This window comes from Mobula hypostoma, chromosome 3, assembly GCF_963921235.1.
Source record: "Mobula hypostoma chromosome 3, sMobHyp1.1, whole genome shotgun sequence".
NCBI lineage: Eukaryota > Metazoa > Chordata > Chondrichthyes > Myliobatiformes > Myliobatidae > Mobula > Mobula hypostoma.
The window spans coordinates 76,148,118-76,220,206 of NC_086099.1; positions in this window are offsets into that span (position 1 = coordinate 76,148,118).

The following is a 72,089-nucleotide window of genomic DNA, read 5'->3' on the forward strand; positions in this document are numbered from 1 at the left end:
CAAATAATGTATGTACAGTGTAGTTTCACTTAACTCCAGTTTAAATTCCATGCGGAATGTTTTGGAGGATCAAGAGCCAAGTACAGAATCGGGAAGATTAAGCCAAAACCGATTTGTAGAAAAAAAATCGGCAGTTACACGCATGCGCACGTCATGTATGCTCACGTCACGCATGCGCACACAGGTGCCCACGCAAGGCTTCACAGTCATGGTAATCTTTCTCGGAGTAAACACAAGTGTCCCGTATTTGACTGCTACTTTTGTCCCCTATTTGGGAGTGAGAAAGTTGGCAACCTTATGAGAAACTGCCTTATCTACACCAGTCATGATTTATAGATGATCAACTTCCTGCACGCTAGCGAGAAGAAGTCCCATTCTGTACAGCCTCTCATTAAAATGTAAGCCTTCCAGACCTAGTAACATTATCATGAATGGTTTCTGCATTGTTTCCAACTTAATACCATCCTTGTTTGAATGAGACTGCCAATATCTCAGCCACCCGGAGTTTATAAATGAGACCTGTTAGACCATGCAGAGGATTTTGAAAGTAAAATTTATTTGGGGAAGTTATGGATTTTAAAATTTAAATCCCATTATTCTCATACTTTAACCAAATGAATAGTGGTAATGTAGAGAAGAGAATGAGAAAAGAGATTTGACCAGCAGATTTCTGTGGCAATTTTCAAACCAAGTTGGTCATGTATGGAGTTTCTTTGCATAAACAAGTGGTATCTATATATTCCCTAATTTGAAAAGGCTTTTATTCTAGAGCAGAGATTTTTTTTGTGTGTTCCTGATCCTCTGTTCTTTTCTCTATAAAACAAAGATCCCCGGATTAATTAAACAGCCCAATACATTAGCACAACGTGAAGACCATGACTTCCATGACTAAATTCATCATCCCATTAGCAAGTATTTTATACACAATTTGCTTGAAGAACTCAGTGGGTATATCAACATCTGTTGGGGAAAGGAAAATGTTGACTTTCATGTCAAAACACTGCATCATGACTGATGAATGGTTTCAAACAGAAATGTTGACAATTGACTTGCTGAGTTCCTCCTGCAGATCATTTGTCCAGGTTTCAGCATCTACATTCTCTTGTGTCTCTAGCAAGTATTTTATTATTACATTCCACAAAGCAAGTGGATCCCGGACCATCCATGTGCAACCATGCAGGTCAATGACTAACATCCTGGTGGTGATCAGTCTGTTGAAGCCTCCATATCTCCTCCTTAAACCTACCATGGAAGTTGAAAACTAGTTACTAGCTAACATGGGTCTTCTAGCCCTGGCAAAGCTAGAAATGGAAGTCTTTCGTGCAAGTAATCATTTATTTATTTAGAGTTTCAGTGCAGAGTAGACCCGTCTGGTCCTTCGAGTCTTACTGCCTAGCACCCCCGATGACCCTGATTTAACCCTGACCTAATCACGGGACAATTTACTATGGCCAATTAACCTCCCCAGTACGTCTTTGGCCTGTGAGGAAAAACCGTAAGACCTGGAGAAAAACCGCATATTTAATAGAGAGGACGTACAGAGTTTCCTTAAGAAGGCCGCCAGGATTGAACTCTGAATTCCGACGATCTAAGCTGTAATAGTGTCGTCTAATTTCTAAGCGACCATGGAACCCAACCCCTATTAACTGTTTGATAAAGCTGAAATTGGAAAATATACTTTCTTTATAATTTTATGCTGCGGTACATTCTGTTATTTCTTCCCAATCAATAATTCTGTATGGGCAATATCTAGACAGCATTGAAGTTCCTTTAATTGGAATGCCCAACGTCCCTGTTTGGCTGAACCCCAAATCAAAGTGACCCTAGGCATATGTTGTTTAGAAAGGTGGCTTGCTCACCACTGAGACATGTAGCTGTTAGAAGAGTTAACTAATGAGCCAAACTGGCATATGAGCTCTGGTGAGAGGCTTACATTTGTGGGGGCTTTGTGCTGGTTTCGGATGCTCTGTGACTACCGTTTAAGGATTGATTAAGCGGTTTGTTTGTTTAAACTTGTGTTTAAACTAGCGTCAGGGAAAGTGATTAAAGGTACTTTATTAGGATGCCACAGGGATTAAGGTTTGGTGCAATTCAAAGATGTTATCCACAAATAATGCTTGTGTTCTGAGTTGGGTGGATATTCAAAGCTCCGACAAAATGTTATTTAGAATGCAGAATTCTGTAAAAATATTGGGGCAAGTTACGCTGGTTGAACACCATTTTGACTAATCAGCTGGTAATGATATTGTGTTAGTCCAGACTAGCAGTGACGTAACGGAATTTGGACTGCCTGTTATGTTAGGAGAACCTGGAGAGACGGGGCCATGGGCAGTCCATATTTTTGGAGAAGTGCGGAATGTAGCTGAGAGCGAAGACTTTAAAGACAAGTTGTTCTTGCTGTGTGAAGTGAGGAAAAGGAGATGTCTGAGATGTTGAAAGGTCTAATGGGTCCTTCAGAGGTTGATGAAAACTCTGAGCTGGCTTTGATTATTACATCACTGGTCAATAAATACCAACATGTACCTGCAGAGAACCAAAGTTAATGAAGGCTGAGAATGTTTTCTGGAATCAAGCCCACACCCCCCCCAGTGGGGAAGAAGAATATAAGACTTGGGCGGAACAGATGTCTCAGTTACTGGATGAGAGGCAGTGCTCAGATAATATGAAAAGACAGCGAGTTGTAGAGAATCTAAAAGGTCTGGCTGCTGAGGTGAGAAACTGTCTGCCTACATTTCAGACTAGGCAGTCAGCTGCATTGCTTGTGCAGTGAAGGGACCATACAATTGGCTGAAATAAATCGATTAAAGATGGAGCAAGTTGTGAAGGATGCGCTGTCACATTACATGATTGCTTCAAGCATTCAAATGACTCATAAGGTACGTCCCCCTCCCTCGTTTGTTGAGATTGGAGAAGTAAGAGAGGAGGAAAATACAATGGAGGAGCGGAAGGCATCCGCCAGTAGGGCAAAGTCCTCAGTAGTAGCCACTGTTGCTGAAGCAACCCCTGATGCCACACAACCCCTGGTTTCTGCAGGATGCAGCAAAAAACCTGCAAGCTGAGGTATCTCGGTTGAAGCCAGCTGTGACCAAGGGTGACAAATCTGAAAGGAAATCGGACCCACTGGTAGAATGTACCAAGCAGAGGGAAAATGCTGACAGGGATCTCTTGATTAAGGAAGCATCGTGTATTTTCTGTTACAACTGTGGTGAGGATGGACATTACAAGCTGGAGTGTGAAGGACAGGAAAACCTTTGGAAAGTAACCAAACTGTTGGTTAAACAATAAAGGAAGTTGGGAAACTTTGGACGGACCAGTGAGGGAGTGGCCTGTCATCTCGGAGACGGCACATTCCAATCAATGTATTGAGGGAAACACTAAAGGGCGAAACCCTACTCCTGGAGGGTTATTGGGACCAAACTCGGGTGTATCCATATGGATTGAGTGCACTTATGCCAGAGCCATACTTGACTCATGATCTCAAGTTACTCTACTCTACAGATCTTTTTCCAGTCAGAATTTGACACATTTACCATTGACGCCACTTAGTGCCCTAGAAATTTGGGACCCTTGTACTAATGATTACCCATATGATGGTTACTTGTCGTTGAAGCTGGAGTTTTCGGAAGCAAATGTTGGAGTAGCTGCGACCATTGATACATTGGAGTTGTTCTGTCTAGATCCGGTTGAAAAAGATGAAGCTTCCAGTTATTGTGGGAACAAGTACTCCCATTGTTAAGGCATGTGGGAGCCTAAAAGGGGAGAAATGGAGAGAATTTTTTGAACACCTTGCCCATTCACCCAGTGTTCAGAACTGCTTTGGAGAAGGTGTAAGATCCTTAAATGCAGGATCATGAGCATAAATGATGAACTATATGGTACACCCAGACCAAACCCATCATGTTACGTCCTGGAAAAGTAGCTAGAGTGACAGGAAACCCCAAAGTCCTTGGAATTCCCCAATGCCAAGGCCCCCTTGGTAGATGCTCTGGAGGATCATCAAGAACACCTCAGAGAGAGAGAGAGATCACTTTCAGATGTGGGATGCCGATGGCACATCTTTTCCCGGTGACCATAATGTCTAGTCTTCAGAGAGAAAACAGAGTGAGAGACAGTTCCATGGATCAGGAAAGTTAACAGCGAAGTCATTCATCTTTGGTGACTCCTCAGTACCCAAGGAACAGAAAATGTGGCTAGCAGTAAAGATGCTAAAGCTCAAAGGTGTCTTTTCTACCGATTAGTTCAATGTGAGTTTCTCCAAGAGTACTCGCCACACTATTCAAGTGACAGATGACACCCCTTTCAGAGAGAGATCTTGACAGTTAGCACCAGCAGAGGTGAAAGATGTTCTGAAGCATCTGCTGAAACAGAAGGAAGCTGGAATTATCACTGAGTCAAGGGGTCCATATGCATCACCCATAGTGGTCATGAGAAAGAAGAATGGGAAGGTACAAATATGTGTTGATTATCGGACACTAAATTGATGTACAGTCCCTGACCAATCTACTGTTCCATAGATCAAAGGATGCTCTGGCCTGCCTGAGTGGAAAAAAATGGTTCAGTATGTTGGATCTAAGGTGTGGTTATGACCAGATACCCGTGAGTGAAACTGATAAAGAGAAGACAGCATTTATGAGTCCACTTGGATTCTTTATAGTTTGAAATAATGCCCAGGACATATCAGGTGCACCTGCTACTTTCCAGCATGTCATGGAGAAGAGTATTGGGGACATGAACTTGTTAGAGGTACTGGTGTACTTGGATGACCTCATGGTATTCAGGTCTACACTGGAGGAATAGAGACAAGACCACTGAAGGTATGAGATTGCCTAAAAACTGAAGGGTTAAAACTGTCACTGGACAAGTGCCAGTTCCATAAGACATCACTCAACTACATTGGACACATAGACTCATAGGATGGAGTAGCTTTGGATCAGTCCAAGATAGAGGTGATGATAACATGGCCACGACAAAAGAATGAGAGTGCCCTATGTTCATTCCAGAGATTTGTGAAGGACTACTCCAGAGTAAGCCACCTTTTGAATCATCTTCCTTGTGGTTACCCCACCCCTTGTCCCCTTGGGAAGAAAGGGAGGAGAATGAAAGAAGCAGAATGTAATGTTTGTCTTAGCCCTTTGGAGCCTTTTGGGAAAAGATGGGACGCAGAATGTGAAGAGACCTCTCAGCTGCTGAAAGAGTTGCTGACTAAAACACCTGTGCTGTCATTTACAAACACCCAGTTACAATATTTACTGCACACTGACACCAGTCATGAGGGTTTAGGTGGTGTTCTATATCAGGACCAAGGTATAATTTGTCCATCTGTGCTGATCACCCCATCCTTGACTAAGCTGTTGCACCGTGAACATGATCTGTTACGAGTCAACATGATGCTTTCAGATCAGGTCATGCATAGCACATACCTCCGCCGCACTGCTCAGGTGTGTTTCTGGACTACAGGAGCTGGTGACCCTTGTGCCTGTTCTATGTACTGGACATATGATTTTTGTTGTGTTCTATCGCTGAGCAGCAGTGAACCATCTGAGTGGCCTATCAGAGATCTGTTTGGGAAGTAGTTGACTTGGTCAGCATTTCTGATCTGGCTATTGTTCACGACTGCACTTAATAAAAGAAGGTTGAGATCTGATGCTTTCATCAGTTGGAATCTGTCATCCTCCAAACAAAACTACCCTACACAAAAATTAGAGTTTCTGGCGTCAAAATGGGCCGTGGTGGATAATTTAAGTGACTCTTTATATGGTGCCAAGTTCGAGGTGAGGACTGACAACAATCCACTGTCTCACATTCTAACCTCGGCGTTGAATTCCATGGGTCATCACTGGTTGGCTGCATTCTCTGCTTATGAACTCAGCCTGAAATACCAGCTGGGTAGTCAGAACTGATGTAGACATGTTGGTCTGACGTACGCCTGAGGTGCCAGAAATGGATGGAAGTGGGAGGGTGCTCCAGCTTCTGGGGTTAAAGCAATGTGCCAGTTTTCCAGAATGGGGGAATCAGAATCAAGGCTATGGCACGAGAGAGCTGTGGATCATTTGTGAGCTTCTGGTTGTGCCATTCCATGACCATATTGCAACTTGACTACTCTGGATACAAAGCAGTTGCCTGCCTTGAGACCTGTAGAATTGGCAGGAGCCCTGCAAATACAGATGCTATTTGGTCATCTGTTGTCAACGGGGATATGACCCAAATTGAGAAGATAAAACACCCTACCATACCCCTATTGATGGGGAATGGGACAAATTAGAATTGAGGAACAAAATTTTATACAGGGTCATGTCTCCTCCAGACTGACTTCGGTGTTCCCAGTGGATTTTGCCTAAGAAGTACTGAAGGATTGTTCTAAAGTCACTTCATGTTGATTCAGGTCATTTGGCATTTGACAAGACCTATGGATTGGTCTGGGTTTGATTCTATTACCCCTGAAAGAAGCCTAAGAGTACTCTAGGTCATGCATCTGATGTACTCAGGGGAAGATGCTGCCTATGAGTTATCTCACTTGATTTAGTGATTATACATTTCCTTTGCATAAAACCTAATTCCAGTAATGATGTAAATGTTTTGGTCATCTCTGATCAGTACACCAGATATGCTCAAGCCTACCCCACAAAGGATCAGAGAGCATTTACAGTTGTCAAAGTGTTATGGGAGAAGTTTTTTGTTCATTGTGGTCTCCCAAGAAGAATATACAGCGATCAGGGAAGGGATTTTGAGAGTCAGCTCATACATGAGTTGTTGGGCATGCTTGGAGTCATTAAGTCAAGGACCATGCCATATAAACCTCAGGATGATCCTCAAAATGAAAGGTTCAAACAGACATTGCTAGGCATGCTTGGAACTCTGGATGCATCAAAAAGAACGAGTGGAGTTAGAATATTGGGCATAAGGTGCACTGCTACAACTGTACACAGAACAAAGCTACTGGATATTTGCTGTACTATTTGATGTTGGAGCACGAAGCGAGATTACCCGTACATTTCTGATTTGAGGCCGGTGATGAAAGCTTGCCACAGAAGACGTAGGTCAAGTATGTGTCTGACATGAGGAAAGAACTGCAAAAGGCTTATGATATGAGCTAGTGGCGGTTTCTGCTACCATGCAATATCAAGGATACAAGAGGGGATATGATCAAAAGATTAGGTTCTCTCAACTGATGCCTGAAGACAGAGTTTTAATAAGTGAGTTGGAGCTACCAGGGAAGCAGAAGTTGGCTGACTGCTGGGTGTCTGTGACTTACACAGTGCAGAGCCGGATGCCATATGTGCCAGTTTTCCGAGTGAAGCCAGACGATGGGCATGGTCTTGTCAAAATTCTCGACTGAAATCATCTTCTACCCGTAGTGCAGGAAATACATGTTGACCCAGAGCCTGAAACGAACCCACACCTAGTGGAAGAAATCTGCACAGAAGGAGAACAGAAAGACAACCAGCTGACAATAGTATGATTTTAGTGGGAAGACCCAAAAAGGGGCCTGCCACTGAGTACTGTACAAACGCAGAGAATGAGGAGATGGGAGTATGGTATGCAAACTCCACAAGAATTGATGAAGTGATTTTTGAATCTCCCAGCCCTGACTCCGGTGTAACAGGGAGGACTACCAGTGGACAGGTAGGCATGATAATAAACCATAAATGGAAACTGGGCTCCAGTATAATTGGGGATGAACGTGATTTCAGTCAGATGTCTGGGGGACTTGAGTCACAGGTACGAGTGATAGACAGGAGGAGGCATCCCCAAGTAAACAGGAAAAGTCACACGAGGATCCTGAGGCTAAAAAAGATGACGATGAGATAAGAACTCAATGAGTCAACAAACCCCCAGATAGGCTGGCTTATGTTACTGCCATTTACAAATGGATTGGGGGATCCTGAAGTCACGAAATTTATTTGAATACTGGGTTATTAATAATGGTTTATAAGTTCCAAAGTCATGAGAACATGACTATTTTTGGTGGGGGGAGAATATAATGCCCTGGTTAAGATTTTTACTGCTCTGTGGGAAGGAATTTTATTTTAGCGGTTTTCTGTAAAAGCAGTGTGTCCTGCTGGTGAGAGTGATTTGGTTTCAGCTAAAGATAAGGAACCATGTTTTCCAACTTACAAATGTTGTGTTAGCCAATCAGGATGGTGGGATGGAGAGCAGGGAGGTGGAGATTTCTGATGGACAGTAGTCAAGTTTGTGATCTTTTGGCAGGAGATGTGGAGAGGAGAGGATAGGGGAAAATGCCTGGAGGATACTATCCAAAGGGAAGACCTTAATACATGGAGTGTTTTGCAAGACAAAGGAGTCCATGAAGGGAAGTTCTACCAGTGATTGGTGATGAGAATTCAGTGCAGTGAATAAAGCAGTGCACCAAATCACTACTGAAATGAGCTCCAAAGTTCCACATAACACCCCACCAGCCTCTGCCTCCAGCACATAATTCTCTACAACCTCTGCCATCTCCACTGGGATCCCATCACCAAGCACATTTTTCCTCCCCCCCCACCCCACTTTTTGCTTTCTGTAGGGATCACTCGCTATGCGACTCCCTTGTCTATTCGTCCCTCCCCACTGATCTCCTTCCTGGCACTTATCCCTGCAAGTGGAACAAGTGCTACACCTGCCCATACACCTCCTCCCTCACTACCAGTCAAGGCCCCAAATAGTCCATCCAGGTGAGGCGACACTTCACCTGTAAGCTTGCTGGGGTCATATACTGTGTCTGGTGCTCCCTGTATATCGATGAGACCTGACGTAGATTGGGAGATGGCTTCACAAGCACCTATGCTTCGTCCACCAGAAAAAGTGGGATGTCTCAGTAGCCACCCATTTTAATTCCACTTTCCATTCTCATTCCAATATGTCTATCCGTGGCCTCTTCTATTGTCGCGATGAATCCACGCTTAGTTTGGAGGAACAACACCATATATTCCATCTGGTTAGCCTCCATCCTGATGGCATGAACATTGATTTCTCAAACTTCTGGAAATGCGCCCCCCCCTTTCAACATTCCCCATCCCCTTTTCCCTCTCTCACATTATCTCCTTACCTGCACATCGCCTCCCTCTGGTTCTCCTCCCCGCTTCTCTTTCTTCCATGGCCTCTGTCCTCTTCCATTAGATTCTGCCTTCTCCACCCCTGTATCTCTTTCACCAATTAACGTCCCAGCTCTTTACTTCACCCCTCCCCCTATTTCACCTATCACCTTGTGTTTTCCCCTCCCCTACCCCCCACCTTTTAAATCTACTCCTCATCTTTATTTCTCTAGACCTGCTGAAGGGCGCTGGCCTGAAACATCAGCTGTATTCTTTTCCATAGATGCTGCCTGCTGTGCTGAGTTCCTCCAGCATTTTGTGTGTGTTGCTCAGATTTCTAACATCTGCAGATTTTCTCTTGTTTCTTGTTACTTGTTACATACACCTGTTAGGGTGCATTCTCCAGGTACCTTATAAGGTAACCGTAGCCTTCAGCCAGGAGCAGATGTCATTAGGTGGTTCCCAACCTTCACAGAGTGTTTCGACCCTTAACCACGACACTCTCTAGCAGTGGTGGCCAAATCACTGCCCATCTGCTCCTGGTTTCCAGCTTCCTTCTCTCGCCTACTCCAAATCCAACAAGGGGCTCGTTCTGCCTCTTTTCCCATCCTATGAGCTGCTTGTTTTTTGCTCCTTTCGTCCAGGCCCAGAGCTGACAACAATTGCCATGCTGATCTGGCTAGGAAACCTCTGCAGCCAATCTCCACAGGGAACAACCATGCCTGCCATCACTTGTCTTTGCACTCCTGCAGTAAGGGCCGGAACTTCAAGCCTTTCTCTCCTAGGTCTCTTCCCATCCCTCCTCCCATGGCACAGTCAGCTCAACCAGAATTATTTTCTTGTCTTCAGTTGACCACAGTACAATGTCCGGGCATAGGGTTGTGTGCACCACATCTGGGAACTGCAGCCTCCTTCCCACATCGACCCTCATCTCCCAGGACCTGGCCGTTAGCAGCAGATTGGGCTTTGGTTGTTTGGTTACGAAAGGCTTGGCTCCCTCTTTGATGAAGGTGATGGCTTTCCTCAAATCCGTGCCAGCCATCCTCTTCTTGCATCTCTCTCACTCTAGTATGTCAGCAAGAGCCAGAAGCACCTTATCATGGCGCCACCTATACCATCCTTGAGTTAAAGCTGTTTTACACCCGGACAGTATATGAGCCGGTGTCCCCTTTTGACCACAGAGCTTACAGTTCGGGTCCTCTCTCATCCCCCATGTGTACAGATGTAATGGTGAAGGAAGGGTGTCATACACGGATCGCAAGAGGAAGGAAATACGGAAGGGCTCCAGTTTCCATAACTCTGCTCATGAGATCTTGCGCTTGGGCAGATCCCATTTTATCCAGGCACCCTGGGACCCTTGTTCCACTGCCTTTGATATCTGCTCCTCTTCCACACAGATTCGTACTTCTGCCTGTACTAAGTCTTGCCTGTTTCTTATGCTTGCGTTTCCCCATTGCTGGAAGTGAACTGAGCCGAGGCCTTGCCGCCCGACACAGGGGTTGCCGATGATATCTCGCAGCTTCAGAGACCACACTGCCTGCTCCACAGCTGCGTTGGCTGCCCACTTGTGCCCAGATCTGGTTGTAAAGCCTCCTTACTTTACCAAGACGTCATTGGAATCTCTCAAGCTTAATAAGGCTCTGCATTTTGCTACCTTGAATTCCTCCACAACAGATGATAAGGGAAGCTACAGTTACCCAGATCGAATATAAAGGCCCACTGAAGAGAAGCTTGGGGGAACTCCCAACCATCTCTGCAGGTGCTTGTTGGTATTCCTCTTTGTGGTAACTTCAACTTTGAAAAAGGCACACTCGACAACTTCATACCCAAAGAAACAACTTTATCTCGAATGTCAAAACCGTTATATATATACAGAGGCTTTCACAACCCGTACAGTATGGCAGGAACACTATATACAAAGCACACCAGAAGTAAAAGAACGGAAGTACGTTTGTAGAAACCACCCCCCCCCCCCATTATCCTAATTAGTATTAACTTTCTTTTAATAATGCTCACATTACAATACTCTCGATGCCCTCTACGGCAGTCTTGGGGTACTCATTAAGTGTGAAGAGCCAGAGAAGCCTGGGCAGAATGCCGTTTTGGTACAACCAGGTCTTGAATTTATCGGGAAGTCCGGATTTGTCAATCTTCTTCAGCCATTCATCTGTCTGCTTCACAGTATTGGTGACATTGGCCCCATCTGTCAGTGACACACTAAACCACTTCCCCAAGCATTTTATTGGGTTATCTTCGATGGTAGGAATGATCTGTGACAAAAGAACCAGTTATCAGAAGATTGATGCCGATAAGTGGACAATGGGGGAACATTCAAAATACTAATAAGAGAGAGACGAGAGAGATTACCGAAAGGAGACACAGTTCCGAGTATTGTCAGAGACCGGTTGCTTTGAACTGTTTGAAGTTCGATGGACAGGCGATATCCCAGCAGGGGGATAAAAAGGGACAGGTTCGCTAAGGCAACAGACACATGACACCACGAGGTAACGAGACCCTGGAAGCGATGTGCCCCCAGAAGTTGGTGGGAGTTTTGGAGGTCTGGTTGCGGGACCAGCCATAGACGCACAGGGTAGAAAGATACGGTCGGGCGGGAACCCAGTGTGTGTGTCTGCCCTTGCCTGGGTGCCGGGTTCACCGCAGAAGAACGATCGTATCTGGAACAGAGGGATCACAGTCGGTGACCTCAGAAGACATTACAAAGGGTTCACCTGAAAGCTAACTGCGAGGAATTTCGAAGGTCTGTTTGGAATCCGATTTGCATATTCATTCGTTCTCTCTCTTCTCCCCGCCCCAATGGCACAACAGCAATTACTGCGAACTGAACTGAATTAAATTGAACTGAACTTTGCGTCACTTGAAACTGATCATTTACCCCTAGACTGCGATAGAGCTTGATTGATCCTATTATCATAGTTCCGTGTACATGTGTGTTTATTCATTGCTAACCTGTTGCATTTATATCCTTACTATTAGAGTATTGTGATGCTTATTTCTTTAATAAAACTTTTTTAGTTCCAGTAATCCAGACTCCAACTAAGTGGTCCATTTCTGCTGGTTTGGCAACCCAGTTACGGGGTACGTAACAGACCTCACCCTGAACTTGGAAGCTAAACTTGCTAGTAACTTTGCCCTTTCTGATCATCATACACCTGGACTTCTTGGCCTTGAAGGACATCCTCGCCAAAGTGGCTACAAGGTTTCCAATACCCATCTTGCTTGGACATGTGACAAAGTTGTTGTAGCGATGTCGCCCATGAAACCTCGTAGAGCCAGCTGAACAAAGCCTGACTCCAACGTCAGGTCGCAGGTTACATCTTCTGCTGCTGATAATAGGAGGTTCATTCCCATAATAAATAGGATGGGGGAGTTGGTGCACCCTGTTGGAATCCCCTTCTGGAGGTCCTGCCAACTAGTTGTGAAATGGGCTGATGTAAATCTGAGTTTGAATCCTCCTAGGTAGCTGGTGATCATGTCTCGAATAGCCACTGGGATGTAGTAGTGGTCAAGTCCTTCTAGGATAAGGTCATGTGGAATAGACCCGTAGGCGTTCGCGAGGTCTAACCAGACAACTGTTAGGTCGCCTTTTTTCTGCTTGGCCTCACGGATCAAATGGCTAATCATTGAGGTGTGTTCCAGACACCCGGAAAGGCCTGGAATACCGCCTTTCTGGATGGATGTGTTGATATAGCAGTTCTGCATCATGTAAGAAGTCAGCCATCTTACAAGCACAGAAAAGAAAATCTCATATGCCACATCCAGGAGAGAAATTATCCTAAACTGGGCAATTCTGGAAGAATCCTCTTCCTTTGGAATAAAGCATCTCTCTGCCAATTTCCAACTTGATGGAATAGTACCTTTGGCCCAGATTTTTCTCATGACCTTCCACAGCCTCCAAAGAAGTTTTGGGTATTTCTTATGCACCTTATAAGGTATGCCACTTGGGCCTGGGGCAGCTGATGCTTTAGCTTTCCAATGTTTATGTGCACATTTAGACTGGTTTGACTGTAATGGGTCTTTTATTTATTTTTTTTTTCTTTTCTTTTTCCTATTAACTGTTTGATAAAGCTGAAATTGGTAGATATACTTCCCTGATAATTTTATGCTGTTGTATGATCTGTTAAATCTTGGTGACCGATCATTGTGTATGGGCAGTATTTACATTACATTCACTCAAATTGAGGTTCTTTTAATCAGAGTGCCTAACATTCCTGTTTAGCTGAGCCCCAAATCATACTGACCCTTGACGTATATTGTTTAGAAAGGGGGCCTGCTCACCGCTGAGTCACATAGCTGTTAGTAGCATTAGCTAATGAACCAAACTGGCAAACAAGCTCTGGTGAGAGGGTTACATGCAAATCTACACTGACATTTAACAACATTAGATCTAGGTCCTTTTAGGCATTTCCATTTAAGCCCCATCTTAAATGTGCCTTAAATGTTGTGATTGTGCCTGATACCACTGCCCTCACTGGTAATATTCATAGAGTTGTACAGCATACAAACAGACCGCTTAGCCTAACTTGTCTACCTTAAACATTGCATCCACCTCTACCACAACTTCTGGTAGTTCATTCCATTTACTCATGGTCTACTGCGTAGAAAAACTTGCCATTCAGGTTCCCTTCTAGCTAAAATACTCTAGCAAGTATTTCATTGTTAGGTACATCATTACATCGCAGCTCCTGTACTTAATGCCCCAAACAAACATACCATACATTACTTTCATCAACTTGTCTAACCACTTGTCCATCACTCTTACTTACACCTTGAAGCGCTCTGTTCTACAGTATCTCCTGAGCCCTGCCGTTCACTGCTTATTCTTTGCTTTGGTTTAACTTCCCAAAATATATCATTTCACATTTGTCTGTGTTAAATTTTTGTCGGCCCTTGTTCCCATTAGATCTAGATCCTGTTGAGAGCTTAGACAACTTCCTTCACTGTCAACTATACCTCTAACTTAGGTGTCATCTGCAGATATGCTAATCATGTCACTGACATGAATATAACACAGTAGAGTACAGTATTGGCCCTTCTGTCCATGACCTTTTAACCTTCTCCAAGATTAATTTCACTCTTCAAGCCTACATAGCCCATAACCCTACATTCTTTTTTTCATCCATGTGCCTATCCATTAAATGCCCCTAATGGATTAGCCTCTACCACCAACCCCAACAGTGCATACCAGGCACTTAACAATTTCTGTGCAAAAAACATATTTCTGACATCTCCTTAAACGTTCTTCTATTCAGCCTAAAAGGATGTCCTCTGCCATCATTATGTGACGTGTCATCTGACGTGGGCAGTCACGGTCTTATGACCACGATTGTTCCTGGCAAATTTTTCTACAGAACCTTTGATACCCTTATTAATTAAGAACCTATCAACCTCTGCTTTAAGTATACTCAGCGACTTGGCCTTCACTATTACATGACAAGTAACAAGTACAAAGCAACAACAAGATATTGTTTATTGAATGGAATTAACATCAACTTATAACAGTCACTGGTACAACAATATACCAGATGTCATATTACATGGTACACACATTTCTTAAATGTAAAATTATTTTCATATACAGTGCACATTTTTACTTAAAATGATGCCTTCCCTGTGTGGATTATTTTGAACAGAGTCAACTTAGTCGTCATTGTTTACATTCACACTTAGTTGTTTTCCTTCATCTCCTCTCAGCTGATTTAATGAAGTCCAACTCTCAAGTAGCATCATCCATTGAACTTTTTAAATTGCTTTCATATCACAGCACAATCCCTCCCTCAGGGCTTTTAGCTCAATCTGATCTTCATTCAGCCTATTTAGTAGCTCTCTGAACATTGGAGCTCCCGTAGTTAACCTGCAGTTTATCAAGATTTGAATACTCATTTTATCAGTTGTTTCTTGCAACAGTCCAGTGAACCAGTTGTCTCATTGTGTGAATTACAAACCCACAAACTGCTCATCCATATTGAAAGAAATAAAAAAAAATCTGCAGACACTGGAAACCTCAAATGAAAAATTGGCAAACAAGATTAGCAAGAGAAAGTTTGCATGAGTTGGCCCAACTTCTGACTTACTGTCTCTTTTCTTTTTTTATGGAAAGCTTCATACTCCTCTTCAAATGGGCCACCAGTAATCACAATCTGTAATGTTGCCTCTGCATATGCTATAATCATAATTGGTAACTGATCATAGCTATCTCCATTAGCAACCCAAAAGTTCAAAAGTCCATGCAGAGTCTCTCTTGCATAGGCCTCAACATTGTTTTAGTCTGCTTCAATGGAAAACGCATAATGCTCTGACCAATATCTTATCCTACATCAAACTGACTGCTATTGTATCTGCATACCTGAAGACATCTGAACATGGCATTTTCAATTGATAAAGTAAATATTAATGTACTACTGTTAATCCCTTCTTCAGGTGGAGGGTTAGTTCCTCCCAATATACATGTTTCCACCTTCCTCACTACTGTTCTCCAGCACAGGTATGGTGTTTCAGCAGAACTGTTCTACACCTATGTTTCGATACTTGCAGTACGTTTATGTCATCTACAGAAATTCTCTGATGGCTCAGCGATAGTTGAGTGTATAAAGGGAGGATGGGAGGATGAATACAGGTCCCTGGTGGGGGACTTTGTCAAATGATGCAAGCTGAATCATCTGCAGCTCAACATCAGTAAGACAAAGGAGATGCTGATGGACGTCAGGCAGACTAAGCCTGCACTACTCCCTGTTGCTATTGATGGTGAGGACCTACAAGTAGCCGGAGGTGCACCTGGATGACAGATTTGAGTGGAGCACTAAGACTGAAGCTGTGTACAAGAGTCACCTCTACTTTGTGAGGAGACTGAGGTCCTTTGGAGTATGCAGGCCTCTCCTTCACATGTTCTACCAGTTTTTGTTGCCAGTACAATCTTCTATGTGGTGCTGTGAAGAGGCAATGACATCAACATGAGTGATGCCAACAGGCTCAATAAACTGATTAGAAAGGCTGGCTCTGTTATAGTAGTCAAACTGGACACACTGGAGGCTGTGATAGAACAAAGGACCCTCTGGAAAATCCTAGTAATTCTGGACAATAATTTCTCAACCACCGAGTGCCACCTTGGCTGAATGGAGGAGCACGTTTGGTGATAGACTGAGGCAACTGTGCTGCTCCAAAAAGCACTATCTGAGATCATTCTTACCCTCGGTCATTAGGCTCTATAATGACTTAACCTATAGCCGGGGAAGTGATGACCCCCCTCCTGTTAGGCTATTTGTGGTAACTTATTTTTATTCTTTCTACTTCTCTTCTAATATTTATATATCTGTGCACTTGTAATGCTTCTATGACACTGTAATTTCCTTTGGAATCAATAAAGCATATAATCTATCTATCCATCTATGTTTGCTTGTGTCCAAAGCAAAGGGTAGCTATCATCTTTGCCAGCAGTTTTTCTTCTTCAAAGACTTATTCAATTGTGTGGTATTCCTTTATCTGTGACAGATGAAAGATCAGGCCCTCTTGGATGGATTTTTACAAGTGGGTTGCCTCCTTAGCTGCATAGAAGGTTTCCAACTTATACACCCACAGGAGATGCAACCTACATCTTGCTGTCAGGAGACATACTGGCACCTACCAAATCCTTTTATAACCATGTGAATTGTCACTACCATGGCCACTTTGTTTCCCACTTCACATTTGACGAGTACCCTGAATGAAGCTGCTCTTCATTTTTCAACAGCATCTCTATGCTAGAGTTCTGATCTGCCCTTCCCTTCAAATGTTAGATCCAGCACAGTGAACAGTCTTACTTGGCATTTGCAATTAGTTATTCTACACACCAAACAACCCCCTGGCATGCCATCTGAAAAAAAATGGAAGTGACACTCTTTACTAGTATCCTTACTCTCACCATGATTTGTTAAGTACTTCCTCTTGTGCCTGGAAACAACAATGAGGCAGTATTGACACTCAAAGTACTTGAAATAATCCATTCTGCCCACTACAAAAGTTCCAGGTATTGCCATTTAGCTCCATCAAGGATATTATGCTTTTGGTAAATTTGCAGCTCTTGAAAATTTATGAAATCTTCAGGTTAAAACATCCCTTCAGTACACTTACAATATTCTTATAAGGGATTTAGTCCATAATTCATGCTGCTAGTCAACTCACCGATGTCTCAGATGTCTCTGACCTATCACCAGCAATAATATCACCTTCTCCCCCATGTGTAATTTCCAGTATGTCTCTTACAACCTATAGTAAGAAACATCCATGTAAATTTTGTGCATCATGCTCCACCATGTTGAGAATCATTTGCCTTAGACTCTACGTCTTTCCAATCAACCAACACTAATTTTTCTGGCTGCAAGTGTACTGAATGACCAATATCTCTTCACATACACTGCCTGTTTCATTTCTCCCACGGATTAGAATCACACTGCACTCAAGTTTCTGTTGTAATTGCTTACATTGAAGTTTTGAAAATGGAATCAACTCCATGTGTTGATCCCAACAATCAGGTTTCTGAAACAAGCAAATCTTAATAGAAAGTTGAGTATGATTGGCTTACTATTGAGATCCAGCTGTAGAAATTTCACCCTCGTGGTATGGATTAAATGTATGCATTATGTTGTAGATTTCTAAAATTAATTTCTGTTAAAATTCCTGTTTTTGGTCATGAAAGCCTCACTCTTCCACTTGCCATATAATGATCTTACAAAACATACCATCCTGGAAATGATGATCCTGGATGAACAAACAATGGAAAGTTCATCAGTGCTCCATTTCTAAGCATACCTCAGAAGATTAGTTTGGACATTTATACAGAGGGTTGAGTGGTTGTAAATACCAGAGATCTAGCTGGTAGAAAATTTCAAATGTTTTCCTAAACAACAGGTTAAAAATTAAGATATGAATCAACAAGAGATTAACATCACAAACACGAGGAATTCTGCAGATGCTGGAAATTCAAGCAACACACATCAAAGTTGCTGGTGGATGCAGCGGGCCAGGCAGCATCTCTAGAAAGAGGTGCAATTGACGTTTCAGGCCGAGACCCTTCGTCAGGACTAACTGAAAGAAGAGCTAGTAAGAGATTTGAAAGTGGGAGGGGGAGGGGGAGATCCAAAATGATAGGAGAAGACAGGAGGGGGAGGGATGGAGCCAAGAGCTGGACAGGTGATTGGCAAAAGGGATATGAGAGGATCATGGGGCAGGAGGCCCAGGGAGAAGGAAAAGATGGAGGGAGGGGATAAACCCAGAGGATGGGCAAATGGTATAGTCAGAGGGACAGAAGGAGAAAAAGGAGAGTGAGAGAAAGAATGTGTGTATATAAATAATGGATGGGGTACGAGGGGGAGGTGGGGCGGAAGTTAGAGAAGTCAATGTTCATGCCATCAGGTTGGAGGCTACCCAGACGGAATATAAGGTGTTGTTCCTTCAACCGGAGTGTGGCTTCAACTTTACAGTAGAGGAGGCCGTGGATAGACATGTCAGAATGGGAATGGAATGGAATGTGGAATTAAAATGTGTGGCCACTGGGAGATCCTGCTTTCTCTGGCGGACAGAGCATAGGTGTTCAGCAAAACGATCTCCCAGTCTGCGTCGGGTCTCGCCTATATATAGAAGGCCACATCGGGAGCACCGGGCGCAGTATATCACTCCAGCCGACTCACAGGTGAAGTGTCGCCTCACCTGGAAGGACTGTCTGGGGCCCTGAATGGTGGTAAGGGAGAAAGTGTAAGGGCATGTGTAGCACTTGTTCCGCTTACAAGGATAAGTGCCAGGAGGGAGATCAGTGGGGAGGGATGGGGAGGACGAATGGACAAGGGAGTCGCGTAGGGAGCGATCCCTGCGGAAAGCAGAGGGGAGGAGGGAAAGATATGCTTAGTGGTGGGATCCCGTTGGAGGTGGTAGAAGTTACGGAGAATAATATGTTGGACCCGGAGGCTGGTGGAGTGGTAGGTGAGGACCAGGGGAACCCTATTCCTCGTGGGGCTTACAAGGATAAGTGGCAGGAGGAAGATCAGTGGGGAGGGATGGGGGGGAGATTTCAAGGATAAGTGCCAGGAGGGAGATCAGTGGGGAGGGATGGTGGGGAGCTACACATTTTAATTCCACATCCCATTCCCATTCAGACATGTCTATCCACGGCCTCCTCTACTGTAAAGATGAAGCCACACTCAGGTTGGAGGAACAACACCTTATATTCCGTCTGGGTAGTTTCCAACCTGATGGCATGAACATTGACTTCTCTAACTTCCGCAAATGCCCTACCTCCCCCTCGTACCCCTTCCGTTATTTATATACACACATTCATTCTCTCTCTCTCCTTTTTCTCCTTCTGTCCCTCTGACTATACCCCTTGCCCATCCTCTGGGTTTTTCCCCTCCCTCCATCTTTTCCTTCTCCCTGGGCCTCCTGTCTCATGATCCTCTCATATCCCTTTTGCCAATCAACTGTCCAGCTCTTGGCTCCATCCCTCCCCCTCCTGTCTTCTCCTATCATTTTGGATCTCCCCCTCCCCCTCCCACTTTCAAATCTCTTACTAACTCTTCCTTCAGTTAGTCCTGATGAAGAGTCTCGGCCTGAAACGTCGACTGTACCTCCTCCTAGGGATGCTGCCTGGCCTGCTGCGTCCACCAGCAACTTTGATGCGTGTTGCAAGAGATTAACATGTTATGACTGTCGAAGGAAGCATGAACTGGAATTTTCATGGAATGAAAATCAATTATATTGCATGTATCTTATTCAGACTACTCAACCAAAGTGAGGAATATTATATTAAATAGTGCAGAGAAATTAAAGAACAGCATTTATGAGCAGTTTTGGATATGCACAAATGAAGTACTGTATATGATGATAACATTGTTAAGGGAAAACATAGACTCAAATAGCCAAGCACTGCTTTTTTAAATGGCTTGTGAATGAAATTAGTATTTCACAACCATAAATTGAGCATCACAATGAACTTATGAATCTCTCAGTTGGTGTCCTGTGAAATCTAGTGATAAAGTACAGTTACATAAATATATCTAAAATATGAATTCCATTCTGCGTTCAAAAGACATTAGATCTGATTAGGCACAGCCTGATCATTAATGAAACAAAACCAAGCAGAATAGCCAAATCATTCATTCCTAACATGTCTGCATTCAATAAAGGGTGCATTGAAAAGTTAAGAAAAGGCAAGTCAAACTGAGGAGAAAATCTAAATGTAGCTTATAAATATTTAATATTTATAGAAGTGGTTCTATATTAGGCAGTGAAGGAAACTGGATTACATTTAGGAATATTATCACTCAAAATGGCAAGGAAAAATGATTGAGTTTACTGATTGAGAGCACATTTTATTCGCAACCATTGACTTTCACACCAAGACACTTGATTTGGATGGGAAGGTGTAATGTGTCTTTAAGAATGATAAAAGCTGTTCTCTGTATCTATCTGTGTGTTTATATTTTGATCAAATTGGACAGCAGAGTCATGTGATGTGCCTCATTCTTAAGTAATGTCGCTGGTTCAGAAACAGACAGTACCAAGAGTTCAGGAATTCAATATGAAAATAGTGATATGTGTGGCTTGTAAATACGTCTCCTGTCTCTTTGGATATAGATTTGGTGTGGCTCAATTCATTGATGAAGGGATTACAGAAGGCATCTCATTTCCGTTATATAGTTTGTTGTATCCACTAAATTAGGTCATTTTTTTTTAAGGAAAGTAGCAGCACCTAGCAATGATCTGTCAGTATCAAGTAGAGGGAAGATATGCTCCAATTGAAATGACCAACTTAAAGGTTCAAACATTCAAAGTTGACTTTATTATAAAAGTATATATGCAGTATATAACTCTGACATTCTTCTTCCCAGAGAGCCACAAAACAAAGAAAACCATGGAAGTCAGTTCAACGAGAAACTGCAAACCCACCCCACTGCACAAAAAACAGTGAGGAAGAACAGGCGACAACGCAGAATTTTAAAACTACTAGACTGAAAAAGTTTATTGTCCATAGTCCAAATCCATAAGTGCAGAACTTATATAAATGCATAAACCGAATTTAATAAATTACAAGTAAGAGCAAGCTTCAAGTGTTAAATATCAAAGCAAAATGTGATTGTCTTTATGTGCTGGATACTGAGTAGCAATAATTCTGGAAGGGTGTTGAATGCTGCTAAAAAGGGACTCTGTCACAACCGGGGTTTGTTTTAAAAAAAGAGTAAAGGTATTTTTTCCAGTTAGTATATGGATTGCTTATCTTTAATGTCTAGTTGTTTGTCTTTGGTCTAGCTTTGTTTTTCACTTAGTGGTGTAGGCGTCTCATTTGGTATCATGGCAATTGTTAAGCTCTCCTGTATTTATTATTTTTATTCATTTTGGGGTAATTAAATTAGCACAGGATTTTCAATGTCTTGCATTGTGGTTGTTGTCTTTGGGGTTATTGCTTCATCTGGAACATCTTCTCTGGGGTGTACTCCAAGGTGCTTGATAACCCCTCTTTGTTTGGTTGTTGTGGATCCTTGTCTGGTGAAACTCTGATCTTCTGTATATCATGAGTGATTTTAGCTCTTCAAGATTCTGTATGGTTTGCCAGAGTCCTTGTTAGTTTTGCTGCTTAATTTCTGTATTAAATTATTTGTTTGCTTTGAATTGCCTAAGTTCCAGCACTTGAGCTGACTGGTGACCCTGACAGCCTCATATTGGACCTACTCTATTACCCAGACTCACAACTTGTGGTGCCCATCTGCCTACACTTATTTGGAGCTGGTTGATCACAATCTAACCAATGTGTGGTTCTATATATGCTCTCTCAGTCCACCGTGGATGCAATATATACAGTGTACTGTTAAGGAGACCATGATAAGTTGTCACGGTGCATTTTGCAGCCTCATTAAATGAAGAAATGAATAATTAAAATGCTGGAACACAAATTCACACATTCACAAAATGAGTAAGCCTTTGGTGGTATATTACTGAGGTCAGATCCCAAAATATTCCATTGATCTTTGACAGATTGCAGCTGACAAAGAATTTTGAGCTGTTTTAAATATGTCCGACACATTCAGTTAAAATCTCTTCAAGTAGACTCATATGTAATCTTGAAAACACTTGAAAATGAGTAAAGGAAACAGTAAAATGAAGTAGAATTATTCAGGCACTTATGTTTCCCCCACAGGGGCGACAAAAAATTCCCATTCAGGGCATAAAGGTAAGGAATTGGATGGAAACACCTTCTCTCCTGTTCCTTCGTGCTTCATTCTTTGGCTCAATGGTAAGTTGAGTGGCAGAAAGGAAGACAGATGTGCCAATATCTAGGCTCCACTATGTTGTTTGACACTTCTGTGTTTGGCTGTGCATACATGAGAGTCTGAAATGACTGACAGTTGTTAGCTCCCTACGGCTCTCAGTCAGATCCATTCAGTGAGAATTAACATAATTCATCCAGCAGACAGTTTTTTTTTTCTATTTTAGATATTCCATATACTGTGTGTATATATATATAATTCATAGATAATGGGCATCTCTGAAAAAGCAAGCATCTTAAATGGCTATGCATAATTAAATTCATAGATTGGTACAGTATGGAAACAAACCCTTTGGCCTAACTTATCCATGCCAGACAAGGTGCAGAACTTAGCCCGTCCCATTTTTCTATATTTAGTTACTGTCTAAATCAGCGGTCCCCAACCACTGGACCGTGGACCGGTACTGGGCTGCAAAGCATGTGCTACCGGGCCGCGAGGAAACGATATGATTTGGTGATATGAGTCAGCTGCACCTTTCCTCATTCCCTGTCACACCCACTGTTGAGCTTGAACGCACGCGAGGTCATTACCCGCGCATCATCCATGTCAGCGCGGGAAGGAGATCAACTCCTCGGGCTTGCAAATGACGGCAAGCTGAAAAGTATGTTTGACATAACATCTCTGCCAGCGTTCTGGATCAAAGTCAAGGCTAAATATCCTGAGATAGCCACGAAAGCACTGAAAACATTGCTTCCATTTCCAATATCTCTGCAATGAATGCAACGAAAACCAAATTGCAGAATAGACTGGACATAAGGAACCTCCTTTGAGTATCGCTGTCTCCCATCACTCCTCGATAGGACTGTGTTGTTGCAGGAAAACAAGCCCAGGGCTCCCACTGATACAGCGATACTGGTGTGTTGCAATGTTTTATATGTTCATACAGGGAAAATATGTGCTGTGTGTTTAATATCCAAACATTACTTAAAATTTTATGATACTATTGATTTATAAGTGACTTATATAATCATATAACAATTACAGCATGGAAATAGGCCATCTCTGCCCTTCTAGTTCGTGCTGAATGCTACTCTCACCCAGTCCCACTGACCTGCATTCAGCCCATAACCCTCCAATCCTTTCCTGTCCATATACCCATCCAATTTTTCTTTAAATGATAATATCGAACCTGCCTCTACCACTTCTACTGGAAGTTCGTTCAACACTTACTTCAAGCTCTCCTGTTCTCCCCTGATAATTGACTTATTACTATATTCATGCGTGGAAAATATGCGCTGTGTGTTTAATATTAAAGTCGTTCGATAAACCCTTTTAGAAACGAAGTTGAGTGTATTAGCCACTTATCATCTATATTCCGGTCATGATTAACCTCCGACCCGACCCGACCCGACCCGAACAGAATCACCAAAAACGATTTGTAGAAAAAATCGGCACGTACACGCAATTACGCATGCGCACTGGTGCCCGCGCAAGGCTTCATGGTCATTGTAGTCTTAGGGTAAACACAACGTATTGACTGCTACTCTTGTCCGTTGGCAGCCATACCCCCCACCCCCGTGGGTCGGCCGGTCCGCAAGAATATTGTCTATATTAAACCAGTCCGCAGTGCAAAAAAGGTTGGTGACCCCCAGTCTAAATATCTTTTAATCATTATAATTGTACCTGCCTTGACTATTTCATAGAAACATAGAAACATAGAAAATAGGTGCAGGAGTAGGCCATTCGGCCCTTCGAGCCTGCACCGCCATTTATTATGATCATGGCTGATCATCCAACTCAGAACCCCGCCCCAGCCTTCCCTCCATACCCCCTGACCCCTGTAGCCACAAGGGCCATATCTAACTCCCTCTTAAATATAGCCAATGAACTGGCCTCAACAGTTTGCTGTGGCAGAGAATTCCACAGATTCACCACTCTCTGTGTGAAGAAGTTTTTCCTAATCTTGGTCCTAAAAGGCTTCCCCTCTATCCTCAAACTGTGACCCCTCGTTCTGGACTTCCCCAACATCGGGAACAATCTTCCTGCATCTAGCCTGTCCAATCCCTTTAGGATCTTATACGTTTCAATCAGATCCCCCCTCAATCTTCTAAATTCCAACGAGTACAAGCCCAGTTCATCCAGTCTTTCTTCATATGAAAGTCCTGCCATCCCAGGAATCAATCTGGTGAACCTTCTTTGTACTCCCTCTATGGCAAAGATGTCTTTCCTCAGATTAGGGGACCAAAACTGCACACAATACTCCAGGTGTGGTCTCACCAAGGCCTTGTACAACTGCAGTAGTACCTCCCTGCTCCTGTATTCGAATCCTCTCGCTATAAATGCCAGCATACCATTCGCCTTTTTCACCGCCTGCTGTACCTGCATGCCCACTTTCAATGACTGGTGTATAATGACACCCAGGTCTCGTTGCACCTCCCCTTTTCCTAATCGGCCACCATTCAGATAATAATCTGTTTTCCTATTTTTGCCACCAAAGTGGATAACTTCACATTTATCCACATTAAATTGCATCTGCCATGAATTTGCCCACTCACCCAACCTATCCAAGTCACCCTGCATCCTCTTAGCATCCTCCTCACTGCTAACACTGCCACCCAGCTTCGTGTCATCCGCAAACTTGGAGATGCTGCATTTAATTCCCTCATCCAAGTCATTAATATATATTGTAAACAACTGGGGTCCCAGCACTGAGCCTTGCGGTACCCCACTAGTCACTGCCTGCCATTCTGAAAAGGTCCCGTTTATTCCCACTCTTTGCTTCCTGTCTGCTAACCAATTCTCCACCCACACCAATACCTTACCCCCAATACCGTGTGCTTTAAGTTTGCACACTAATCTCCTGTGTGGGACCTTGTCAAAAGCCTTTTATACAAATATACCACATCCACTGGTTCTCCCCTATCCACTCTACTAGTTACATCCTCAAAAAATTCTATGAGATTCGTCAGACGTGATTTTCCTTTCACAAATCCATGCTGACTTTGTCCGATCATTTCACCGCTTTCCAAATGTGCTGTTATCACATCCTTGATAACTGACTCCAGCAGTTTCCCCACCACCGACGTTAGGCTAACCGGTCTATAATTCCCCGGTTTCTCTCTCCCTCCTTTTTTAAAAAGTGGGGTTACATTAGCCACCCTCCAATCCTCAGGAACTAGTCCAGAATCTAACGAGTTTTGAAAAATTATCACTAATGCATCCACTATTTCTTGGGCTACTTCCTTAAGCACTCTAGGATGCAGACCATCTAGCCCTGGGGATTTATCTGCCTTCAATCCCTTCAATTTAGCTAACACCACTTCCCTACTAACATGTATTTCACTCAGTTCCTCCATCTCACTGGACCCTCTGTCCCTTACTATTTCTGGAAGATTATTTATGTCCTCCTTAGTGAAGACAGAACCAAAGTAATTATTCAATTGGTCTGCCATGTCCTTGCTCCCCATAATCAATTCACCTGTTTCTGTCTGCAGGGGACCTACATTTGTCTTTACCAGTCTTTTCCTTTTTACATATCTATAAAAGCTTTTACAGTCCGTTTTTATGTTCTCTGCCAGTTTTCTCTCATAATCTTTTTTCCCCTTCCTAATTAAGCCCTTTGTCCTCCTCTGCTGAACTCTGAATTTCTCCCAGTCCTCAGGTGAGCCACTTTCTCTGGCTAATTTGTATGCTACTTCTTTGGAATTGATACTATCCCTAATTTCTCTTGTCAGCCACGGGTGCACTACCTTCCTTGATTTATTCTTTTGCCAAACTGGGATGAACAATTGTTGTAGTTCATCCATGCAACCTTTAAATTTCCTTTCCAAAGTTCAAAGTTCAAAGTACATTTATTATCAAGGTATGTATAGATTATACAACCTTGAGATTCGTCTCCTATCAGGCAGCCATGAAGCAAAGACACCCACCAAAGAAACCCATAAGAAGACTGTCTCACACCCAGTATGCAGAGAATAAAAACCACATCATGCCCATAAAAAAAACAAAAGAATAAAATAACGCATAAAAAAGACTGTCAAACATTATTTACTCTTAATAATTTCTCCTTTGGCTCCTCCCACTTCCTCCAAACTAAAGGTGTAGCTATGGGCACCCGTATGGGTCCTAGCTATGCCTGCCTTTTTGTTGGCTTTGTGGAACAATTTATGTTCCGTGTCTATTCTGGTATCTGTCCCCCACTTTTCCTTCGCTACATCGACAACTGCATTGGCGCTGCTTCCTGCATGCATGCAGAGCTCGTTGACTTCATTAACTTTGCCTCCAACTTTCACCCTGCCCTCAAGTTTACCTGGTCCATTTCCGACACCTCCCTCCCCTTTCTAGATCTTTCTGTGTCTGTCTCTGGAGACAGCTTATCCACTGATGTCTACTATAAGCCTACTGACTCTCACAGCTATCTGGACTATTCCTCTTCTCACCTTGTCTCTTACAAAAATGCCATCCCCTTCTCGCAATTCCTCCGTCTCCACCGCATCTGCTCTCAGGATGAGGCCTTCCATTCTAGGACGAGGGAGATGTCTTCCTTTTTTAAAGAAAGGGGCTTCCCTTCCTCCACTATCAACTCTGCTCTTAAACGCATCGCCCCCATTTCACGTACATCTGCTCTCACTCCATCCTCCCACCACCCCACTAGGAATAGGGTTCCCCTGGTCCTCACCTACCACCCCACCAGCCTCCGGGTCCAACATATTATTCTCCGTAACTTCCGCCACCTCCAACGGGATCCCACCACTAAGCACATCTTTCCCTCCCTCCCGCTGCATTCTGCAGGGATCGCTCCCTACGCAACTCCCTTGTCCATTCGTCCCCCCCATCCCTCCCCACTGATCTCCCTCCTAGCACTTATCCGTGTAAGCGGAACAAGTGCTACACATGCCCTTACACTTCCTCCCTTACCACCTTTCAGGGCCCCAAACAGTCCTTCCAGGTGAGACAACACTTCACCTGTGAGTTGTCTGGGGTGATATACTGCGTCCGGTGTTCCCGATGTGGCCTTTTATATATTGGCGAGACCCGATGCAGACTGGGAGACCGCTTTGCTGAACACCTACGCTCTGTCCGCCAGAGAAAGCAGGATCTCCCAGTGGCCACACATTTTAATTCCACATCCCATTCCCATTCTGACATGTCTATCCACAGCCTCCTCTACTGTAAAGATGAAGCCACACTCAGGTTGGAAGAACAACACCTTATATTCCGTTTGGGTAGCCTCCAACCTGATGGCATGAACATCGACTTCTCTAACTTCCGCTAATGCCCCACCTCCCCCTCGTACCCCATCTGTTATTTATTTTTATACACACATTCTTTCTCTCACTCTCCTTTTTCTCCCTCTGTCCCTCTGAATATACCCCTTGCCCATCCTCTGTGTCCCCCCCCTTGTCTTTCTTCCCGGACCTCCTGTCCCATGATCCTCTCTTATCCCTTTTGCCTATCACCTGTCCAGCTCTTGGCTCCATCCCTCCCCCTCCTGTCTTCTCCTATCATTTTGGATCTCCCCCTCCCCCTCCAACTTTCAAATCCCTTACTCACTCTTCCTTCAGTTAGTCCTGACGAAGGGTCTCGGCCTGAAAAGTCGACTGCACCTCTTCCTAGAGATGCTGCCTGGCCTGCTGCGTTCACCAGCAACTTTTATGTGTGTTGGTCAAACACCCAATGTGCACTGAAAAATAAACAGCATGCAAACAGTAACCACAAGCAGAATAGCATTTCCGAACTGAAGAGCACAGGAGGCTCCCATAGGTCAGTGCAGAGATGAGTAAACAGCGATCTGAACCGACCCGCACCTCGCCTCGGGCCTCAACACCCTGACCTTTTCAATCTGGCCCTGTGCTAAGCTCTCCGTCTGAACACTGGGTTCTGTCGTTCGGATACACCAGACTTAACCGCCTCGATTCAGCCTGTAAATTTCCAACCACACATCGTGTTTGGTCGCGTTTGGGGCCTGGACTTCGCAGCTTTGATTCGGCCTGTGACCGATGTTTCATGCTCTTCCAAGCTCCCGATGATGGGTCTGCCACCTTGCCTTGTCTTGGTTCTGCCACATTTAATTGCCTCCAAGTCCAAAGGGAAAGCGCATGGTTAACCAAGTAGTTAGTTGTTATCCTTGTTTCATTAGCCGCCAGCAGAAGTTCACCACTGCCATCATAAACTGGAGTGCAATCACTCAAGTTGAGTAATCGCACTCATATATCCTTGAGCGCCATGTGAAAAACTTATGCCTCCAATCCCCTTTCAACTTTCAATTATACTTTACAGCTTTAGGCAACCATACCTTAGAAAAGAAGACTGTGACTGTTTGTATTTTCTTTGCCTATTATAATTTTATCAGGTCATCCCTCGGTCTCCTTCACTGTAGGGAACAGTGCTTTAGCCTATCCAGTTTCTTTTCAAAACTCAAGCTTTCAAATCTCAGAAAAAAAAAACAAAACATCTATGTGACTCATTTTTGAACCCTCCCTAACTTGATCAATTGTTTCTTGTAAGTCGGTATCCAGAACTGTACCCAAAATTCCAAGTGTCGTTTCATCACCGTTTAGTGCAGTTGTAATATGGAGTCCAAAATCTTTTATTCAATAATGCAACTAATAGATGAAAGCATGATGTATGTACTTTTCACCATCCTATCTACTTTTGCTGCCATTTTCAAGGAAATTGTGTTTGTTCCCCTGGGTCCCTCTGATCAACAACACTCCCCAGGGCCCTATTATTCCTGCCTTAGGACTTAGAATATAGAACAGTACAGCATAGTAAGGGCACTTCAGAGTATGACGTGCTGGCCCTTTAACCAACTCCATTGTCAATCTAACCCTTCCCTCCTACTTAGCCAATATTCCTCCTTGTTTATCATCTATGAGCCTATCTAAGAATTGCTTATATATCCCCAAGGTATAAGCCTTTACCACCACCCCAGCAGTGCATGCCAAGCACTTATTGTTCTGTGTAAAAAACCTACCTCTGACATCGCCCCTATGTTTTCCTCCGCACACCTTAAAAGGCGATCATCTGGTATTGGCCATTATTGCCCTGATAAAAAAAAGGTGCTCGTTATGCACTCTATCTGTGACTTACAATCTTACATATCTCGATCAATTTGCCTCTCAGCCGCCTTCATTCCAAAAAGAAGCCCTACCTTACTCAACCTTTTATCTTTCATCTGGGTTTCATTTCCTAAAATGTATCGATTCCTATTTGTCTGAAGTAAATTCAGCCATTCCTTGATCCATGTCCCCAGTTGATCTTGATCCTGTTGTAATTTTAAAAAACCTTCTTTGCTATTCACCATACCACCAAATCTGATGTCATCCAGAGTTAGCTGTGAGCCATCATTGTGGAGGTAGCTATGAGTATTCTTCTCAGAAGTCCTTCAGTCCATGAGATGAAGATTCTCGATCGTGCTGTTAGATAGGAACGTAGAACATAGAACATAGAATAGTACAGCACAGTACTGGCCCTTCGGCCCACAATGTTGTGCCGACCCTCAAACCCTGCCTCCCATATAAGTCCCCACCTTAGATTCCTCCATATACCTGTCTAGTAGTCTCTTAAACTTCACTAGTGTATCTGCCTCCACCACTGACTCAGGCAGTGCATTCCATGCACCAAGCACTCTCTGAGTAAAAAACCTTCCTCTAATATCCCCCTTGAACTTCCCACCCCTTACCTTAAAGCCACGTCCTCTTGTATTGAGCAGCGGTGCCCTGGGGAAGAGGCGCTGGCTATCCACTCTATCTATTCCTCTTATTATCTTGTACACCTCTATCATGTCTCCTCTCATCCTCCTTCTCTCTAAAGAGTAAAGCCCTAGCTCCCTTAATCTCTGATCATAATGCATACTTTCTAAACCAGGCAGCATCCTGGTAAATCTCCTCTGTACCCTTTCCAATGCTTCCACATCCTTACTATAGTGAGGTGACCAGAACTGGACACAGTACTCCAAGTGTGGCCTAATCAGAGTTTTATAGAGCTGCAGGCTTTTGAATCAAGTTTGATGATGAAGAAATAAAATTCCTCCAGGTCAAGATAACAAGAAAGTTGGAGATGAATGTCCACATTAGAACAGTAGAAAGTTTTTGACAAGTACAGGCCATTTGGCCCAACAAGGCTTTCCAAATTCCTATTTACATAGTATATTGAAATAACTACAGAGTTTAGATTTGGAAGTCTCCAAGGTACTACTCTCAACTACACAACTATATAGTCTGTTACATGTGTCCACAACTCACTGTGTAAGTGAACGCTTCCTAGCATTAGTCTGAAATCTCTCCTTACCAAACTCTACTGATGGCCCCCTGTGCTTGTTGATGGATTAAATTTGAAGTAGCAGTTCGCATTCATTTTACTTATACACTTAATAATTCTGAAAACTTTTATCCTGTCTCCTCCCATTCCACATCTATTTAGGCTAAAAAGATCAAATTCTTTCAATCATTTTTTTATAGCTCATGCCCTGAAGACCTGGAATGAGTATAGTCACTCTTCTCTGGACACTCTCCAGTGCCTTCACATCCCTCACACAAAGTGGAGACCAAAATTGTACACGGTATTCAAGATGTGGCCTCACAAGCCCATTATACAACTTAAGGAGTACGTCTCTTGACTTGAACTCTACTGAGTGCATTTTATAACCTAACATTCTATTAGCCTTCCTAATCGCTTCTCTGCATTATCTAGATATTGATAGTGATGAGTCTACCAAGACACCTAAGACCTTCTCACAGTGCAATTTCTGACTTAAAAGCTCCATTGTATAATTTTTTCTAATATCTCTACTTCCTATATGTAATCCTTTACATTTACTTACATTAAATTTCATTTGCCATTTATCTGCCCACATCTGGATTTTGTTTGGATCTAACTGTGTTGATTCTGCTGCCTGAATGTTATCAAACAGTTCCTCTAATTTTGTGTTATGGGCAAACTTTACTAGTTTATTTGTTATGTGCTTATCCAAATCATTCATGTAAATTAAAAACAGCAATGGCCCCAAAACTGATCCCTGCAGAAGCCAACTTCTAACACCTTCAAGGTGTGACAATGATCCTCTCACCACAACTTGTTGTTTACTGGTTTTAAGCCAATTCTGCACTTATTCACACACCTTACCCTGAATTTTACCTCCTGTAATTTGATTATTAATCTCTCATGGAGTATCTTGCTAAAAGCCTTCTGAAAGTCCAAGTAAATGATATCACCTTCTCTGTTGTTATCATAAATTTTCATTGCCTGTTCATAGAACTCCAACGTATTAGTTAAACATGATTTCCCCTTTCTGAACCCATGCTAGCTTTCTGTGAACATGTCTGTTCTTATCAGCTGCTTTCTCATCTCATTCTTTATTATTGTTTCCATTATCCTGCCTGCAACACACATTGTGCTTACTGGTCTATAGTTACCAGAATCAATATGGCCACCCTGCTTATATACTGGGATAATGTTACCCATTTCCAGTCCTTAGGGATTTCACCAGTCTTCAATGACTTTTCAAAAATACATGTTAGGGCTACATACATGTAGTAGTAGCAGTAGTAGTAGTTGTAGTTGTAGTAGAAATCATTGTTTTTGAGGCAGAGTTAATGAAGCCATGATGTGTTATTGCTGTGTATTTTGTAGATGATAAATAGAGCAGTGATAGTGGATTGAATATTTAAAATAGTATGAGTTAGGGTTGTTGCTTTGTTTAAATAGTGTTAAGGGCAAAAAAGACTCATACCTTATAGATGCTGAAAGCATTTGAAGGAATCAGATGATTAGTGAGTTTCCATTATATTTGTGTGGCTTACCAGTTAAGCTCCTAGTCAGTAGTAAGCCCTAGAATTTTGATGATGCGGAAATTGGCGATGGTAATGGTATTGAATATGGTATTGAATTTTAAGAGTGATTAGATTCTTCCTTGTGCCAGATGATGACTGACTACCACTTGCAAGGTGGAAATGGCATTCTGAGCATAGATTCTGAGAAAATCTCTCTCTTTAGAACATAGAACGTGGAAGAGTACAGCAAAAGGATAGGCCATTGGGCCCACAATGTTGTGCCCAACCTTCTAAAAAGTAAATCAAAACACCCAAACACTAATCCCTCCTACCTACACCATCTCCATATACTTCCATCCTCCTTATATCCATGTGCCTATCCAAACTTCCCTCAAAAGCCTCTAATGTATTTGCCTCTACCACCATAGCAGACATCCAGCATAGCACTCCAGGCATCCACGACTCCCTGAGTAAAAAACTTACCCCTCATATCCTCCTTAAACCTACCTCCTCTCACCTTCAATGCATGCCCTCTGGTATGAGACATTTCAACCCAAGGAAACAGATACTCTCTGTCCACTCTATCTATGCCACTCGAACTCCTGTAAACCTCTGTGAGATCTCCCTTCAGCTTTCAATGCTCCAGAGAAAAGAAGAGAGAATCCTTTCCAAATGTTGCTGCCCCCAGAAATTTTCATTCCATTTTTAAGATCTGATATATTATGGCATGTAACCCTTAATTCTAATTATTAGGCTTATTGCAGACCCAACTCCAGTGCAAGTTAGCAAGAAACAAGCTGGAATAATTGCTCCAAATCTCTTTTGTTATTGTATTGTCTTCCATCTCCAACCAGATTTCCATGGAATGGAGCTAATCCACAGGAAAAGATTAAAAGTTGTGTCACCTCCCAAAACAGTTACCCTACAGTAGACACCATTATGGGAAGCATCATCAGGAGGACACAGAAAACTTTTCAATGATATTCTCAAAGTCTCATTGAGAAATGTAACATTGAATCGAGGGAATCCTTGTCCTGTAACCTACAATATGGGGAAAGAGTGCCCAGTGACACTGGGAACTTCAAGTCTCTTCATTTGCAGCATAGGGGTGCACAAAGAAAACAGCAGAATTTGTGCCAACCCTCCAATACCTGTCCCATCAAACAAGTTCTGCTCACCTACGAAAGTTCGTGTCTAAGTTTTTTTCCACCACCTTAGAACTCACAGAGTTCATGTACTTAGCTAGAAAAATACTAGACTTGATATTATTGATCCACTACAATGTTTAAATAAGCATATGGAGTAAATGTCCCTGAAATTAACATAGAACATAGAACAGTACAGCACAGAAATAGGCCCTTTGGTCCACAATGCTGTGCTGAACTAGATAAAAAGTAAGTTAAAAAATCCAAAAATGTAATTCCTCCCACCTACACAATGTCCATATTCTTCCATCTTCCTCATATTCATTAGATGTGCCTATCTAAATGTCTCTTAGCATCCTCTAATGTAACAACACACATCAAAGTTGCTGGTGAACGCAGCAGGCCAGGCAGCATCTATAGGAAGAGGCGCAGTCGACGTTTCAGGCCGAGACCCTTCGTCAGGACTAACTGAAGGAAGAGTGAGTAAGGGATTTGAAAGCTGGAGGGGGAGGGGGAGATGCAAAATGATAGGAGAAGACAGGAGGGGAGGGATAGAGCCGAGAGCTGGACAGGTGATAGGCAAAAGGGGATACGAGAGGATCATGGGACAGGAGGTCCGGGAAGAAAGACAGGGTGGGGGGGGTGACCCAGAGGATGGGCAAGAGGTATATTCAGAGGGACAGAGGGAGAAAAAGGAGAGTGAGAGAAAGAATGTGTGCATAAAAATGAGTAACAGCTGGGGTACGAGGGGGAGGTGGGGCTTAGCGGAAGTTAGAGAAGTCAATGTTCATGCCATCAGGTTGGAGGCTACCCAGACGGAATATAAGGTGTTGTTCCTCCAACCTGAGTGTGGCTTCATCTTTACAGTAGAGGAGGCCGTGGATAGACATGTCAGAATGGGAATGGGATGTGGAATTAAAATGTGTGGCCACTGGGAGATCCTGCTTTCTCTGGCGGACAGAGCGTAGATGTTCAGCAAAGCGGTCTCCCAGTCTGCGTCGGGTCTCACCAATATATAAAAGGCCACATCGGGAGCACCGGACGCAGTATATCACCCCAGTCAACTCACAGGTGAAGTGATGCCTCACCTGGAAGGACTGTTTGGGGCCCTGAATGGTGGTAAGGGAGGAAGTGTAAGGGCATGTGTAGCACTTGTTCCGCTTACACGGATAAGTGCCAGGAGGGAGATCAGTGGGGAGGGATGGGGGGGACGAATGGACAAGGGAGTTGTGTAGGGAGCGATCCCTGCGGAATGCAGAGAGAGGGGGGGAGGGAAAGATGTGCTTAGTGGTGGGATCCCGTTGGAGGTGGCGGAAGTTACGGAGAATAATATGTTGGACCTGGAGGCTTGTGGGGTGGTAGGTGAGGACCAGGGGAACCCTATTCCTAGTGGGGTGGTGGGAGGATGGAGTGAGAGCAGATGTACGTGAAATGGGGGAGATGCGTTTAAGAGCAGAGTTGATAGTGGAGGAAGGGAAGCCCCTTTCTTTAAAAAATGAAGACATCTCCCTCGTCCTAGAATGAATGTATTTTCCTCTATCACCATACCAGCCAGTGCATTCCAGTGCATTACTTTCTGAGTAAAAAACCTAACCCTCACATCCCATTTTAAGCTACCTCCTCTGACCTTCAATGCATGCCCTCTGGTATTAGACACTTCTACCCTGGGGCATTGTCTGGGAAGTTCCTGCACACCTGACACAGTCGATCTACAGAGGGAATGCTATTGGAGTATGGACCTTATGGTTACCATGGGAGTTATATCTCTTTCAAGCTGAAATCCAAATCTAATCCCTATATTATTTGGTTCAGCCACCTATCCCATTTTATCTTTCATGTTCCAATGTCCTCTTCCCTAACCATTCCCTGTGACAAAAGCATCCAATACCTTTGTCACAGGGAATGTTAGGGAAGTGGACATTGGAACATGAAAGATAAAATGGGATAAGTGGTGAATTTGTGGAATTTTTTGCCATGTGCTGCTGTGAAGGCCAGGTCGTTAGGTGTACTTAAGGCAGAAATTGATAGGTTCTTGATTGGACATAGCATCAAAGTTACGGGGAGAAGGACAGGAACTGGGGTTGAGGAGGATGGAAAAAATTATCAGCCATGATTGAATGGCGGAGCAGACTCAATGGGCCAGATGGCCTAATTCTGCTCCTATGTCTTATGGTCTTATACTCATAAAACCCTGTGTGATTTACCTACCTAATTCCATAACAGTATAACAAAACCTTTATTTGTTCAATCACAATAAATTTCAATAGTTGTAAAATTTCTATGAAGACTCTTCTTCAGATGAATTAACATTGTTCAACCACTTATCTCAATGCCAGATATGATTCAAGAAAGAGTTTGAAATTTAAAGATTAAGGACATGAAGGGAAATAGAATTTGTGCAGGAATATGATGTTCATGTGAAAGCTCTGCCGTGTTAGATTGAATGATGGATTGGCATGAGGGGTTGAATGGCCTACTCTTTTTCCTAGTTCTTATAATTACAGTTATTAGCATTTTTGACGTAGATGTTTGTTGCTTAAGACCGGTGGCTAGTTCAAACTCAACCCTAAATATATTCTCTAATATTTTGGCAAACATCCAGTACAGTACAAGAAGAGAGATTTACTATCAGAAGGCTCTCCTTTAAATGGCATATGCTCTGATGAAGGACTGATATAATTGTGCTGGATGTGTGTTGGTCAGATTTACAACTTTGTTGCCAAAAATGGAGCAGTTTAGCTGTGAGAAATGACTGAAAAAACTGGATCGTTTTACTGAAACAGAGAAGGTTGGAGGAAGACTTAACTGATATGTATAAAATTCTAATTGACCTAGGAAGGACTTAGTTCTGTCACCATAAGGGTCAAAGACCAGGCGGCACAGTAAAATAATTAGTGGAATAATTAAAGAACAATGAGGAAAGCCATTTTAATTCATGGAATAATAAAGGTCTAGAGCTCATTGTTTGAAAGGCTGGTTGTGACAGAAACTTTCTCACATTCAAAAAGTGCCTAAGTAGAAAATACGGGCACTTGAAAAAGTTGTCATTCACAGGGCTTTGAAACTAACACTGGAGGATGATATTTGGGTCAGTAGCATTTTTTACCAGTACAAATTCTATGTCATGAATGACATCCTGTGTTAGAAGTATTCTGCAATTCTATTCTTTGAAATGTTAAGCTGACCTCCTATTTGCTCTCCCAGGTAGTTTTTTTTTAACATGAGAAATGAATTTAGATTCAAGATTCAAGATTCAAAAAACTTTATTGTCATTCTAACCGTACATCAGCTCTGCAGGGCAGAATGAGACAGTATTTCTCAGGAGCAGTGCAATCATAACATAACAAACGCAACATTAAATAATAAACATAACAATAAATAGTAAAACACAACAGCCACATGTCAGTTAAAGTCAAGTTATAAGTGTCCAGTGCAAGTTAAAAGTGTCCAAAGCAGAGTCAGGTAGAGCAGCTATTTAGCAATCTGACTGCCTGTGGGAGGAAGCTGTTTAGTAGCCTTGTGGTTTTAGTTTTGATGCTCCTGTAACGTTTTCCTGATGGCAGAAGAACAAACAGTTCATAGAGAGGGTGTGAGGGGTTTTTTATGATGTACCGTGTCTTCTGGAGGCATCAAATCTGAAAGAGGTCTTGGACAGAAGGTAGGGAGACCCCAATAACCTTCTCTGCTCCCCTAACCACCCTCTGCAAGGCTTTTTTGTCGACAGCACTGCAGCTGGAGTACCAGGTTGTGATGCAAAAGGTCAGCACAATCTCAACCACGCCTCTGTAGTTAAGATGTTAGTGGGGAATGTAGTTAAGATGTTAGTGGGGAGTGATGCCTGTTTAAGCTTCCTCAGAAAGTGCAATCTCTGCTGGGCCCGTTTCACAATCCCAGTGGTTTTCCTGGACCAGGTGAGATTGTCCGAGATCTGCACCCCAACCTTCTTGATGTTTTCCACTCTGTCCACTGTGGAGCCGCTGATGCTGCTCAGGCTGAGACCGTCTGCAATCGACGATCATCTCCTTGGTCTTGGTGACATTAAGCATCAAGTTGTTATCCCTGCACCAGCTCTCCAGGTGTTTGACCTCCTCCCTGTACATTGTTTCATCATTTTTGCTGATAAGCCCCACCACTGTGGTATCATCTGCAAATTTAATGATCAGGTTCTTCTTGAATCTGGCTGCACAGTCATGTGTTAGCAGTGTAAACAGCAATGGGCTAAGCACACAGCCTTGTGGGGATCCAGTGCTCAGTGTGATGGAGTCAGAGATGTTCCTGCCAACACGGACTGACTGTGGTCTCTCTGTCAAGAAATTCAGAATCCAGCGACACATGGCAGTGCTAAGGCCAAGCAGCGACAGTTTCTCCACGATTTATCTCATTTTTTTGCTGAATGTGTCACTTAAGCTTGCTCCAGGTTCTTAGGAACTTCACCCTAATGTCATGAAATAAGTGTTTAGTGAGATAGCTACTGCATTGGTTTTAATTTCCCACACTTAGATTGAAATATGGCAAAGCTAACTCCTTTATTCAAAAAAGAAGATGAAGCAGAAAGCAGGAAACTCCAGACCAAATAACTAAACATCTGTCATAAAGAAAATGTTGTAAGCTAAAGACATTATGTGGGATCCTTAGAGCAATTCAAGGCAATTGACCAAAGTCAGCATGGTTTTATGAAAGGGAAATCATGTTTCACCAATTTATTGGAGTTTTTAGAAGAAGCAAATCAATACTGTTAAAGTGAAACCATGAATGAACATTAGTGAGATCTTTGAAAGTTATTTGATAAGATACAGCATCAAAGGTTATTATGGAAGATAAAAACTTATGACTTGGACATAACATATTGTTGTGGTGGGTTAGTAGGAAAGAAAGAGCAGTAGGCAAAGATGGGTGATCTGTTCATTGACAAGATAATGAGTGTTGTGCCACGGAGACTGGCACTTGTGTTTCAACTGTCTGCCATTTAAATAAATGGTTTGCGTTAGGGTCACAAAGGTATGGTTGCTAAAGTTGTTGATGACACAAAGATAGGTAGAAAAGTAATGAGACTACTGAGGAATATAAACAGTTCAGGTGAGTGGACAGCAATCTGGTAAAAGGTGTATAAAATAGGAACATGTTAATATCTCCACCTTTGCAGGAAATATAAAAACACTTAATCTAAATAGTGAAAAACGGCAAGGCTTTAAGATGAAGAAGAACTAGATGTCTCACAGGATGATTTGCTAGTCAACTAATAGAACAAGCAGTTAGGAGTAACTGAATACAGAAGGAGGGGGGCTATGTTTCAATTTTATTGGCAAGACCTCTTCTAGAGTATTATGAGTCAGGAATAGAGGCTTAAGACCCTGGAGCAAGAGTGTTAGTGTTGGGTTTACGTCTGTTCCAAAGAATGTTAGGCAGGGCCAGTGCAGGATCTTATCTAAAATGTGCATGCTTTACAGTGCAATGTGTATGTAAGTTTATTGTTCCTGCCAAGCGCCAATTAATAATTTCTGAAATGCCCGTCTGCTGCTGTCGTTACTGTGTGGTCAGGAATCTTTCGGAGGGTAGGCCTCAAAATCCCCGGCCTTGCCCGCTTTTGGCGACCAAGAAGGAGTTCGAATCATTAAGCAGAGCTGCTGCTCTGTACTTGGTGTCGGACAGCTGATCAGAGCTCGAAGTTTTTGGATGACTCAGAGTCGGATTGTGGTCGGCATGGCAGGGAGAGTTTTTCTTCCTTCTCCTGTCTGCGTGAGATGTGGGACATTTGAGAAACTTTGAACTTAACTGTGCTCACGGACTTTCTTCATCAAGTTATGGTATTGTTACACTGTTTGTAACTATATGTATAATTATGTGGTTTTGTCAGTTTCTTCAGTCTTGATTTGTCCTGTGTTTTGTGATATCACACCGGAGGAAATAATGTATCATTTCTTAATGCATGCATTACTAAATGACAATAAAAGGGGACTACGTGTCTTCATAATCTAATTGCTCCCAGACCAAGGTAATACAATTTCCTGCCCAGCCTTGCAAAAGGAAAATTGTGCACTAAATGATATCAAAGCATTTTTGGCACAATATCAATACAAGTGTGAATCATGGCTTGAAGTATAGAGTTCAAAGCAACAAGTAATGTTACAATGTCCATTTACTAATAGACTTTCTTTCAGCACAATTGAATTCAAAATGTGATGGGACCCATTTTATGTTCTGATATACAGTAAATTACATTATATACCAATATATACTGCATTACAACTATTGTTTTCCATCCTGATGTACCTGTGTTGTATCTTTGTAAAGCTTTGCAATCCTTTCTTTCACACAATGTTCAGATTTGCACATGGTATGTGTGATCTAACCACAGTTTTCTGAAAATTAATAATGAATTATTGATACTCATATTCCATTTTCCTATTCAAAAAGCTCAAGTGGCTTTATCCACTGACATTTGCATATTCAGCATTCAGGGACATCTCTATTAACAATGAGATCCTTCTGTTCCACATTTTTCAGTGTCTTTTCACTAAGTGCACTACCGTTTCCCCATTTTCATTCAGAATATATTATCTTTTACTCATCTACATTAGAAAGAATCTGATGTCTTTTTGTCCATTCCATTACCTGTTGCTATCTTCCTAAAGCTTTTTGCTGTCATTTTACTCTTCTCCATTTGTGCGATCAGCAAATTTTGAGATTGTGCACTCAGAACATGTTCAAATCAAACATACACAAAAGGAAAGCACTTTAAAGTTTCAAAGTTTTAAGGGCATATTCCTAATTTGTTGCACAGTAGAATCATGGATCTCATGCTGGTGGACTTAAATTTGTGAAAATCACTAACATGGAAGACCCAAGGGAACATACATCGTAGATCATAGATTGTCATGGGATCCATGCAGAATTGGCCATTTATATTCAGAAGTGGCTTGCCTATAGAAGAAAGAGGGCAGTGGTCGAAGGGATTCCAGCTGGAGATCTGTGTTTTTTGGTGTTCTGCAGGGATCCGTATTGGGTTCTCTGCCGGGATCCGTATTGGGTTCTCTGCCAACTGTGATGCATATAAATGACCTGGATAAAAATGTAGATGGGAGGGTTAGTATGTTTGCAGATGATTGAAGATTGGTGATGTTGTGGATAACATAGTAACAGACTGGCAAAGCAAACAACAGATATACTGTAGATCAGTGGCCGATATGGGCAGAGAAATGGCAGATGGAATTTACCCCCACCAAATATGAAGTATTGCACCTTGTTAGGTCAAATGCAAAGAGACAGTACATTGTTAGGGGAAGACTCTTAACAGTGTTGATGAGCAGAGGGATCTTGGAGTCCAAGTTCATATCTCCCTGAAAGGGGCTACAAAGATTGATAGATTGGTTAAGAAGGCATATGGCAGTCATCAAAGCATTGAGTTCAAAGTTCAGCAATTTATACTGCAGCTTTTTAAAACTCTAGCTAAACCGCATCTGGAGTATTGAACGAAGTTCTGGTTGCTCCATTATTGGAAGGACGTTGAGACTTTGGAGAGGGTTCAGAAGAGGTTGACCAGGAGGTTGTCTGGATTAAAGAGCACGTGGTATTTGAGAGGTTAGACAAACTTGAGTTGTTTTCTCTGGTTCTGCAGAGACTGATGGGAGATCTGAAGGAGGTTTATAAGATTATGAGAGGCATAGATAGCATGACAGACAGTAGTGCTTTCCCATGGTTGTAATGTCCAATACCAGGGGGCATGCATTTAAGGTGAAAGGGGTTAATTTCAAAGGATATGCAAGGGGCAAGTTTTTTACACAGAGGCTGGTGGATATCTGGAATGCGCTGCCTGGGGTAATAGTAGACAGCAGAAAAATTAGGGACTTTTAGGAGATATTTATATAGACATATAAATAAGAGGAAAATAAAAGGAGATGGGCATTGTGTAGGCAGGAAAAATTAGTTTAGTTAGCCATTTGATTACTAATTTAATTGGTTCGGCACAATATTGTGGGCCAAAATGCCTGTTCCAATACTATACGGTGTTTTCTGTCCCAGATCAGCCCTTGGAAACTTAAATCTTAAGGGATCCAGGGGAAAAAAATCATATGTCTGTATCTATGTCTATGATGGGCCAGGACTCACTGGACAGAGAGGCCTTACAGTGTTAGGGAAGTGTTGGGGATCAAATAGGTGTGTGGTAGATTAATGATCGGTGACAGAGTGGCACCTGGGTTACTCGCTTTGGTAGTGAGGAAAGGAGAGGCAGACAGGGAACACACTTAGTGGCCAAAGTGGTGAAGTGTGCTGGATCAGGGTGGTAGTTTGTGTAATGAACACACCAATGATTAATGGTGATTATGAGGTTAGAAATACAATCAGTGTGGTTTATTAAATTTGACAACATCAGTGTCTGTGAAGTGGCATATGATTGTGCTGTTATCTGCAGGTAATGCAAAGCATTGGTTGAACACGCAAGTGGAAGGTCGAGGAATACTAGGGGAAAGGGAGTTAAGTATAAACATTAAGGTAAATACTTTGAGCAAGACATCAGAAATTGTGGACTCCATGGCTATCTGTCAATCAAATAAGACTGCTCTCTTGCAATAGCAAATCAGTCTCAAATTTCCAAGGATATGAAGGTTTAAAAGAGCTTCCCCTTCCATTTATGAGTCTCAGTTATGCAAATCAATACTAAGCCAATGAGTGCAAAATATTGTATCGAATGACATTTGATAAAATCAAACGTTCAGCAGCCTTGATGGATGTGTATTTCTTTCCCATGGGGGCTCAGGTGGGCTTTCTGGGAAGGAGTGACAATGTACACAAACAACCCACCTAACTTTTAGTTATCAGGACTTGGTTACATTAAAACACCTGTTTTATCCACTTGGCTAAAAATTTCTAGACAATTGGTTTTAATGGCTATTTTCTGCAGCTAGTTGACAAATTGTCAGGTTTGTTGCATTCAGTTTCATAATTTCTGGTTTCTGCAGATCAAAATCATAATACTTCATGAATGTGGTCCATTCTCTTTACCTTCCTGGTTACTGGTTACAACCAAGCATAATTTTTCCACCTCAACTTGCCTCTAACAAATCCCTTCTTCCACGTTTGGTATGCTGTTGGGATTTCACGTGTGGGCACGTGGACAAGTGGTTAAAGCATTCGACTAGCGACCTGAAGGTCGTGAGTTCAAGCCCCAGCCGAGGCAGTGTGTTGTGTCCTTGAGCAAGGCACTTAACCACACAGTGCTCTGCGACGACACTGGTGCCAAGCTGTATTGGCCCTTGCCCTTCCCTTGGACAACATCGGTGTCGTGGAGAGGGGAGACTTGCAGCATGGGCAACTGCTGGTCTTCCATACAACCTTGTCCAGGCCTGCACCCTGGAGGGTGAAGACTTTCCAGATGCAGATCCATGGTCTCACAAGACTAACGGATGGGATTTCTGAACACTGAATTAAATTGGGAAGAAAATGGTCTAAGCTTAAAAGTATTTTACTCTGACAAAACTTTAAGAATGAAATTCCAGAAATCCAGTCAGATAAGCTAATGACTGAATATCTCAAATGAAAGTAAACTCAACTTTGCAGAAAATGAAGGGAATGTTGCAGTTGATCAAGAATAGAAGAAAACAGCTGTATTCACAGAATAAAGCAAAACCATCTTGCAGAGACTCTTATGTTTTAACAATGATCACAGACAAGAAGTTCCATCAAATCATAACAGTCTACGTCGGTCAGCGTCATTGACAAGTTTCTAAAAGCTAGTATCTTAGCAACATTATACAAGTGTTTTGCTTTTGACTTAAATGCACAGAACATAAAAAGCTTTCAACATGTGATCAGTACAATAAGTATAACCCTGTGCTGATTTGGAACTTTTACCAAAGCTTAATACCAATGGGCTCTAGTTCATGTTGAACTATAGTGACATATATAAACCATACTTGGAGATACTATGCTGTATCTCTTTTCAGTTTGTGTACTTATGTTTACATATGCTTTGTTGCATTTCCTTGCCCAGATTCCATTTTTATCCTGTTTAAAAAGAAAAGTTGTTTAGTGTGCTAATATTCTAAATTGTCAAACAGATGGGTTTTGGTATGTCTCACTGCTCTAACAACATAAAGTTACTAAATGCTCACAGTTCAGAGGCAGTCCACAATTTAACAAAACCTTGAGAAGCATTTTGCCAAGTGAAAACACAGTAAGAGGACTTAAATATTCTCCGCTTCTCCTGCATTAATAAATCTTAAGAGGTTTACAGATTTAATAACACCAAATTACTTTTATTATTATTATTGCACAAATTAATCTCACGTTATACAGGTGTCAGCAATAGGTTTACTAATTTAGCAGAAGGTGTAAACAACAAAATTGATATTAATTCTCATTTTGGTGATCGTTTGCCAAGCCACAGTTTCTGTATTGTTTAATTCTGCAGCAATTATGTTAACATTCATGACCTTTTACCATTTAGAGCTGGTCTTTCGTCTATTGTCAATGCTCACACCTATTGTCTGTCTGTGTTTGAAGCACTTTGTTTTCCCTCTGCTCTGGTTCCAAACCCTAGATGTTCCTAATGGTCTCCACCTTGCTTGACATTTTTCATCATTTCAGGATGTAGTTGTTAGATCTTTAGTTATAGCCCCTCATTTAATTATTTTTTTTGCTGTATCTGTAATATGTAAAACTAAATATGAAAGCAAATATAACCATTTGGCTCTTTAAGCCTGTTCCTCAGTTCATTGAGGTTCAAGACTCAAAGATTCAAAGTACACTTATTATCGAAGTATGTATGCAGTATACAGCTCCGAGAGAAAAAAACATGGAACCTGTTCAAAGAAAAACATCAAACCCCAATGCACAAAAAAGAACAAATCACACAAGTTCTTTTTTCTTTTTAAATCTTTTTATTGAGTAAGTATACAAAAAAGGTAAGCCATATAAACATTAATACAATGTTAAAGTATAATAAAATTCCAAAAGGTATCAATACCAAAAAAAACTACAAACAATGTAATTTAAACATAAGAAACCAAGATAACATAATAGTATACTAAATTTTATATATATCAATGGAAAAAAAAGAAAAAAAACCCCCCAAAAAAAACCCACCGTGCAACTAACTAAAAGCAAAGCAAAGCAATGGGCTAACTTGAAACCAAACAGAGTTAAACTTAAAATCACGTCCTCAATCCCGACCTCCATTAAAAACAGTGAAAAAAAAACAAGGGTAAATATTACATTAAATGAAAATATCGAATAAAAGGTCCCCAAATCTGTTCAAATTTAAATGAAGAATCATAAAGGTTACTTCTAATTTTCTCCAAATTCAAACATAAAATCGTCTGAGAAAACCAAAAAAAGGTAGTTGGAGCATTAAGCTCTTTCCAATGTTGTAAAACACATCTTTTCGCCATTAAAGTAAGAAATGCAATCATTCTACGGGCTGAAGGGGAAAGATTACTAGAAATTTTAGGTAGTCCAAAGATAGCAGTAATAGGGTGAGGAGAGATATCTATATTTAATACCTTAGAAATAATATTGAAAATATCTCTCCAAAAAGTTTCCAAAGTAGGGCAAGACCAAAACATATGAGTTAAAGAGGCTATCTGCCCCGAACATCTATCACAGAAAGGATTAATATGCGAGTAAAAACGCGCTAACTTATCTTTGGACATATGTGCTCTATGAACCACTTTAAATTGAATTAGGGAATGTTTAGCACAAATAGAGGAAGTATTAACTAATTGTAAAATCTGCCCCCAATCATCCACAGAAATGGTAAGCCCCAATTCCTGTTCCCAATCTACCCTAATCTTATCAAATGGAGCTTTCCTAAGTTTCATAATAATATTATAAATCATAGCCGATGCACCTTTCTGACATGGATTAAGGTTAATTATCGAATCTAAAATATATGTAGGAGGAAGCATTGGAAAGGAAGAAAGTATAGTACTTAGGAAATTTCTAACTTGTAAATATCTAAAAAAATGTATTCTTGATAAGTTATATTTATTAGATAATTGTTCAAAAGACATAAGGGAACCATCTAAAAATAAATCCAAAAACCGTAAAATACCCTTAGTCTTCCAAGTTTGAAAAGCGCGATCCATAAAAGAGGGAGGAAAAAATATGTTACCTAAAATAGGAATCGCTAACCCGAATTGATTAAGATCAAAAAATTTTCTGAATTGAAACCAAATGCGCAAAGCATATTTAACTATCGGGTTAGAGACCTGCTTAAGGCGTTTCGAATCAAAGGGGAGAGAGGAACCTAAAATAGAGCCAAGTGTATAACCCTGAACAGATTGTAATTCCAATGCTACCCATTTAGGAATAGATAGTATATCCTGGTCAAGTAACCAAAATTTCATATGTCGAATATTAATAGCCCAATAATAGAATCTAAAGTTAGGTAATGCTAAACCTCCATCTCTCTTAGCTTTCTGTAAATGTATTTTACCCAGTCTCGGATTCTTATTCTGCCAAATAAATGAAGAAATTTTAGAGTCAACTTTATCAAAGAAAGATTTTGGAACGAAAATTGGTAATGCCTGAAACACATATAAAAATTTTGGCAAAAAAAACATCTTAACTGCATTAATACGACCAATCAAAGTTAAATATAAGGGAAACCATTTAGATGAAAGTTGAGTAATATGGTCTATTAATGGTAAGAAGTTAGTCTTAAATAAATCTTTGTATTTACAAGTAATTTTAATCCCAAGATATGAAAAATAATTATTAATCAATTTAAATGGAAATTTATAATATAAGGAAAGATGTTTATTAATCGGAAAAAGTTCACTCTTACTAAGATTTAATTTATAACCTGAGAAAAAACCAAATTGTGCTAATAACTCTAAAACAGTAGGAATGGATTTCTCAGGATTAGAAATATATAAAAGTAAATCATCAGCATAGAGTGATAATTTATGGGACTTTAATCCCCGAGTTATCCCAATAATATTTGAAGATTCTCGAATAGCAATTGCAAGAGGTTCTAATGCAATATCAAATAATAGGGGACTAAGAGGACAGCCTTGTCGAGTACCACGAAAGAGAAGAAAAAAAGGTGAGTTTAAAGAGTTAGTACGAACCGAGGCTACAGGGGAATGATATAACAGTTTAATCCAGGATATAAATTTCAAGCTAAAATTAAACATTTCAAGCACCTTAAATAAATAAGGCCATTCTACTCTATCAAAAGCTTTCTCGGCATCTAAAGAAATAACACACTCAGGAACATTTTGTGAGGGAGTATAAACGATATTTAACAATGTACGAATATTATAAAAAGAGTAACGACCTTTAATAAAACCCGTTTGGTCTTCCGAAATAATAGAAGGAAGTACTTTTTCTAGTCTATTTGCTAATAACTTAGAAAAAACTTTAGAATCAACATTTAATAAAGATAACAAATCACACAAGTTGCAAAAAAAAAAGAGTGAAAAATACAGAATATGAAACAACAAACCACAAAGTCAACGGAAGTCCAGGGATGCTCAGTTTCAACTCAGTTCAGTTCAATCTATCGCTGTGTTGTTCGTTGACTACAGGATGAACAGGCAGTTTGCTCTAATCAAAATCACACAGATATAGCAACACAAAAGGAGCAATCAGAACCAGAAATACATCATAACATGAACCATAGAATCCAGTCCTCAAATCGTCTCAATTAAACCCTTCTCAAGACCCAAGATGTTTTAGCCGAACTAAATCTTAACTATTCGTAATTTTGTATACCTCTATTGAATCTCCCCTCATTCTCCTATGCTCCAGGCAGTGAAGTTCTACACTATTCAACTTTTCCCTGTAACTCAGGTCCAAGAGAAATATTGTACTCATTCTTCTACTTTATTTGAGTATTGAAAAACGTAAGCATTTCAATAGGAACATTTCTTGTGCTCCTTTGGAGGCACATAATCGGCCCTAATTTGTCACAATGTGTTCAGGCTAGTCACCCTGATCAACAAAGAAGTGATGACCTTATGGACTCCTCCATTGCTCTAAAGACCAACATAAACACTTCAATTTTAGAGCTCAAAGTTGTGTCTTTCAAACTCTCACACTATTGTCAAGATTAATAAGGAATCATTTCAAGCCAAACTGATTTTATTATAGAAATGCAATGCCAATCAATAACTGGGATACAATAAATTGAAAATGTGAAAGTATGATGACTCCCTAGCAAGTGAAAACAAGGATTGGTTTATATTTTCTCCTTCTGTGCATTTGTATAGTACTGATTATTTAATATACAGTGGAAGGGAAGAAAACCTTTAAGATGCACTGGAGTTTAATTCACAATTGCAATCAACTTAATAAGAGAAACTGATTTCTCTCATATATATTCTCCAGTTGAATTAAGCAGTAAAAGTATGTGTTTTGTTGTCAAATCTAATAAAGTATATGGGGCAACAGTGTAACAAGTAAGCGGCCTGCTTGTAGATTAAGATGTTATGTCATGTTATTTTAAGTATTTTTATCTTTAACGTGCCATTAAAATAGCTTATTCAGGAATATGTATGGAGGTCAGCAAAACAGAGATGGTTATGTATTGTGTTAACTGATTACAGCAGAGCAGGTAGCCTTGCACACTGAATGAAAGCCTATTTTATCCTCTCAAGGCCAGAATTTCATTGATAACAGGAAACAAACATGAGTATACTAAGCCAGATTGGCTCTAGTCCATGGTCCATGAAATGCAAATCTTAATCTCATATTCCATTTTAATTTTATCAAACTCCATTTCATTAACTGAGTGACGATGTGCATATGAATGAAGTCAGAAGGGGAAACTGAGAGTAGGAAAGAGAAATACATTGAGAAGGGATTAGGAGAGGTAAAAAAAATATAAAGCTAGGATGGGACGGATGTAGGAAGATGACTGAAATCAAAAAAACATTATTTAGATTTGGTGCTTACCAGGCAGATAGTAACTAAAGCAATGAGAAAAATATATCTAGATTAGAAAGCAAGGTATTTTCGATTATCTAGTCAAACTCAGAGGATTAAACTGCTTGTCTGGATAGAATACATTCACACATTTTAAAATACCCTAAGGAAAAGATATCTGTCAACCTACTAGAAATAGATATGTCTGAGGACTGGCAGGTGACTCATATAGCTTTAAAAAAAAACGGGATAGAACATGACCCATAAATTAGATTCTGGTCAGTTTAAAATAAGTGATAGGAATATAATAAATTGTTTACCAAATCAGAGAACAGTGAAACATCAAGAAACTATCAGTGTAGCAATGGAGATTTAGCATGGATTTCAGAATGAAAGGTCAACCTTGAGAAGTGTGAGAAGTCAAAGCAGAATAATTTCCAGCTAACTTTTACATCTGAAAGCAAAGAATGGGGGTAAATGTGAAGTTGTTTTTCACAGGGATCAGTTCTGGAAGAACTGCAATTCACAATTCATGTTAATAATCTAGACATAATCAGCAGCAGATTTTTTAATTTTTAAGAAATTGTTGATAATTCTCAGTGCCGATACTGAGGAAGATTGCAATAAATAATAATAAGAAGAAGAAAGCCCTTAACTCCGAGTGGAGTCATCGGAACACCGTCATGACGGCGTTTTTTTAGCAAGCTTACTTATTTTTACGAGGCCAAGTTGCTAGCTCGACACTCAACCCAGCACGAATGGAAAGCGTGCAAGGGAGCTGGCCGAATTCAAACTCAGGAGCCTTCGCTCCGAAGTCCAGTGCTGATGCCACTACACCACCAGCCGGCTCAATAAATGATAGGATGTAGTAATAAAGCATGTGGACTAACTTTCAAGGACTTTACAACTCATATTCTCATTATAATTTATTTTTAAAATTTATTATTAGATGCTTTTGGACAATTTGTCTTCTTTTGCACATTGATTATTTGATCGCCTATGTGTGTAGTTTTTCATGGACTCTATGGTACTTAATTGTTCTACTGTGAATGCCTGCAAGAAAAAGATACTATATGGTGACATATATGTACTCCAATAATAAACTTACTTTGAACTTTGACTGGGCGCACAATAATAAGATAAGGTTCAATAAGATAAGGAGAAGATGGTGGCACGACGGCAGCACACGCGGCCACTTCAGTGTCAACAGTTCTTGACACTGTTATCTGTCAAGTAGGTGACCGTGCACAATTCTGATTTGATGGAGTCAGACGTGAGAGTACGGAGGAACATTTGGAAAACTTCTGAAATGCCCGCTTCGCTGCCGCTGCTACTGTGTGGTAACCGGAATCTCTGGAGCAAAAAGCCCCGAAGTCCTCGACTTTACGTGTTTCAGCGGCTGGGGCGAGGTCAAAGGTGCCCGGCAGAGGATGGTGCTCGGGAGGCTGTATCAGAGGCTCGAAGTTTTCGGACAAATGGACTCGGTGTTGGCTGTGGTCAGCTGCTTCCAAGGCATCGGCAAGTTGACGGTGCCTGGAGGTTTATGGCAGGGAGTTTCTCCCTTTTGCCGCCTGCTATTGGGGACTCGGGAGTCGATCCACTCGGGGACTTTTGAGACTTTATTTACCGTGCCCATGGTTTGTTCTTCATCAAATTAACGTATTGTTTTGCACTGCTGTAACTATATGTTATAATTATGCGGTTCTGTCAGTGTTAGTCTTTGGTTTGTCCTGTTTTCTGTGATATCACTCCAGAGAAACATTGTATCATTTCTTAATGCATATATGCATTTCTACATGACAATAAAAGAGGACTGAGTGTTCTCATAATCTAATCTAATATAATATATAATCACAAAATAGTACACTTTGATCTGCAGAATACGGAAGCCACTCACGACTTGTAAGTTGCATGTGCAATTGCAATTGTGTAACAAAGGGATCTCTGGTACAATTGACAAAGTACAAAGAATAAAAGAAAATCAAGCATTAGGTTTTATTTTTAGAGGGGTAGAATTGAAAAATGGGAAAGTTATGTTAAACTTGTGCAAAACCATGCTGGACTTCACTTGATTGCATGCATATCTGATTGTCAAATTAAAAATAAAGGTATATCAAGCCATTGAGAGGGTACAGAGAACCTCTTCCCATGCTGCATCTCCTGTATAATCTTTTGCATCATTTAGCTATCCCTAAATGTGAAGTTATTTTTCACAAGGCTGAAAAGCAGCAGTCAAAACATCAGACAATTGCCTCACTACTTAAGTTTGTGAGGGGCAAGGGATTGGAGCATCATGGAGAAGACAAGGGGACAGGCAAATCAGAGTGCAGCAGAGAGATGAAGCTGAGCAACTGCAGCATGGAGTGGGGAGGAAGAAGAAGATGGTTGTTCTTGACTTATCGAAAGACTGGGCTGGGGAGAGGGTAGGATTCCAGCTGTGACTTCCAATCATTGCAGAAATCTGTCCATCCATAATTAAACCAGAAGGAAAGCTAGAAACCTGTGATGTGCAACGAATAATGTGACTTGGGTACCACTGAATTACAGATACTACTAGAGTACTTGATTTCAATTTGTTCAAATAACAAATCACTTTTTGGAAAGATAAGCGTAAAGTTGTTTAAAAACGATATATGTCTTTAGAACAGGGGTTCCCAATCTTAATGGTATTAGCCCATGGCATAAAAAAGGTGTGAACCACTGCTTTAGAATATTTTTTTTATAAATGCAATATATCTTCCAATCATTTAAAATTGTTCAGTTAATACCCAATAGCATAAATGACGTGCAGTATGTAGGTGAATTCTATCAAAGTTATCATAGCCTACTTTAGAAGGGCACAGATTGAGTACATGAACATTCTATTTTTTGCTTTCCAAATTATCTACTTTTGATTAGTTCACTGAAGATATCACCTTGGCAGGAAACAATATAAGAACGATTTAGAGAAAACAGAGCAGATAACATACATGTCGGATAATTGGATAATATTTCCCTTCAAAAAGTAACTGACTTGAAAATGCTTGATAATTTGTAATTCAAGAAGTGCTGTGAGCAATAAAAATGTAAATCTGCATCACACATGTTCCACTCCATCAGTTTCTGATGAACAAAGGTGCAAGCCATCCATAAATGATTTTTCACAACTATGCATGAAACAAAAGTCAAATATTGTAACAGATCATGGGCAGAACTAAGTATGCTGGCATTGGGGAATTGTACAGTGACTATACCCATTAACTAATAGTTTAAAACTACATTTAATGAAAAAAATAATCATGCCAAAATAGTCGGAGTAAAATAATATATACTTTTAAAATTGTACTCTGCAGACATACGAGAATGTTCATTTGTATTATTTGTACCCAAAATAATATGTTGATATTTTCATATTTTAATTATAAAAAGGAAAAACAATTTTAGAGAACTGAATAAATAAAATGAGATCATGAACTCTGGAAAAAGTGTGAATGCAAAGGGCCTAATACATCTTTGCATCCTTCGTCATGGGAAAAACACCCTAGCTGTTAAAAGGCAATAAGAGCATGAAGGATAGGGAAGATAAATATATGAAGTAATATATCATTTAATGATAATTTGTGCTGTTATACAGTGCATCGCCATTAATTGTGGTAACCGCTTATTTGAGACAACACTTAAAGAACAAAAACTAATTGAGAAAATAGCCGGAATTCCCTTCATTTATTTGGGACTGTATGCTACTTAATTGGAAGAAGGGACTGCTGTTGAATAGTTTCTAACTATGTTAATCACATGCACTCTGTGGGCGTTAGACACAACATCATGCTTAGAACGAACAGTTTTTGGGTAGTAATACGCACAAAATGCTGGAGGCCAGGCAGCATTTATGAAAAAAGGTAAACAGTTGACATTTCAGGATGAGACTCTTCATCAGAACTTGAAGGGTCTCAGCCCAAAATGTCGACTGTTTACTCTTTTCCATAGATGCTGCCTGCCCTGTTGAGTTCCTCCAGCACTTTTTGTGTCTTACTTTGATTACCAGCATCTGCAGATTTTCTCTAGTTTTTGAATAGTGTGAGTTGCATGTATTCGTGTTCAAAAAGCAGTGAATTTGTCACTGATAGTTGGCTGTTAGATAACTCAGAACTGTCTTGCTCACTGAGATGTAAAGCATTCAGGCTTGGAAATGCCAGAAGCAGCCGGGAATGAAAATGAAATGATTTCATGACTTCAAAAAGTTCGGAACTATGATGAATTTCAAATGATCAACAATCATCTTGAATGTTACCTTTGGTCCCTACCAGACACTCAGCTCTCACCTGTGGCTCCGAGTACCTATTGCATTTGACAGCTGCCACACATCGGTACACTGCTTTGACCAGCTGAGGGTAGCTGGTGGGTCTCATACCCCACTGAGATAGGGACATGCCTGTCATAACAAGCACAGTCAGCTCCTGTGGACTGGGTGGATGAGATCTACAGTGAGATTCAACAGCCGGGAAACCAACCAGTTCCCCCCATCAACACGTTCCTCTGTCTGGCAGAGCTGGTCCTCAACATCAACAATTTTTCCTTTGGCTGATCCCACTTTCTCCAGACTTCAAGGGGTAGCCATGGGAACCCACATGGTTTCTAGCTATGCCTACATTTTTGATGGCAATGTAGCACAATCCCTATCTGAACCCTTCCCCAATTATACTCCCCAACTCTTCCTCCACTATGTTGACTGATTTGCTGCTGCTTCATAAACCCATGCTGAGTTCAGTTTCATCAACTTTACCTCAAACTTCCACCATGCTCTTAATTCACTTGGTCCATTTCGGACACATTCCTCCCTTTTCTTGATTTCTCTCTTTCGATCGCTGGAGAAAAATTGTCAACCAACATCTTTTATAAACCCACTGATTCCCATAGTTATCTTGACTATACTTCTTCCCATCTTATCTCCTGTAAAAATGCTATTCTCTTTCTGCAGTTCCTTTGCCTCCGCTGCATCTGTTCCCAGGATGTGGCTTTTCTTTCCAGGACATCAAAGATAGTCTCCTTCTTCAAAGAAAAGGGTTTTACTTCTTCCACCATTGATGCTGCCCTCACCTCTCCTCTATTTCCACAATATCCATGCTCTCCCCATCATCCCTCTGCCTTAACAGTAACAGAGTTACTCTTGTCCTCACCTACCACCCTATTAGCCTCTGCATCTAATACATTGTTCTCCTCAACTTCTGCCATCTCTATAGGAATCCTATCACCAAACATTTCTTTACCTCTCACCTTCCTGTTTACCTCTCTGTTTTCCACATGGATCTCTCCTTCCATGATTCCCTTGTCTATTCGTTTGCTCCCCCACGCTAATCTCCCTCCCAGCACTCATCACTGCAAGTGGCCTGAGTGCTGCACCTGCCCTTTCAGCTCCTCCTTCAACACCATACAGGGCCCCAAACAGCCCTTCCAGGAGAGGCAACACTTTTTCTGCAAATCTGCTGGGATTGTCTACTGTATCCAGTGCTCCCGATGCAACCTCCTCTACATTGGTAAGATCTGTCGTAAATTGGGGGAACTATTTCGTTGAGCACCTCCGCTCCATCTGCAGAGAGTGGAACTTCCCAGTGGCTAAACATTTTAATTCCGATTCACATTCCTGTTCCGACATGTTGGTCCATGGCCTCCTCTTGTGCTACAATGAGGCCACTATCAAGGTGGAGGAGCAACACCTTATGTTCTGTCTGGGTAGTTGCCAACCTGACGGTATCAATATCAATTTCTCCTTCCAGTAATAAAAATAATTTCCTCTCCGTCCCCTCTTCTTCTACTCCCAACTCTGGCCTTTTACCTCACCTGCCTATCACTTCCCACTAGGTCCTCTCCTCCTTCCCTACCTTCTATGGTCCACTCTCCTCTCCTATCAGATTGCTTCTTCTCCAGATCTTTACCTTTCCTATGCATTTGCTTCCCCTATAGCTTTCTAGCTATCCTCCTTCTCTAAGCCTAACCTTTTTATTCTGATGTCTTCCCACTTCCATTCCAGTTCTGAAGAAGATCTTGGCCTAAAACATCAACTGCTTATTCCTTTCCATTGTTGCTGTCTGACTTGCTGAGTTCCTCCAGCACTTCGTGTGTGTAGCAAGGAAGGTGGTTCTGTAATTCTATGTCAAGAGCAAAGGACAGGACAAGGCACAGAAGAAGTGACAGTCATCCATTGAAACCAGGGGAAAACCCAGCTGTGACATCTTCTACTACCACTGGATCCAGACTTCTGAGGTTGAGTGAGCAGAACTGCTCCAATGCAACAGCTTTTTCAAACAAACTTCCTGTCATCATCAGATACGATGGATAACCAACAGTAGTACTGGTAGTGTTCTAATTTGTTCTGTATTTTATTTAACTACATCATTTCTTACTCATTCAAATGGTAGTTTGCTCTTCTTATATCCTTCCAACTACTTCCATGGAACTTTGGCTAATTGGGGAAGTCCCATAATTGGACAAAATTCTACTGGTCCTGATGTGTCCCAATTCACCGGAATTCACAATAGTTCCTAATTCCAAAGTGGCAAGTACCTCATGTAAATTTTGCACAATTAAGCATTTTTTAATGTTCTGTGTTTATTTGACATATTCTGTGATCATGATCAGTTTTCTTAGAAGATACTGTTGCCTGAAGGAGATACCCTTCGATTGAATTTTCCAATTCATAAAAATATTACCTTTCTTTTCTGCTTTATGTGTATCTGTTTGGGCGTGTCTTCAAAGATGATGTGTCAGAAAACCTGATACTGGATTCTAGCTAACATTTTTCCCTTGGAGACAGCCCACAACAGTCTGTTTTGAGGCAATATCCAGAGATTATGAGTCAAACAGAATCTTTTTAAGTTCAAAGGAAACACTGGAGGAGGTGTGATCTACAATGGTGCAACAAACAGTGTTGCTGTATCACAGAATTACTGATCTGTGTTCAATCCTGCGTAACCACTGCTCAAAGTTCAAAGTAAAATTTATTATCAGGGTACATACATGTCACCATATACAACCCTGAGATTCTTTTTCTGTGGGCATACTTAGCAAATCTATAGAAAAGTATCTGTTAACAGGATCAATGAACAACAAACTGTACAAATTCAAATATAAATAAATATCAATAAATAAAAAGCATAAAATAACAAGATATAAAGTCCTTAAAGTGAGACCAGCAGTTGTGGGAACATCAGAAGTGGAATGAGTTAATTTGATTAACAGCCTGATGGTTGAGGGGTAGTGACTGTTCTTAAACCCGGTGGTGTGAGTCTGGAGGCACTTGTACCTTCTACTTGATGGCAGCAGTGAGAAAATAGCATGGCCCGGGTGGTAAGGATTTTTGATGATGGATGTTGCTTTTCTGCAGCAATGTTTCATGTAGATGTGCTCAATGGGTGGAAGGGTTTTACCTGTGATGTTCTGGGCCAAATCCAGTACCTTCTGTAGGATTTTCTGCTCCCATACCAAGCCATAATGCAGACAGTCTATACACTTTCCACCACACATCTATAGAAGTTAGCCAAGGTTTTTGATGACATGCTGAATCTCCACAGACTGCTGAGCAAGTAGAGGCACTGTTATGCTTTATTTGCAATTATATTTATATGATGGGTCCATGCCAGGTCCTCTGAGATAGTGGCACCCAGGAAGTTACAGTTAGTGACCCTCTCCATCTCTGATCCTCTGATTATTACTGGCTCATGGACCTCTGGTTTACCTCTCCAGAAGTTCACAATCAGTTCCTTGATCTTGTTGACACTGAGTGAGAGATTGTTGTTATTACACCACCTAGCCAAATTTTTAGTCTCCCTCCTGTATCTGATTCATCACCACCTTTGATACAGCCCACAACAGTGGTGTCATCAGCAAACTTGCACATAGTGTCGGAGCAGTAATTAGCGACACAGTCAGAGGTGTAAAGCAAGTAGAGCAGAGGGCTAAGTATACATCCCTGCAATGCTCCTGTGTTGATAGAGATTGTGGAGGAGATGTTTTTGCCAATCCAGACTGACTTGGGTCTACGATTGAGAAAATCCAGGATCAAATTGCACAAGGGGGTATTCAGTACAGGTCTGTTGCTGTCTGTGTGGAGTTTTAAAATCTACCTGAGACTGTGTCACTTTGCCCTGGATGCTCCAGTGCCCTCGTATATTCCAAAATCATGCTGGGTTTTCCAAGTTCATTCACTCTTGCAAATTACTCGTAGTCTTCCTTCCTTCCTTCCTTGCGCCCTTAACTCCTGGTGCAGTCATCGGGGCGCCGTCATGACAAGCTTTGCACCAGTCTGTCCCATCTGTCGTGGTTGTGTGCCAGAGCCTGGGTCACCGCAAGTGTTTTTCCCTGTCCATTCTTTAATGTTGTCCATCCATCTTTTCCTCTGTCTACTTTTCCTTCTTTTCCCCTCCACAGTTCCTTGTAGAACGGTCTTCGCAAGGCCAGTGGATCTTGTTACGTGGCCGTACCATCTCAGTTTTATTTTCTTCACTGTTGTGAGAAGGTTCTCATGTCTCGTAGTCCAGCAGAGTGTAAAAAGAATCAGGAGAAACAGTCACACAAAATGCTGGAGGAACTCAGCAGGCCAGGCAGCATCTACGGGAAAGCGTGCGGTTGATGATTGAAAAGTCCGAGACGCTTCAGTCTGCTGGAGAAGCTCAGTGTGTCAAACAGAATCAGTGGGGACATCAGGGCACAAGAAGTGTTGATATTTCTGATCAAAACCCTGCATCAGGACACAAGTAGAATCTAGGTGGAATTTGTGAATAAATAACAATAACATAGAACATAGAATAGTACAGTACAGTACAGGCCCTTCAGCCCACAATGTTGTGCCGACCCTCAAACCCTGCCTCCCATATAAGCCCCCACCTTAAATTCCTCCATATACCTGTCTAGTTTAAGTCTCTTAAACTTCACCAGTGTATCTGCCTCCACCACTGACTCAGGCAGTTCATTCTACGCACCAACCACTCTCTGAGTAAAAAACCTTCCTCTAATGTCCGCCTTGAACTTCCCACTCCTTACCTTAAAGCCATGTCCTTTTGTATTGAGCAGTGGTGCCCTGGGGAAGAGGCGCTGGCTTTCCACTCTATCTATTCCTCTTATTATCTTGTACACCTCTATCGAGTCTCCTGTCATCCTCCTTCTCTCCAATGAGAAAAGCCCTAGCTCCCTTAACCTCTGATCATAATGCATACTTTCTAAACCAGGCAGCATCCTGGTAAATCTCCTCTGTACCCTTTCCAATGCTTCCACATCCTTCCTATAGTGAGGTGACCAGAACTGGACACAGTACTCTGGCCTAACCAGAGTTTTATAGAGCTGCATCATTACATCGCGACTCTTAAACTGCATCCCTCGACTTATGAAAGCTAACACCCCATAAGCTTTCTTAACTACCCTATCCACCTGTGAGGCAACTTTCAGGGATCTGTGGACATGTACCCCGAGATCCCTCTGCTCCTCCACACTACCATGTATCCTGCCATTTACTTTGTACTCTGACTTGGAGTTTGTCCTTCCAAAGTGTACCACCTCACACTTCTCTGGGTTGAATTCCATCTGCCACTTCTCAGCCCACTTCTGCATCCTATCAATGTCTCTCTGCAATCTTTGACAATCCCCTACACTATCTACAACACCACCAACCTTTGTGTCATCTGCAAACTTGCCATCCCACCCTTCTACCCCCACATCCAGGTCGTTAATAAAAATCACGAAAAGAAGAGGTCCCAGAACAGATCCTTGTGGGACACCACTAGTCACAATCCTCCAATCTGAATGTACTCCCTCCACCACCACCCTCTGCCTTCTGCAGGCAAGCCAATTCTGAATCCACCTGGCCAAACTTCCCTGAATCCCATGCCTTCTAACTTTCTGAATAAGCCCACCGTGTGGAACCTTGTCAAATGCCTTACTAAAATCCATATAGATCACATCCACTGCACTACCCTCATCTATATGCCTGGTCACCTCCTCAAAGAACTCTATCAGGCTTGTTAGACACGATCTGCCCTTCACAAAGCCATGCTGTCTTTCGCTGATCAGACCATGATTCTCTAAATGCCTATAGATCCTATCTCTAAGAATCTTTTCCAACAGTTTTCCCACCACAGACGTAAGACTCACTGGTCTATAATTACCCGGACTATCCCTACTACCTTTTTTGAACAAGGGGACAACATTCACTTCCCTCCAATCCTCCGGTACCATTCCCGTGGACAACGAGGACATAAAGATCCTAGCCAGAGGCTCAGCAATCTCTTCTCTCGCCTCGTGGAGCAGCCTGGGGAATATTCCGTCAGGTCCCGGGGACTTATCTGTCCTAATGTATTTTAACAACTCCAACACCTCCTCTCCCTTAATATCAACATGCTCCAGAACATCAACCGCACTCATATTGTCCTCACCATCATCAAGTTCCCTCTCATTGGTGAATACCGAAGAGAAGTATTCATTGAGGACCTCGCTCACTTCCACAGCCTCCAGGCACATCTTCCCACCTTTATCTATAATCGGTCCTACCTTCACTCCTGTCATCCTTTTTTTTCTCCACATAATTGAAGAATGCCTTGGGGTTTTCCTTTACCGTACTTGCCAAGGCCCTCTCATGCCCCCTTCTTGCTCTTCTCTGCCCCTTCTTAAGCTCCTTTCTTGCTTCCCTATATTCCTCAATAGACCCATCTGATCCTTGCTTCCTAAACCTCATGTATGCTGCCTTCTTCCACCTGACTAGATTTTCCACCTCACTTGTCACCCATGGTTCCTTCACCCTACCATTCTTTATCTTCCTCACTGGGACAAATTTATCCCTAACATCCCGCAAGAGATCTCTAAACATCGACCACATGTCCATAGTACATTTCCCTGCAAAAACATCATCCCAATTCACACTCGCAAGTTCTAGCCTTATAGCCTCATAATTTGCCCTTCCCCAATTAAAAATTTTCCTGTCCTCTCTGATTCTATCCTTTTCCATGATAATGCTAAAGGCCAGGGAGCGGTGGTCACTGTCCCCCAGATGCTCACCCACTGAGAGATCTGTGACCTGACCCGGTTCATTACCTAGTACTAGATCTAGTATGGCATTCGCCCGGTCGGCCTGTCCACATACTGTGACAGGAACCATCCTGGACACACTTAACAAACTCTGCCCCATCTAAACCCTTGGAACGAATCAGGTGCCAATCAATATCAGGGAAGTTAAAGTCACCCATGATAACAATCCTGTTATTTTTGCACCTTTCCAAAATCTGCCTCCCAATCTGCTCCTCTGTATCTCTGCTGCTACCGGGGGCCTATAGAATGCCCCCAGTAGAGTAACTGCTCCCTTCTTGTTCCTGACTTCCACCCACATTGACTCAAAAGAGGATCCTGCTACATTACCCATCCTTTCTGTAGCTATAATAGTATCCCTGACCAGTAATGCCACCCCTCCTCCCCTTTTTCCGCCCTCCCTATCCCTTTTAAAGCACTGAAATGAGGAATATTGAGAATCCATTCCTGCCCTGGTGCTAGCCAAGTCTCTGTAATAGCCACTACATCATAATTCCATGTATGTATCCAAGCTCTCAGTTCATCACCTTTGTTCCTGATGCGTCTTGCATTGAGGTACACACATTTCAGCCCTTCTACCTTACTGTCTTTACACCGTTTATTCTGCTTCTCTATCCTCAAAGCTTCTCTATATGTTAGATCTGGCTTTACTCCATGCACTTCTTTCACTGCTCTATCACTCTGGGTCCCATCCCCCTTGCAAATTAGTTTAAACCCTCCCGAACCGCTGGGTCAAACAATGTTTTTGCCAAAAGCTAATGAAATTGAAATTTTAATTCAAAAAGGGAAAATTAAAAAATTTATTTCTTGTATGTATAATTTGATTCAAGAACAGACAATTAAACAAGGAACCCATAAGTCAAAGCAAAAATGGGAAACAGATCTGAATATTAATATTGATGAAATAAATTGGTCAAGACTTTGTCTGGACAGTATGACAAATACAATAAATGTTCGACTTAGATTAGTACAATATAATTTTTTACACCAATTATACATTACACCACAAAAAATAAATAGATTAAATTCAAATCTATCTGATAAATGTTTTCGGTGTAATCAAGAAATTGGTACTTTTTTACATTCTATTTGGTCTTCTTTTAAAATTCAACCCTTTTGGATAAATTTAAGAGTCTTATTGGAACAAATTACAGGAATTCAACTTCCACATAACCCTGTATTATTTCTATTAGGTGATATTGAAGGGATAAAACCGAAACTTAAATTGAATAAATATCAGAAAGAATTTATAAAAATTGCATTGGCAGTAGCTAAGAAGACTATAGCAGTTACTTGGAAATCTGATTCGTATTTAAGTATGGATCGTTGGAATAATGAAATGGCTAGTTCTATTCCACTTGAAAAAATTACTTATAATTTAAGAGATAATTATGTAACATTCTTGAATATTTGGCGCCCTTATTTACAAAAGATAGGATGTCATATTTAAGTGCTCCGACAAAGAATTTGGTTACTTGGGGAAAGTAACGAATGATTATACCAAATTTATTTGGAATCCCATGGAGCATGTGGAAACCTTCCAATACCCAGGCGGCTCTTTTTTTTTTCTCTTTCTTTCTTTTAGGTAGGACTATATATATGGGGGGGGGAGGGTTAAGGGGAGGGGGGGTGGGTAGATTTTATCTTTTCATGTATTCTTTTTGAAAATTTAATAAAAATTATATTTTAAAAAAAACCCTCCCGAACCACGCTAGCAAACCTACCTGCAAGGATATTCCTCCCCCTCGAGTTCAGGTGCAACCCATCCAATCTGTACAGGTCCCACCTTCCCCAGAAGAGATCCCAATGATCTAAAAATCTAAAACCCTGCTCCCTGCACCAACTCCTCAGCCACGCATTCAACTGCCATCTCCTCCCATTCTTACCATCACTGTCACGTAGCACTGGTAGCAATCCTGAGAACGCCACCCTTGAGGTCCTGTTCTTCAGCCTTCTGCCTAGTTCCCAAAACTCACACTTCAGGACCTCATCCTTCTTCCTGCCTATGTCGTTGGTCCCAACATGTATTACGACTTCTGGTTGCTTTCCCTCTCGTACCAGTATGTCGTGCACCCGGTCAGAGACATCCCGGACCCTGGCACCTGGGAGGCAACAAACCATGCGGGTGTCCTTCTCACGTCCACAAAATCTCCTGTCTGCTCCCTTGACTATAGAGTCTCCAATGACGACAGCTCTCCTCTTCTCCGTCCCACCCTTCTGCACCACAGGGTCAGATTCAGTGCTGGAGGCCCTGCCACCGTGGCTCACACCTGGACGGTCGTCCCCGCCAACAGTATCCAGGACGGTAAACTTATTATTCAGGGGAATGGCTACAGGGGTGCTCTGCACTACTTGTCTGTTCACCTTCGCTTTCCCCCCTCTGACTGTCACCCAACGATCTGCTTCCGACAGCCTAGGTGTGACTACCTCCCGGTAGCTCTCATCTATGACTGCCTCGTTCTCCCTTATGAGTCGAAGGTCATCCAGTTGCTGCTCCAGATTCCTTACACGGTCTTCCAGATCACCCAGCCTTACGCACTTCTGGCAGATGTGACTTTGCCACAGACTACCAGAGAATAAATGTGAGATTGGTAGAGATGTTTTGAACGGTGACACAAGCATTAAGGACAGCATGGCCTCCCATGTCATTTGAGTCCATTTGCCAGGATTTGGATTCTGTGTTGAGCTGTCTGCAGTGACTACCACTTCCCAAAAAGAAAACATTTTGTCTCAACTAACGTATTTCTTCTAACGAGAACTAAAGGTCTCGAGCCAGTTCCATTTCCTAAAGCGAAGTCCTGCACATTGATAGTTCTTCTTCAAGTTTTAGTCAGCTGCTTAAGAATTCAAATATTCTAAATACTTGTCAATTGTTTATACAAGAAAATCTGATAAGAAACCATTAGAACGAATTAAAATTAATTAATGCAAACATTTATAATTTTAATCATCCTAAAAAGCACTAAAATGTAAATAAATTATGTACTAAGACTTCAATGAGCATTAATTTTAATCCCTTGCTGCTGTTCTTCTGCACTCAAATTGTAGAGGAATGTAATTCCTGTAAGATTTCTGATATTGTCAGATATATCTCAGTGTTTTAACTATCCTTGTCCAGTAAGCACATGAGCAGTATCACTGAGGGATTTAAAAAATATATAAGTACATTCCTGGTAACTGGACAATACTTAGCACTTACTGCCAATCACTAGTTGTCCTGGAGAAGATTAACATTAAGGTGCCTTCATAAACAATAGGGAAGATGTCATTTTCCAAACTCTTTATCGTAAGCTATGTGCTCAGCCAATTATTCATGTAACTTCGGAGTAGATCTAATGAGTTTTGTGATGTAAGAGAAAAGAGGAGGCTGAGATGGATCATTCATCTTCCATTTCTGTTTGAAAATGATGACAAATTCAACAGCCATGTCTTTCACACTCATGTTTTTAGAAAGCTGTAAGTGTGAGAAAATTAATCATTCAACACCATCAGTTAATACTGCAGGACGGTAGAGGTTTGATTGGATCGTTCAGTTGTGGGTGGGTTAGGTCATCTTGTAATATATACTTCCGACTTTCTAATATGCACATAGTACAATGTAGTTGTTACTGCAGTTTAGCACCTTATTTTTAGATAAGCCTGGTAGTGCTCTCTGCATGATCTTCTATTCTCATCATTAATTGGGATTAATACATTGATGATGATGGTAAAAAGAAATAGATGCATGCCACAAGGTTGCAGATTGGGCTGAGATCAGTTTCATTATTGGTGATTGCCCAAAGTGGTTTATGGACAAAACAACTGAAGCGATCTAACTGTATCTATATGGCAAGGTGAGGGTGCCACACAACATGGCTGTGGGTATACTTCTGTGAAAAAATGGGTTTTCCTCCTCATTGTCTGTACAGTTGTCACATATATCAATGTTCTTTGGATAAATACACCTTTGACAACATGATGGGTGAAAGCAAGGACATTGTTTTATTACTACCTGCAAGCATTGTCTTTCATGAATCATTCTGCTAGTTACCAAATAACACCTTACACCCACTACACTCTTTCCTCTTTTTAACCATAGTCACCCTTCCAATAGTGTTCAGCGAGGAGAAGTACCAAATTCTGCTAAGGGTGTAAAGGATGTGGAAAGCTAACAGATTTTCTTGTTGTTTGGAATCCACAGTACTAAATTGTTTTCTAAAGGAGCTCTTTAGCTCTAGACTGTATAAATCCACTATTACTGTAAATCTAAATTTCTGAATGTTTGACATTCACAATACAGTGGTCACTTTTATGAATGTGACTGCTACGTTCAGTTTCAGGTCTGAAAAGCATTAGACTTTACTTTATTGTACTCTTCAAGTGCAGTGTAGTGGCAAAATAACAATGTCCAATTTCTTAATGCAGGATGACTTTTCATCAGGTAATAATTGAATATAAAACTTAGCTTTCTTGTAAAGATGTTCAGTGCATGAACGACCATGTGGAAGCAAAGCTCTGTGAGGATCATGCATCAGCTTTGATCAGGTTTGCGAGGACAAGTTACTCTAAAAGCACAAGCTCTAGAATGACACATGTATTAGAGTCAGCTATCCTGCTGCAAAGAACCCTGCCAGTTCCATCAGCATGTGCTTGATAAAAAGAACAAAAGAAGAGACATCTATATGCAGGATAATTGAGATAATCTTCCTCCAACAGACTATACATGCATGGGCTTCCCAACTGTATTAGAAATTAGTGAAATTTTAATCACACTGCACTGCACAATAGAATTTCTCTTGTAATCTGATTGCAGCATTACTCACATTTTGTAATGCACTTCATCTCTCCTATATTTATTTACAAGGTCACGTCCAAGAAATTAAGCATCTTGGTAAAATAGAGTGCCTCACTTTGTTACCTAAGCGGACTATGCAGATGGCTCACGCAGATAAAAATTAAAAATTCAATCGTATATCATTACATTTGCTAATTAGTTTTATGATAAGAATAAACTAATATATTTAATCCAATCACAATATTATTCATTGTTTTTAATAATGCATCTCTATTTCTGCATATTTTTGTACCAGGTAGTGAATAGGTAGGTACTGTCACCTACAATATCAACTGAACATTGGAGATGTACATTTGAAAGTATCTTAAAATTTATAAGGTATTTTGCTTGCATCATACCCCAGGGTGGTCTCTTCAGTTACCTGATAATATAACCATATTCTTTGACCAGGAGCCAAAGTGTAATAGAGTGTTTCGATCCTTTGGGGGTCATAGAGTGTTTCAATCCCTAACCACTACACTCAGTAGGTCAACATCGGGGACCAAGTCACGGCCAATCTGCTCCTGACTTCCAGCACAACTCATCTCACCATATCCAGCAAGAGGCTCTTTCTGCTTCTTCCCCCATCCTGCTAGCTGCTTGGATCACGTTCTCTTCCTCAAGGCTCAGCACAGACAGAAATCTCCATGGAAACCTTGCCAGAAATCCTCTACGGTCAATCTCCACGGGGAATAACCACGCCTGCCATCCTTTGTTCCTGCACTCCTGGACTAAGGACTGGTACTTCAGGGCCTTCCTCTCGTGAGCCTGCTCAAATCTTTCCTCACATGATACTGTGAGCTCCACCAGGATGATTTTCTTGGACCACAGTATGATGACTGGTCGAAGTGTGGTTTGCACCACCTCAGGGAACTGCAGCTTCCTCCCCACATCAACCCTCTTCTCCCATGATTTGGCAGATTGCAGCAGATTGGATTTAGGCTTCTTTAATATATATGGTGTGGCCCTCTCCTTGATGAAAATAACTGCCCTCTTTGCCTCTCTGCCAGTTGGTCTCTTTTTACACCTCTCACTCTCCATTATGTCAGCAAAGGACAGCAGGACCTTGTCGTGGCACCACCTATACCACCCTCGTGTTAAAGCTGTTTTGCATCCTGCAGTATATGTGCCAGTGAACCCTGCTGACCACAAAGCTTGCAGTTAGTGTCCTCTCTCAACCCCCTGTGTGCAGCTGTGATGGTGTCGGGAGAGTGTCATACACAGACCCCAGAAGGAAAGAAATGTAGAAGGACTCCAGTCTCCAAAGCTCTGTCCAAGTGATCTTGCACTTTGGAAGATCCCATTTTGTCCGGGTGCCTGGTAATCCCAAAACTCCACTGCCTCCAGGTTATGTGCACTGCTGCTGATATGAGAAGGTTCATACCCGTGACAAATAAGGTGGAAAAACCGGTTGGAATCCCTTTTTGGAGGTCTTGCCACCTAGTTGTAAAGTGGGCAGAAGTGTTAGCTTGAATCCTCCTAGGTAGCCGGTGATCATGTCTTGCATTACTGGCAGGATACGGTGGTGGTCCAGGCCAACCTGGATGAGAAAGTGCAGTTGATCCATAGGCATAAGTCTAAACAGATGACTGTCAGGTCGCCTTTCTTCTACATGGTCTCCTGGATCAATTGGCTGATTATTGAGGTGTGTTCAAGACACCCAGAAAAACCCACCTCCTTTCTGCATAGGTGTATTGATGTAGTGGTTCTGCACTGAGTAAGAAATCAGTCTTCTCACGAGAACCGAGAAGAATAACTTGAACTCCGCACTAATGAGGGAGGTTGTCCCAACCTGGGTGATAGTACAGCATCCTTCTTGCTTGGGAACAAAACATCATTCAACCATTTTCCAGCTAGGTGGGATAGAGTCTTTGGTCCAAATCTTCCTTATTATCTTCCACAACCTCTGGAAGAGTTTTGGCATTTCATATATATCTTGTAGGTTATAGCACTTGGTCCCGGGGTGACAGGCCTTCTAAAAATCAAATAAGCAATATTCACTGACACTTAGAAACCATAGAAAAACTACAGCACAGAAACAGGCTCTTTGGCCCTTCTTGGCCGTGCCAAACTATTTTCTGCCTAGTCCCACTGACCTGCACACGGACCATATCCCTCCATACACCTCCCATCCATGTATCTGTCCAATTTATTCTTAAGTGTTAAAAAAGAACCCGCATTTACCACCTCGTCTGGCAGCTCATTCCATACTCCCACCACTCTCTGTGTGAAGAAGCCCCCCCTAATATTCCCTTTAAACTTTTCCCCCCTCACCCTCAACCCGTGTCCTCTGGTTTTTTTTCTCCCTTTGCCTCAGTGGAAAAAGCCTGCTTGCATTCACTCTATCTATATCCATCATAATTTTATATACCTCTATCAAATCTCCCCTCATTCTTCTATGCTCCAGGGAATAAAGTCCTAACCTATTTAACCTTTCTCTGTCACTGAGTTTCTCAAGTCCCGGCAACATCCTTGTAAACCTTCTCTGCACTCTTTCAACCTTATTTATATCCTTCCTGTAATTTGGTGACCAAAACTGAACACAATACTCCAGATTCAGCCTCACCAATGCCTTATACAACCTTATCATAACATTCCAACTCTTATACTCAATACTTTGATTAATAAAGGCCAATGTACCAAAAGCTCTCTTTACGACCCTATCTACCTGTGACGCCACTTTTAGGGAATTTTGTATCTGTATTCCCAGATCTCTCTGTTCTACTGCACTCCTCAGTGCCTTACCATTTACCCTGTATGTTCTACTTTGGTTTCTCCTTCCAAAGTGCAATACCTCACACTTGTCTGTATTAAGCTCCATCTGCCATTTTTCAGCCCATTTTTCCAGCTGGTCCAAATCCCTCTGCAGGCTCTGAAAACCTTCCTCACTGTCCACTACACCTCCAATCTTTGTATCATCAGCAAATTTGCTGATCCAATTTACCACATTATCATTCAGATTATTGATATAGATGACAAATAACAATGGACCCAGCACTAATCCCTGTGGCACACCACTAGTCACAGGCCTCCACTCTGAGAAGCAATTCTCTGCTACCACTCTTTGGCTTCTTCCATTGAGCCAATGTCTAATCCAATTTACCACCTCTCCATGTATACCTAGCGACTGAATTTTCCTAACTAACCTCCCATGCGGGACCTTGTCAAAGGCCTTACTGAAGTCCATGTAGACGACATCCACTGCCTTCCCTTCATCCACTTTCCTGGTAACCTCCTCGAAAAGCTCCAATAGATTGGTCAAACATGACCTACCACGCACAAAGCCATGTTGACTCTCCCTAATAAGTCCCTGTCTATCCAAATGCTTGTAGATTCTGTCTCTTAGTACTCCCTCCAATAACTTACCCACTACCAACGTCAAACTTACCGGCCTATAATTTCCCGGATTACTTTTCAATCCTTTTTTAAACAACGGAACAACATGAGCTACTCTCCAATACTCCGGCAACTGACCCGTAGACACCGACATTTTAAATATATCTGCCAGGGCCCCTGCAATTTCAACAATAGTCTCTTTCAAGGTCCGAGGGAATACCCTGTCAGGTCCTGGGGATTTATCACCTCCTCCTTTTCAATCTGTATAGTTTCCATGATCTCATTACTTGTTTCCCTTAATTCCACAGACATCATGCCAGTTTTCTTAGTAAATACAGATGCAAAAAACCCATTTAAGATCTCCCCCATTTCTTTTGGTTCCGCACATAGCCGTCCACTCTGATCTTCAAGAGAACCAATTTTATCCCTTACAATCCTTTTACTCTTAATATACCTGTAAAAGCTCTTTGGATTATCCTTCACTTTGACTGCCAAGGCAACCTTATGTCTTCTTTTAGCCCTCCTGATTTCTTTCTTAAGTATTTCCTTGCACTTTTTATACTCCTCAAGCGCCTTATTTGCTCTCTGTTTCCTATACATGTCATACAACTCTCTCTTCTTCTTTATCAGAGTTGCAGTATCCCTTGAGAACCAAGGTTCCTCATTTCTATTCACTTTGCCTTTAATCCTGACAGGAACATACAAGCTCTGCACTCTCAAAATTTCTCCTTTGAAGGCTTCCCACTTACCGATCACTTCCTTGCCAGAGAACAACCTGTCCCAATCCACGCTTTTTAGATCCTTTCTCATTTCTTCAAGTTTGGCCTTCTTCCAGTTCAGAACCTCAACCCTAGGACCAGATCTATCCTTGTCCATGATCAAGTTGAAACTAATGGTGTTATGATCACTGGAACCAAAGTGCTCCCCTACACACACTTCCGTCACTTGTCCTAACTCGTTTCCTAACAGGAGATCCAATATTGCATCCCCTCTAATTGGTACCTCTATATATTGATGTAGAACACATTTTACAAACCCTAAACCATCTAGACCCTAACAGTATGGGAGTCCCAATCAATATATGGAAAATTAAAATCCCCTACCACCACAACTTTATGTTTCCTGCAGTTGCCTGCTATCTCTCTGCAGATTTGCTCTTCCAATTCTCGCTGACTATTGGGTGGACTATAATACAACCCCTCTAATGTGGCCATACCTTTCCTGTTTCTCAGCTCCACCCATAAGGACTCAGTAGACAAGCCCTCTAATCTGTCCTGCCTGAGCACTGCTGTAACATTTTCCCTGACAAGCAATGCTACCCCCCCACCATTCATTCCTCTGCCTCTATCACATCTGAAACATTGGAACCTTGGAATATTAAGCTGCCAGTCCTGCCCCTCCTGTAGCCAAGTTTCACTAATTGCTATAACGTCATAATTCCACGTGCCAATCCATGCCCTCAACTTGTCCGCCTTCCCCGCAATACTCCTAGCATTGAAATATATACACCTCAGAAGATTTTTACCACCACTCACAACCTTTCTATTTGTGGCTTTGCTTGAACTTTTAACATCATTTATTTTCACCCCAGCCACACTGTCAGCTCTGGCACTCTGGTTCCCATCCCCCTGCAAATCTAGTTTAAAGCCTCCCCATTAGCACTAACAAACCTCCCTGAAAGGATATTGGTCTCCCTGTAGTTCAAGTGTAACCCGTCTCTCTTGTACAGGTCCCACCTGCCCCAGAAGAGGTCCCAATGATCCTGAAATCTGAAACCCTGCCCCCTACACCAGTTCCTCAGCCATTTGTTCATCCTCCAGAGCAACCTATTCTTACCCTCACTGGCACATAGCACAGGTAACAATCCTAAGATTACCACCCTCGAGGTTCTGCTTTTCAACTTCCTACCAAGCTCTCTATACTCACTCTCCAGGACCTCCTCATTCTTCCTTGCTTTGTCATTGGTACCCAAGTGCACCACGACATCTGGCTGATCACCCTCCCACTTCAGAATGTCATGCAAGTGATCAGAGACACCCTTGACCCTGGCACCCGGGAGGCAACAAACCATCCTGGATTCTCTGTCACGACCACAGAACCTCCTATCTGTACCTCTAACTATCACTACCGCTCTCCTCTTTTTCCACCCTCCCTTCCGCACTGCAGAACCAGACTCAGTGCCAGCGATCCGGCTACTGCAGCTTGTCCCAGGTAAGTCATCCCCCCCAACATTATCCGATGTGGTATACTTGTTGTTGAGGGGAATGGCCACAGGGGAACCCTGCTCTGCCTGCCCTTTCCTCTTCCCTCACCTGACAGTGACCCAATTTCCTATGCTCTGCTCCTTTGGTGTAACTACCTCCCTCTAGCTACTATCTATAATCTCCTCATTCTCCCGAATGATCCGGAGGTCATCCAGCTCCTGCTCCAGTTCCCTTGCAGGTGTCTTTGTCAGGGACACCGGAGGGCTCCCTGACTTCCCACATCCTGCAAGAGGAGCATTCCAACATCCTGCCTCGTATTCTCTCTACTCTAAACAATCTGAACAAAAAACTTATCGGAACTTACCCTGGCCTTTGCCTGTTCTCGCTGAAGCCTGTTGAGCCAAAGCAGTCCCACTCTGACTCAGTCCACTCCAACGATGGCCACTACAACGATGGCTGCTGTATATGGTGGTCTGTTTTTAAAACCTTGGCACACTACATCACGCGCCTGTGCAGTGCAGACCCTTCTCCCTGAGCAGTGTTTAAAAAAAAGACTTTTTCTACCCGATTGCTTCACACCCTTCTTCCCAGCTGCTGGCTTGGACTATCCTGCCTGTTATTTCCTCAAAAAATTCCAACAGATTTCTTAGTCAAGAAAAGAAAAAACCTTAAGGAAACCATGCTAAGCCATGCTTCTTTTCATGTTATATGTCAATGATTTGGATGATGGAATTGATGGCTTTCTGGCCAAGTATGCAGACTATACGAAAATAGGTGTAGAGACAAGTAGTATACAGGGAGTCTGCAGAAGGACTTAAACTGATTGAGATAATAAGGAAAGAATTGGCATATGGAATATATTGTCGAGAAGCACATAGTCAGGCATATTGGTAAAAGGAATAAAGGCATAGATTATTTTCTAAACAGGGAAAAATTCAAATATCAAAGGTGCAAAGGGACTCGGGAGACATTGTACAGGATTTCCTAATTTAGCTTGCAGATTTAATTGGTGGTAAGGAAGGTAAATGTAAAGCTAGTATTCATTTCAAGAGGACTAGAATATAAGAACAACAATGTGATGTTGGGGGTTTTTAAGCCAGTGGTCAGACCACATGGAGTATTTTGAGCAGTTTGAGCCCCATATCTAAGAAAAAAAAGTGCTTGTATTGGGGTGTCCAGAAGAGGTTCACAAAAAATTACTCCAGGAATGACAGGATTATCATAGGAGGAGTGTTTAATGTTCTGGGTCTCTACTGCTGAAGTTTAGAAGTATGAGGGGTATCATATTGAAACATACCGTGTATTGAAAGGCCTAGATAGAGGAGGGTGGAGAGAATGTTTCCTTTAGTGGATACTTCTAGAACCAGAGGGTACAGTCTTAGAATAGAGGGAGGTCCATGTAGAACAGAGATGAGGAGGAATTTCTTTAGCCTTTAGAGGGTAGTGAATTTGTGGAATCCATTGCTACAGATGGCCCTGGAAGCCAAGTCATTGGGTATCTTTAAAGTGGAGGTTGATGGGCTCTTGATTGGTCGGGACATCAAAGGAAATGGGGAAAATGGGGTTGAGAGGGATAATAAATCAGCCATGATGGAATGGTGGAACAGACTAAATGGGGGCCAAATAGCCTAATTCTGCTCCTATATCTTATGGTCTCATGTCCTAGCTTTGTTAAACATTTCATCAAATACTCCTAAATTTCACCTACAGTCAGTGTGATAGTATGAGTTAGGGCAACATGGCGGCCTAGCAATGAGCATAATGCTTTATAGCACCAACGATCATGATCGGGGTCAATTCCTTCTGCTGTCTGTAAGGAGTTTGTTTGTTCTTCCCAAGACTGCATCGGTTCCCTCCGGATGCTCTCGTTTCCCTCACGTTCCAAAAGATGTTTGGGCTTGGGTTTGTCAGTTGTGGACATGCTATGTTGGCACCAAAAGCATGGTGGAACTTCTAGGCTGCACCTAGCACACCCTCGGACCGTGTGGGTCGTTGAGGCAAATGATCCATTTAATTGTAAGTGCTGATGTTCTGGAGTACATGTGACAAGTAAAGCTAATCTTGAAAAAGCTCTCTTTAGTTGGGTAAAACTTTAATTGTGACAACTGGACGATAATGTTACTTCGCATGTTTTCATTTATCTCTGTCACATTCTGATCCCATCTGAAATAAGTTAGAAAATATTTTCTCTTAAACTTTTAAATTCATAACATATATAAAAATAAACAGTTAAACAGAGCTGATAAAATGAATGCAAATTTGTCTTCTTTTAATGGCATAAATTACTTAGCTGCACATCAGTGGTTTCTGTGGCTGAGAAAATATATAGATTCATTGGTGCATATCCCTCCTTCAACCATTCTGCACAAGTGTTTAGAATTGCGGTAATTTCATTAAAAGACGTTGGCTTAAAAATTATACTGAGCTATCATCTATTTTGGATCACTAAGCAGCAATCTTGATCTCCAATTTGGCACCCACAGAATCCAAACTCATTACATGTTAGAGTTATACCATGTCAGCTTGATGTAGGCATCATCATGCATCCATGTTTCATACCTAAGCAAGGTGCTAGGACTTTTGCCCATACGGATAAGTTCTTCCTCCAAATCTGCATGCAAGCGA